The sequence below is a fragment of the Pituophis catenifer genome, unplaced genomic scaffold, assembly GCF_029215685.1.
Source record: "Pituophis catenifer annectens isolate HBS135680 unplaced genomic scaffold, rPitCat1.0.hap2 SCAF_3, whole genome shotgun sequence".
Classification (NCBI taxonomy): domain Eukaryota; kingdom Metazoa; phylum Chordata; class Lepidosauria; order Squamata; family Colubridae; genus Pituophis; species Pituophis catenifer.
In genome coordinates this window covers 157,222,535-157,294,623 of record NW_027256883.1, presented here as the reverse complement: position 1 = coordinate 157,294,623, position 72,089 = coordinate 157,222,535, and the positions used below count along the sequence as shown (strand labels likewise).

The following is a 72,089-nucleotide window of genomic DNA, read 5'->3' as shown; positions in this document are numbered from 1 at the left end:
TTCCAAATCTATATTTAAATCTTGGATATATGCTAAGTTAGCATAACATGAATAGGCCCATAGTCTATTTAGTAAACCATGACTAAAAAGCCATATTGACTAGAAAACCATAGTTCACAATTAGTCTGGAAGGCATCATGATGCTAATGGATGGTCTACATTACACATTTTAATGCAAGCAAATTTAATAAGGAGAAAACATATAAATGATCTGTTTCTGTTTATCAAATTTGTTTATCAACTCTTCATAAAGAAGGATTCATTTTTAGGTAGTTCTTAAAACTTCTGGAGGATAGTTAAATTATCTGTATACGGGACTCATGTCATTCTGTCTGCAGTAATTCCCTCTACACTGTCAAACTATTTACTAAGTCTGCATTACTATTAATCTTCTCATCATTCCCATCACCCATCTCCTCCCACTTATGATTGTATGACTGTAACCTTGTTGCCGGTATCCTTAAGATTTATATTGACTGTTTCCCTAAGACTATCATTAAGTGTTGTACCTAATGATTTTTGACGAATGTATCTTTTCTTTTATGTACACCGAGAGAATATGCACCAAGACAAATTCCTTGTGTGTCCAATTACACTTGGTCAATAAAGAATTCTATTCTATTCTATTCTATTCTATTCTATTCTGTTCTGTTCTGTTCTGTTCTGTTCTGTTCTGTTCTGTTCTGTTCTGTTCTGTTCTGTTCTGTTCTGTTCTGTTCTATTCTATTCTATTCTATAACAACTAACCAACAATTATAATTTATCTTTTTTATGCAGCTCATCCCTTTTGTCCCCCCTCGAATTAACTATGTAGTGGACGAGCTTTTCACTAAAGGCATCTTTTCTGATGGAGCTGCAAATTTACTGGATAAATTGTAAGTGGATATCTTGGAATATGAGCATGGCTTGAACTCTAGCTATTCTGGGCACCGCTATGCTAAAACAATGTAAAATTCAATGTAATAAGAAATTCTATGTTTTTTTGAGAACCCTTAGTCTGAATGTGAAAAAAAAATCTGTATGAAAAGTAATAGTTTAATAAAATCATGTTTTTAAGATTGAAATTTATTCTGAAATGAATAAATTTCAAATAAATTAAAAATTATATTTTTAATCTGCCACAATCTTGCAAAAAGTTCCAATGTTGTAATAAGACAACAGAATTACAAAAATTGTGCTTCAAAAGATGTAACATATGGAATTAAAGCTTTTAAGATTTTATAGTTTCCTAATCATACATTAGATCAGTGTTTCCCAATCTTATCAACTTTAAGATGGGTGGACTTCAAATCCTAGAATTTCCCAGACAGCATGTTGGCCCAGGAATTCTAGGAGTTGAAGTTCACAAATCTTTTTTTTTTATTTAAAAAGTTTTTTTATTTTATAAACAAACAAACAAACAAACAAAACATAATCAATCATTCAGTATATCTTCTGAATACATCTTTTGTGTCTTCTTTTTACTCCTCCAGTATTTATCATATCTTAATATTATCATTTCCTTTATTAAGACATTTCCCCCACATTTATAGATACATTTATCTATCTTTTAATTTTATTAAAAATTAGACAACAAGTTCACAAATCTTAAAGTTTGCTAAGGTTGGGAAACACTGAAGTAGATAATCTTTCATTCAGCATTGACTTACATATGCTTTTTAAGGTGTCTGGTACAGATTTTTCCACAATCTTGCTACTACTGTATATCTTGGCACTTTTTTCAATATTGTCTGCACTTTGCGGATAAAATTTGTGCTTTACCACCAAGCTTATTTTACCCATTTCAACATCCAAACTAAGAAATTAGAACCATATGTATTTTTACTATCTACTCTAAAGCTTTATTGTAGAGACCTACCAGATGATAAAAAGACATAAAGCAACACAAAAAGATGTTTCACATTGTTCTAAAATCCTAAATTTAAGACAATCTTTCCCATAATAAACAACAGCAGCTGCAAGAGATATTATGACACTCTGGATGAGGTCCTTCGGGAGTAGGGCGGTATACAAATTCAATAAATAAATAAATAAGTAAATAAGTAAATAAGTAAGTAAATAAATAAATAAATAAATAAATAAATAAATAAGTAAGTAAGTAAGTAAGTAAGTTAAGATTCCAGTGTGATTACATAAAGCAAACAAAATCATCCTCAAAACAGATGAACTTCTATCAGTAAGTGGAGATATGCAGGTAGGGTACAAGTTGACATCTAAGGAACAAATGGTCTAAACTTTTACTATATTTTTATTTAAATGCATATAATTGAAGAATATAATTCTTGGGAACCTAAATTCATAGATTGAATAGTGTAAAATCAGAGAAAGTGACTGATTTTGTATACTAGTTGTGAGTTACTGGCTCACAATTATTACTTCTTTATTTCTATGAATTTAGTCAATATTACCGTCTAAGTAATATTGGTTATTAGAGAGCACTGCTGTTTACTATGAAAAAGACTTGGCTTCTTTTTCCTTTCATCTCCCAGCAAAGGGGACATTGTTGATCCAGGTTTGAAATCCCAGATTAACTGCTACAGTATTCCCATTGTACTGAAAAGGATTTTGGCACTCATTTTAAAACCAGTGGTGAGTATTTGGGTTACTTCTTACCCGGTAATGATAAAAAGGCGAAACATGCTTATCTTAACTTGTTAAATTACAGATTTACTGATATGGAAGTGTATCCAAATGTGTTAATCCAAGTCAGAGGGTCCATGTTGGAGATGTGCTAGCTAGTTTCATTCATCCTTAAGGAATAACTTACATGATTACATACAATAAAAATAAGTAAACTTGTGTTTCTCCCTTAGTATCCCCGGATTGCCAGAGATCTCAATGCATTGTGTGGAGTTGGGTAAGGAATAAGAACTTAAACTTATTTTCAGCATCTACTGCAGACAGTACCATTCTCCACCCTGGTGTCTTCCAGATCTGTTGGGCTAGAATGGTAGAATTCCAAATAAAAATAAGAATTGTATGGAGTAAGGAAGATGACTTTGATAGAGATATGCAGGCTCCATTGCCAGGATAAAGCATTTTTAAAGTCCATAATTTCCAGATAAAGTTTTGAAGTAGCTCAAATGGATCTCTCTCTAATTCACTGAGCTTTAAGAAAGAGGAAGAAATTTAGCAAAGTCAGGCAGGTGTCTATGTGCGCCACTTCTGACCCTTATCTGGATGTTCTGGCTTTAAAAATGCTTCATCCCTATTGCCTTAGTATGCATATCTCCAATAAGACACTCTATCCTTACTCTCTATAGAATGACCCCTTTGTTTCTATCCTGCTGACTGTATTTCTAGACATTGTGGTCCAAAACATATGGCGGCATTAGCAAAGCTGATCTAGAATATACATCCTTGAAGCCGAAATGCAGGAGATGTAATCCCATGATCCCAAGTGCTCCTCCAGTCACAGTTTAATATGCTGTTTTTAAATAAAAAGAATCAATAAACCGCAGCTTGACTTCAAGGCAGCAAAATCAAGCACCATGAATTAAACATATTTATGCTTTGAAAATAAGAGGCTTTTCAGAATGCATAGGAACATGTCTCAGGATTATAGGGAAACCTGAAAAATGATATTAGTGCTTTATAAAGGTGTAGCACTTATTTTCTCATACATTCTGAAGCACCTCTTCTGAATTACTGTGTAAGTACTCATAGCTTGACTTCTGATACTTTCCTTTCCGGTAACATTCTCGAACAGTATCAATCATTTAAAACCAGGTCAAATTTCAACATGACAAGTTTAACAGTTGAGTGCATTTACATTACATAAGATTATTATACTTTAAAATAAACCTCCTTCCTATATTATGAGAAAAGAAACTCTCATGGGAAGTTAAACGAAATATATCAACAAGGAATGGTACCTTTCATTTCAATAATTCAAACACACTTTTGCAAAGTAGTTAACAGCAGTGAAACCATGCATTAGCATAACCAGAAAGGACAGCAGAAAATCTGGATAATCGTTAACTATCTGTTAATTTACAGTGCAAACAATAAGCCTTGGTTATACTTTTAGATTTTGCAATACTGTTTAAGCTTTATACAACTTGGCCAAACTACAAAAGTAAGCACAGGGTTTGTGGCATTGGTAGTGTCAGTGATTTGGATTATCTAAGGACTGTCTCAGTTCACCAAAATGTCCCTAAATACATAACTGGATTGCAGTTGGATACAGAATCACTAGACCATAAATTTCCTCTTATGCAGATATATTTTAATCGTCATTTTAACTGGGGGTCTTCACGGAAATTAATTATTTCAATGTTTGTAGGTCAGCCAAAAACCTTTGGAAGCATCATGCAGCAGTGGCGGTGAGTTTGAGATCTTGGTATTGTGCCCATGAGCCATAATACTTTACATAATGATTAAGCTGTCATTAAGTTCTAGTCAGTGACCACTAGTAATGTTTGATGCTAGAAGTATTTTCTCAACACCAAAATGGATTTTAACGTAGGCATAATATGCCAAACAGATCTAAAGCTTTTGCAGTATAGTAGCTTTTATAAACAGAAATTGAAATGCATTGCCAAAATAAGTAACTCCAATATTTATTTATCAATTTTACAAGGCCACCCATCTATCCAATAAAATTGGGTGATGAAACATACAATATGAAACATTAGCAATCAAGCAATAACAAAACACAGGTTAAGCCCCCTCATTAAAACTACAAAACATTTGTGAGATACAAACACCCCAAGATTCTCAAACAAACAGCCTGGCTCCACTTCCTGGGGGAATTAATAGACTTGGGGGCAAACATTATTATTTTCAGAATAAAGATTCTAGCAAGTCAGATTCTTAGCAACAGTCATACCTATCTTCAAAAAAGGTGACCCCGGCCTTGTTGAGAATTATAGACCAATCTCCCTTTGTTGTGTCATGTGTAAAGTCATGGAATCCATCATAAACCAATCCATCACCCTCCACTTAGCAATTAATAACCTACTCTCTGATAAACAATTTGGTTTCATGAAAAATTTGTCATGTAATCTGCAACTCATACACTGCAAAAACATCTGGACCTCTCAACTCGATCAGGGCAAAGCAATAGACACAATTTACATAGACTTCTGTAAAGCCTTTGATTCAGTAGTGCACGAAAAACTACCTCTGAAACTAAAATCTTATGGCATTTCTGGACCCTTGCATAATAGGATAACTGCATTCCTGTCAAACAGGCAACAAGTGGTCAAAATAGGCAGCGCCCTATCAAATCCTGCACCCGTTAACAGTGGTGTTCCCCAAGGCACCAGTCTAGGTCCAACACTCTTTCTGCTTTATATCAACGACCTTTGTGATAAAATTATAAGCAGCTGTGTTCTCTTTGCTGATGATGTTAAACTATTCAACACCACAGACAACTCTACTATCCTTCAAAATGACCTAAATTATGTATCTGAATGGTCAAGACAATTGGCAACTTCAAATCTCTGCAAACATATGCTCAGTCCTGCACATTGACAATAGAAATAAGAACATCAAATATTTGCTGGCTGGAAACGATCTAAAAGTTGACCCACACTCTGTCAAGGACCTAGAAGTACTCACTTCAAAAGATCAAAGTCCCAGAGCTCACTGTAACATCATTGCAAAAAAGGCATTAAGAGTTGTCAATCTTATTTTACAAAGTTTTCTCTCTAGTAATACTATACTTCAAACTAGGGCATATAAAACCTTTGCCAGACCTATACTTGAATATTGTTCACCTGCCTGGAGCCTTTCACTGTATTTCAGACATCAATACATTAGAGAGGATCCAGAGATATTTTACTAGAAGAGTACTCAAATCTTCTGCTCAAAATAAAATTCCCTATACCACCAGGCTTGAAATTTTAGGTCTGGATAGCCTCGAACTACGTCGTCTACGTTCTGACCTATGTTTAGTTCATAAGATTATTTACCAAAACATCCTACCTGTAAATGAGTTTAATTTCAACCGTAATAACACAAGGGCTATCAATAGATTCAAACTCAATGTAATTTGCTCTAATCTTGAATTTGGAAATATGACATCTGCAATAGAGTAGTAAATGTCTGGAACACTCTACCTGATCCTGTTGTTAGTCTCGCTAATCCCCATACCTTTTACCTTAAACTGTCTACCGTTTCATGTTTCTTAAGAGGTCCCTAAGGGGGCGTGCATAAGCGCACCAGCGTGCCTACCGTCCCTGTTCTACTGTCCCCATTTATATGTAATCATTCTATGTGTTTATGGCTATGTTTTGCCTATTTATTTCCTTTTATTTGTGCCAATATTTTTCATGTGTCCATGTCTATGTCTATACTGTTACTTGTTTCCTTGTACTTGTTGACAAATAAATAAATAATAAATAAATAAATAAGTGGGCTGTGTCTAAAGAAAGCTTGCAGGATCCAATCTGGGTTGGTCACAGGGACTAGAGGTTTAGTCTTCTGAGCTTTTGGATTTGTGCTGGAGCCCATCCTCAGGGAACTTCTCTGTAACAGAGAGTGTGCTTTGGGCTATTGTGCTTTGGACTATTGTGCTAGAGAGAAGTTCCCTGAGGATGGGCTCCAGCATGAGTCCAAAAGCTCAGAAGACTAAACCTCTGGTCCCTGTGACTGATCCAGATTGCATCCTGCAACATTATCCTGCGATATGTATATTTATTTACTTTCATTCATGAAAGTAAGCTTGGTTCAAAATTGTCCACATCATTGGCAATTAAAGGGAGTTTGCAGGAGATTGAAAGAAATGTTTTGTCTAGTCCATCTTGCCAAAATCTTCTCTACAGGCTTACCGTGAAGAATTCATCGCTGAGTGGAGGAAGCTGAAATTGGACGTCATCCTCTGTCCAGTCCTAGGACCAGCTTTCAATGAAGGCTATCCTGGGAAACTGTTTGGTATAATATCCATTTACTTTTGTTGGCTTTTATTTATGGTTTATGGTTTATTAAATATGGTTTTATTTATGGTTTCAGAAAACAACACTGAAAAGCTTGCCTCTTACATCTTAAAAAAGTGCCAAGCACTTGCAGAGGTCCAGAAAAATATTTAGTCATTAATTCTGAACAAATTAATCTTTAGAAATATTCAGGTTGCTAATTACTATGTCATTGTTTCTATTGCATTTTATACTCTGTATTGCTTTGCAAGTTACACGTATACATTTAAACATTAAAACTGAAATCTCAAAGTTGAAAAGTTTCTCCTAGAATTACCAGACTATTAAAAATAGCCTTGATTTTAACTTTTTCTCTCAGTATTGAGAATCATACAACAACCCTTGCTTTAATCTTCTCCAAAGTACTGTTGACCTAAAATGTAGTGACTTCACTGTAGACTAGTCTGCCTGGAGGGAAAAAGATCTAGTTTTCAAATGGAAAATACAAATCCAGATTAACACTAGCAACACCTGGTTCTGTTTCAATGACTGGAGAACAGGAATGTTAAAGGGGACCCCACAAGGTCTTGTCCATGGCCACAAGAATCTTTCCTGGATGATCTGTAGAACTTTGATTGATTAACTTTTGTTCTGTTCTTTATAGCTGCTACTTCATATACCAATTTATACAATGTGCTGAACTTCCCTGCTGGGGTTGTGCCAGTCACAACTGTCACCCAGGCTGATGAAGAGGAGCTGAAACAATATGAAGGTCATTATGCTGATCCCTGGGATAAACGGCTGAAAGAGGTCTGTATGGTAGCAGAAAGAAACAAGCTGTCTTTCTGAAAGTTCATTATATAGTTGCTTCTTCCTGTTCTGAACGTCCCTCTATCTTCAGGCTGTCACGGATGCTGTGGGTCTCCCTGTAGCTGTCCAGTGTGTCGCTTTGGCTTGGCAGGAGGAGCTGTGCCTTCGGTTCATGAAGGAAGTGGAGACCCTCACCTGCAAGAACAGACTGAAAGCATAATAAGTTGCCCAGGCTCATGGTTTATTTTCAGATTGGATATCCTCATGCAGAAAAATGGAAAATAATAAACAATTAAACATGGCACAATCAGAACTGGAACATGTTATAAATTCTTTGTAAACTATGGTCAAGTATACCTTACTTTAGCTCATGGCAGAAATTGGTTGACCTTATTTAGACTTTGAAGCTAAGTGGAGCAAAGCCTGGTTAATATTTGGATGAGACATTATAAGTGAGCTATTTTCTGGCAGAGGGCAATGACAAACCATTTCCATAACACTGCAAGAAAATTACATGCATTCACAAAGTCACCAGGAAATGAGCTCGACTTTATTATTTTTAAAAATATAACTCATCTGAAGAATTCAAAAGGAGCATATATCAAAGGAAGCCTGTTTATCAGTAGGGCTTAGTTCTCCTAAGCAGCAAGTTAGATGACAAGTCTGTATCCAAATGATACTATTTTTAATAATTGTTTGGGTGCCCATTTGTTTGGCTTTTGAAATCACCAGGAAAAAAACTATCATGTTTGAGAAAAGGCTAGACTAGAATTTTACTATCTTCGACCAAGTTTCTATGCACAGAGATTTGTTTTGATTATGGTAGGGAGAAGTATTGGTACACAAGCACCCTCGTCTTTAGTTTGAAATTGTGGATCAAAATGGGCAAGTTCTCTACATTGTACATTGTATGTGAAAACTGAGGCAAAAAATGCCACAGATAACACAGATATCTCACATGATGCAAGGTAGAATTCTCCAGCTGCTAGGTTCCACCTCATGCGGAGATATGAATTTGAAAGCTCCCCATTAAATACAATTATGTTGTATCTCAGGAGAACTGACTGTTCACTGTAATTATCAGAATTTCTGAGAGGACAGACTGCTCACTTTTATGTCAAATTTTATATACCACATACAGTATATCAACTGAATAAGGCTGATATGATCATGTAAAGTTTTATAATTATGTGGTCCTTCCAGAAAGTTCTGAAGAAGAGAAATGTCTCTCTGTCTCTGTAGAAAAACCAGTACTGCTGTAAGCGCACAAGGCTTTTTAAAGATTAACCAAGGTTGGAATGGATTCATCAGTCACTTTGTATATTTTTCCAAAATAAATGTACTTCTGACCTATCCTTATTTCTAAGGAGTGTTTTAAATAGCTGGACCACAATGTAGTCTAATGAAGAGAAGACCTAGGGATGACATGATAGCAGTATTTCAATATTTAAGGAGCTGTTAGAGAGAAGGGAGGAACAACCTATTCTCCAAAGCACCTGAGGGCAGGACAAGAAGTAATGGATGGAAAATTTTCAAGGAGAGATCGAACCTAGAACTAAGGAGAAATTTTCTGGTAATGAGACCAATTAATCAGTGGAATGGCTTGCCTCCAGAAGTTGTGGATGCTCCATCATTGGAAGTTTTTAAGAAGAGACTGGACAGCCATTTGCCCGGAATGGTATAGAACAGTGATGGCTAACCTTTTTGCCGTCACGTGCCAAAAGCGTGGGAGCATGGGGGGAGTCATGCGCACGCGTACACACACCCATAATTCAATGCACCCCTACCCCACCCCCTTGCGCATGCATGCGCGACCCCCCGTATTCCCCCCACTTTTGGCATGCGACGGCAAAAAGGTTACCAGTGGGCCTGGTAGGCCCGTTTTTCATCCTCCCCAGGCTCCAGAGTCTTTCTTGGAGCCTGGGGAGGGTGAAAACTGCCTCCCCCACAAGGCCCTCCAGAGGCCAGAAACAGCCTATTTCCCAACTTCCGTTGGGTCCAGAAGGCCCGAAAATCAGCTGGCCGATGTGTGCTGGAGCTGAGCTAGGCAACATTCACATGCCCACAGATATGGCTCTGCGTGCCACCTGTGGCATGTGTGCCATAGGTTCGCCATCACGAGTATAGAATCTACTGCTTGAGCAGGGGGTTGGACTAGAAGACCTCCAAGGTTTCTTCCAACTGTGTTATACAGTATTTTTGGAATGAAAGATTGTAAATAAGCAAAATTGGTATTGGTAGTTAGTGTGTTGGGCTTCCTATAAGTAGTTCTAGAGAAATAAGGCAGAGGTCTTCTTTACAGTATCAGATCATTTATTTATTTATTTATTAAATTTATTTATTAGATCATCTTTCCTCCACCTTTGTATTTTTAGTATTTAGATCCTGGCTTTTACTCAGTAACTCAGAGACAAAATTATAATAAACTAGAATGTGTAGCCCTTGTCTACAACAACCTGCCACAGCCAACTTCTTGCGACCAACTCATCATGGCCCACTCACCATGGGACAACTTGACACGCCAACTCGCTGCAGGACAAGAGTTACACTAATATCAAAGAAAGAGTGGAATAGAATCATTAAAGAAAGGATGCCAGAGAAGGGCTGAAATAAAATGTGAATAGCAAAAATTAAAATAATGCTTTAATTATTTTAAATAACTAATTTGAATTGTTCAATTGTCCCGTAGCATTGTCCATGGTGAGTTGTCCCATTCTGGCCCTTGTATTATGCACAAGTTTGCCCAATCTGGCATCCTCCAGATATATTGGGATCACAACCTGAGAATTGTGGGAATTGCACTTTTAACATGCTTAGGAGGTGGCAAAATTGGAGAGATGGCATCTATAGAAGGATTGCAACCAGTGCTAATAACAGTAATTCAATTTAGGATTTAAAAAAACCCACCAACACAGAGCCCCATCTCCCCCAGCTAAGTAATGCAGTCATGCCACTGTTTCACAGCATTTTGAAGGAATGTTTTGCATGGAACATGAAGTGAAGCACAAAGTCAAATATGTATACATTCATTTTTTTTTAATGTCAGGTATTCTTACTGCTACAGAAGATTAGCCCATGATGAAAAATGTCCAAAATCAGTAGGTATAATAATAACTCCTCAGAGGGGGAATGCTTTCTCCAGGAACAGGATATCAATCTTTAAACAGCATTTTATCCAGAATAAACAAAAAGCATCACAGGTTTGCAAGAGACATCTTTAACTCTTCATGACAATTGGAGGATTTTATTTGACATTCTGAAAATTCTGCTTTTTCATATTATTTTTATAGGGTTTTTTGGGGTGGGTGGGGGTAGGGGTAAAATGCTCCTGGTTCGGACCGGATTGCCCGATCGGGTACTGATGGTGGCAGGTGGTTCGGAGAACCGGTAGCAAAAATCCCTGCCCCCCTCCCCCCCATGCCCAGCTGAACTGCACAATTATCAGAGGCCTTTTTTTTTTACTTTTAAAAGCATTTTTTCTACAACCTCTTCGGCCGAAAAAATGCTTTTAAAAGTAAAAAAAAAAGCCTCTGATGATCGCGTGGCTCAGCTGGAATCATCAAAAGCTTTTAAAAAAAAAAAAACCCTTTTTTCTTTTAAATGCCTCTGACGATCCAAGCTGAGTTGCCTGATCGCATTTAAAAGAAAAAAAACCCTTTTTTCTTTTAAATGCCTCTAACGATTCAAGCTGAGTTGCCTGATCGGCAGAGGCATTTAAAAGAAAAAGTCTCTGCTGATCAGGCAACTCAACTGGGATCGTCAGAGCCTTTTAAAAGCATTTTTTTACAACCTCTTCCCGGAAGAGATTGTAGAAAAAATGGTTTTAAAAGTAAAAAAAAAAAAAAATTGGCCATGCCCACCCAGTCACATTAACCCCCCCCCCACCAAGCCACGCCCACAGAACCAGTAGTAACAAATTTTAGATTTCACCCCTGGGTGGGGGTTCTATATTTATGCTCCTTTGGTTGATAGTCACAGTACATTTTCAAAGTTCCCAAGACATGGGTAGTCAAGGAACTCTTTTAACATGGGAAAGAGTTTTATCTATTTTGCAACCTGCAGTATCCCTCAGACTTGCAGATATGGAAATGAATTAAATTTCATTTGAAGTCTGAGAATAAGTGAAATGGGGTGTGGCATTTAATTAATGGAGAGAAAAGAATTTAGGAGTGGGAGACTGAAAGCAACAAGAGTAGGAAGATGGAAAATAGCTTATGAAATGTAACCTCAGTTCTAGGGTGGAGAAAGGAATGTAGGCAACTGGTGGTATTCTTCCTCACTGGAAAATTAATGAATCCACAACACAAAATATGGTTGCCAAGGGATACAGCAGCAATTTCAACCTTTATTTATCCATGTCACATTTCTTAAATAGATTCTTTTGTTTATTTCTGGAATCAGAGATACTGAATATTCCTCCAGCCTTCCTCTTCTGTTGTGAAAAAAACCCCCTTAAAATTGAAATGTTCAAAAGTGAGATCAGAAGAAAAAATGCATGAGGCAGGCTTTTGAATACCGAAAAGTACTGGACAAATTTTATCTTCAGTGTAATCACTAGCACACGCTACAATGCAGAACCACAGGAAATAATGAGCCTTCTTATAGAGTTTTTCCGCCCCCCCCCCCCCACTTCCTGGGAAAATCATCATAAATCCATAACAAACAGCAAAAAAAAAAAAAACAAAAAAAAAAAAAAAAACCTAAGGAAGTAAGAGTCAGTGTCAACTCTTTGGAATCACATAGAACATATTTTCTTCATAATGATTTGTCTTTAACCTGGTCTTTTAGGTCTTCCAATAGGGCACCCATTTTCTAAAACCACATGGAGAGAAAAGTAAAAATACTGGCATCTTTTTGTTTTTAAATGTAAATGCTACAGAATTAGTATTAATAAAATTAGCAAATACTTCTTAGGCATTTTCATTTACTTTTGGATTCATTTGCCAAAACACAAAAAGTAAGAAATGTCTACTCACAGAAAAATTACTTAAATCTTTATACAAATCCTTCCAGATCTGTTTTGTGGCATTTCTTCAATATTTTTTTTCATTGTATCCTTGCTAGCATTTATAGGATGAACAAATGTAGGAATATTCATTGGTCAGCAAAAATGTAGCCTGTTAAACTGGTTTGACTTGAGGAAAGCTGGCTCTGTAGCCAAGAATTTTGTTCTGGTTTACTTAACAGATTGTAATCCGGCAAGTGAGTTATGGGGTCTTCTTTTAACGCAGATAACTATCTACTTAAAAAATGTGCAGCCTTGCACAGCTTCAGGGGGGAAAAAATCCAGTAAAAAAAAAAAATCCACATCCAGTAAATGAAACGGTTCCCAGTATTACAGATCTGTAAATCTAAACTATGGATCTCTTGTGGAAAAAAGCTATGCATATTCAGAAGGGTTTACATTTGATGTATTACTGCTGACATTTCATGAGACTGCACATTTGCTGTAATGTGGGGCATGCAGGACAGATCAAAAAAGTCATGTGCCCCCTCAAAATGTCCTATGCATGACACACGTACAAAAGAAGTGGGGCTTTGATGATATGGATGTGACTATCATTTGGAGGATTTTTTAAATACTCTCCCTTGTGCACACTTTTGCTGTAATGGCCTCAAAGTAGACTCAGTATGCAACAAAATGAAAGATAGAACTATCTTTTTTATTTTTTAAAAAAGAGCCTTGGTAGTACAGTGGTCTAAGGCACCCTGTTATTAAGCTGTTATTAAGACCAGCTGCCTGCAATTACTGCAGGTTCGAATCTCGCCAGGCTCAAGGTCGACTCAGCCTTCCATCCTTTCAAAGGTAGGTGAAATGAGGACCCAGATTGTGGGGGCAATAAACTGACTTTGTATAAATATACAAAAGGATGAAGGCTATTGCTGAGCACATTGTAAGCCGCCCTGAGTCTCCGGAGAAGGGCGGCATATAAATCTAAATAAAAAAAAATTCTCCTTAAAAAGAAATAAATTTGGATCTTAATTCCAGCTTTCTCAGCCATATTCTTCATTTGCCTTTCTTTAAAAAAAAGAAAAGAAAGGAAAAAGCAAGGCTGGTATGAAACTGGTGGTACAATCCTTCATATGCCTATTTGGATGTCCTACTAACTTTAATTGGAATTATTTCTAGCAAGTAATAATGCTTTTCTTTTTTTTAAAGAACGGCATTGCAACCTGATACATGGAGGTCTAAGGAACCTAAGAAGGTCTAAGATTTAAAAGAAATAAATGTTTCCTTTTTCGAGAGATAGAACAAGTGGTGGGTGAAATCATCAAACAAAGCTGGAAACATGACAATTGGTGATTGGAATGAGGGGTTGCGAAAATAAAATTTAGAGTGGATTTGCATGAAGTGGATTGAGATTAACAGCCACAAGTACACTGGCTGTTTCCAAGTTCTTGCAGAGGCAAGTTAGATGCCCAGAAAGGCAAACTGAAGAAAGAACATAAGCATTTGCAACAAAACAGGGACTAATTTTTTTTTCTAATTGCCCGATTATCCTGAGGACTGCATAGATGTTCACGTGTGTGTGTGTGTGTGTGTGTGTGTGTGTGTGACCCTCAAACAGCCAACATGACCTTGGATTTTTTAAGATTCTTTTTATACATTCAGATTTAAAATATTGGCATGCCATCCCTTGGAAGATAAGAGTGTGTATGCAGTGGAATAGTTACTATAGATTTGAGCACAGAGAAGCAAATCTGTTAATCAGAAATAATATCACAGTTATATCTTAGAAATGAAAGAGGCCTAAAGTTCATGGTAGGATTTTTTTATTGTTGGGTCTGCTGCATAGATCTTTCCTTTGACATCAGCAATATCTAGTCTTTGAAAACATACCTAGGTGTTCTGTCCCAGCTACGGACCCCAAAGAATGCAGCACACACAAAGTCCGTTCAAACCTTAGTTTACTAAATAAACCAGTCTTTTACAACAATGGCTGTTAATTAATTGCATTAACAGCCGCCAAGAATTCAAAGAATAATAACTGAAAGCTTATTATGGTTTGCAGAATGCCCAGAAGCAATTTGCAGGAAGCTGATAAGATAAGCAAGACAAGACACAAAGGTATGTGAACTAAGTTGTTCCATGCAAATTGCTTCAGTCGGTGTTCCTCCTTAAATAGGCTAAGGGAGTGGCCAATTAGCCCCAAGCCTTACTCTCGAGGAGACCTCCTCCTGAGGAGCCACTCCTGCCTTTTGGCAGCTCTATGCGCCCGTGAATCGAGAAGAGGCTCCTCCTTTTTATCCTCTTCACTTAAGTAGCTTCTGGAGGTTCTGAAGGCCCTGGCTGAATCCCTGCCTCTAGCACCACATCTTCTCCAGGCTCCTCATTGTCCGACTCGAGTGCCAACTGCACAGGCTGCTGGCGCAGCACCACACTAGCCTCCTCACTGTCTGAATCAGCTAATAGCTGCACAGGCCACGTACGGGCCACAACACTAGACCAGATCACAAAAGAAAACCAAATTTCATAGCATCTGGGTGGGGTTTTTTTTTCCCTTTCTATTCCCTCTGAATGGATAGATGCAGTAACATTTGGTGGAATATAGAATGGAACAGGTGGATCATCTTATATTGCTAAAGTGACACGTTGTATAGTACATCGGAATATTGTGATGGCTAAGTCAACAATTGTCACTTGAAAAATTCTTCTACAGGGATATTTTTCTGGAAGTTCTTCATTCCTTATTAGACACGCTTCTATCTGTCAGTTGCTTGGACTTGACAGCATCTGGGTGGGCTTAAGAATCACCACCCACTTCCTTCTTCTGTCTTTTCCATTAGCTCCAGGGAACACAGTCTTAGCAGCTTTTTCTGACTCTGAACGGTGAGAAAGAAAAACCTCACACTATGGCTCTAGAGAAGGTTAAGGAGCTCTTTCCAGAGGCTGAGGTTGACAGGCGCCTTGTCTCAAGCTTGCTTTGTGGCTCAGCTGCTGCCATTCTGATGTTCAAATGGATGAACCAGATAAGGGTCCAGAAGAAACTTGATGAATTCAAGACCAAGCGAGAACGTGGGTTTCAGCGAATGGAGAAGGCAGCAAAGCAGTTTAAACAGCAGGTATTATGGCATTTGATTTTTATTTTTTTTTAAAAAAAACAGATGTCCTTCTTTTTCCTAATTTTAGAAAATGACTGAGACAGATTTATATGCAAAAATATTTCACTGGCTCATGATCTCTGCATTATGGTTTCTGTCTTGCTTAAGCAAATACAAACATGCATTTTATACTACATAGTGATGATATGGTACCTTGCTTGCCAAGATCTATTTCATATTTAAGGTAGTTATTTTCATATTTGAAAGTAATGGTTTGCTGCAAATTTTGTACAGTGCTATAGTTAATTTATTTTCCATATCTTTTTGGCTAAGGTTTCTATTGCTCTGTGTTTCCTATTTAACATTAGGAGCCTCTTAATGTTCACACATACTTTGTGTCCTGAGGGAGATGGGAGAAGGCATAAGATTTCTTTTGCCTTCTCTTCTGGCATTTAAGTTGCCTTCTTAACGCAGCTGTCTCTGCCCACTTTTTTTAGCAGGATGGTAACAAATCATCCACCATAAAACCAGTGGATATTTGAGCTTAACATTCGCCTAGTGACTGTTGACACATGTCAGGATTATGCTGAGGTCAGTATGCCTAGATACAAAGAGCAAACCTCTTGTCTTTCTTCTTGCACAAAAGTGTGTGTGTGTGTGTGTGAGTGAGAGAAAGAGAGGGAGGGAGGGAGGGAGGGAGAATAGCATGCTGAGTTGGGACTATCAATGCTCTTTGTGCAGCCTTCACTCTGCAATACAATATAGAACTCAAGAAGAACTATCTCTAGTTTGGAAAGAACTCTTGCTCCCTTCATTATATTTCAGTATAAACAGGAATTCTTTTATATCAAGATATTTATATTGTGCAGAGCTACTGCTGGTTGTTGGGGGCAAAATCCTAACTGGAGGCTTTGAAATAGGAACTTGATAAGATTACATGCAGCATGGATAGACTAACATAAAATGAAAGACTAACAATGAGAGACAAGACGTTTTTTATTTTAATAAACGTGAGATTATGGGGGCTGCATCTTCATTGATTACAGAAAATAAGGTTTGGTGCAGCATTGTGGATTCCAATGCTATGTATTGCCAATGAATCCCAGTTGGTGTAATGGTATGTGAGAATAGCCTTGGGAGATGGAAGGAAGAGTCGCAAACTAGGCAATAGTTTCTTGAATCGTAAAGCAAGGGGGAAGGAACATACTTTTACATTTGCAAGTATGCTTGCAAGATTGCGTTAATATAACCTTATAATACATTGGAGCTGGAACTTCTAGGTGTGCTTCATGCTTGGACTACCTCATAAGGCTGACAACAATCTTGCAAGTCTGAAAATAACAGAGACCTTAGAGCAGGGGTGAAATCTACTTTCCTTCCCTACTGATTCGGAAGTGCCCATGCGCCATCGTCATATCTGATTTTTGACCCTCTGCGCATGCGCAGAAGGTTTTGCGCATACACAGAGGGTTAAAACCAGGAAGTAGTGATGTCCGGGTGGGTGGGCGGAGCCTTGCGCTGCTGCCGCTACCAGTTCGCCAAACCACGCACTGCCAGCACTACTGGCTCGCACGAGCCAGACAGAACCGGCAGGATTTCACCACTGCCCTAGAGATTTTCTAGTCCAACCCCCTGCTCAAGCAGGAAACTCTATACCATGTCAGACAAATGATTATCCAATCTCTTCTTTAAAATCTCCATTGCTGGAACACATTTTCATTGCACAGCACATTGCACATTGGAACAAATTGCCATTACAATTCAAGAAACTTGGACAAATCCCTTCTTCTGTCTCCCGAGGTCATTCCAACATACCATTACAATTGGGGAACTACTGGATATAAGAAGTTGAAAGCACACTTTCTTGTGAACAGATCATTTGCTTACTGCCCCTCTTTAGGTGAAAGAACAATAACTTTCAACTTGTGAGATTATCTCTTATCTTGGCTCCTTCCCAGGGACCCTGTTCCTAGCTCCCAGCATCCTTCCCATCTGTCTATACTCAACATGAATTCAGCCCAAAGCCTTAACACTGATAATAACAGTGGGACAAAAATACTGTCAGTATTGTATGTATTATCATAAAATAAAATAAATGGTTGAGTAGAGGAGCTATACACTGTATGAGAAATGAAAAAGGCAAACTGATTGGGGCTGTCTTTTAAACAGACTGGGAACAGCAATCGCATGAAATATATAAATACATTTCCCAACCTACCTTCCCTTGACCTCATTTCTTTTGGCAGGAGAGGTAAAGTGCTGAAATCAGATATTTAATGGAGGCAAAACTGGATCTTTGCCTTGCTGTGTCAAGATGTATAATTAGTTATGAAACAAAGCCATTTAAAAATTCCTCTTTATGACAGTGTGTGTATGTAATTCATTGATGTATTGAAATATGATCTTAATTGAGGACAGCTAGATTGGTGTAGCGATTATGGCATCAGGCTAGAAACCATGAGTTCTACTCCCACCTTAGGCACAAAGCCAGCTGGGTGACCTTGGCCAGTCCCTTTCTCTCAGTCTGAGAAGCAGGCACTGGCAAACCACTTCTTCAAAACCGTGCCGATAAGAATCTCTGAGAATTGAACATAATTGAATGAAAGGAGAGGAAAAAAAACTTAACTGAAGTTTTGTAAAAAAGTAATAAACTGGAATATCAAAATGAAGATTTTTATCTTCCCCTGCCACCATTAAGGATCTAATTTTTTTTTTTTAAAAAGGTTAAATGCACTAGATCAAACAGTTATTTATTCCTACATAAACAACATCATTTATATAGAAATTGAACAATAAGGGGGCAAGAATTTTTATTGATTGATTGATTGATTGATTGGATTTATATGCCGCCCTTCTCCGGAGACTCAGCAATAGCCTTCATACTTTTGTATATACCTGCTTAGTAGGGCTTTTGGCCCCTCCTAAGCGCTGTTCTTTTTTATACAGTCAGCTTATTGCCCCCACAATCTGGGTCCTCATTTTACCTACCTCGAAAGGATGGAAGGCTGAGTCAACCTTGAGTCTGGTGAGAATTGAACTCGCAGTAATTGCAGGCAGCTGGTGCTACTTAACAGCACTTTAGTCTGCTGCACCACCAAGGCTCTTTTTAAGAATATAGCTCTGTTTGACTCATCTGAAGACATGGAAGGAGATGGTTAAATCACCATCGCAACAGCCTCTATCTGTTTTGATGTAATAGAGTTATGAAGCAGAGAAGATGTGGATCAATGGATGTCGTAGCTAATTTCCTCCATAGTATCTCATGAAGAATTGGATTTAAAGCTGTTCTTAAATAAATAAAAGCAACATAGTGTTCCTTTGGTAGGGCTATAGGGGTTTTCAGCTAAATAGTACAAATTTACACATTAATCGATGGTGGCATATCCTGATCTATTTGTTTGAAGCTAATTTTTTTTAATTTTAAGCTGCCCAATGTTGCTGTAGTTAGTCTCAAAATAGATTGATTGAATAAACAAACAAATGATTGAACAAAGTGTTTCTTCAACTCTCTACTATTGAGGATCACAAAATAGACATTTAGGAAATATGTGGACCATCCAATTAAACATTCTCCTTCTCCATTTTTATTTTTAAGAGGGTGAGAGTTCACATTTTTCAGCAAATAAGATAATCATTATTGTTGCCTTCCCATTTCCTCCATTTTAAAAGATTTTTAAAATGCATTTTTTGTAGGAAAAATCAAAATTAAGTATTTATTTACTGCTTCCATTTTTAATATACTCCATGCTGCTGACTCTTGTACATTTTTAAATTTTTAGCATTTACTTTGTTACTTTTATCTTCAACAAACCAGTTTTCAACCATTTTTGCAGGCCAGTTAACTAGCAGTGCATCTAGAAGATTGAGGAGCTCTGGCCAGTTGATGGCAGTGATTGTGGGGGTTATGGGTGGGGAATGTAGAGATTATGGCTAGGGAATATGGGTGATGGGCCAGTTGGTGAACCTCCATGCATCATCAATAATCCACAGAATGTAATTTAAGAATCACTGGTCTAACATATATCCATTTTGCAATAATATGTCAGCAGTATGTTTGTCCCTTGCTGCAGAACCCAGGAATAAAGGCTGCTCCAATCCTATCCCTTTCTCTTGTGGAACTAACTGCAAAGTTAAAAGATGGTTCCTTGTCTCCAGAAACTGTTCTATACACCTATATGGAAAAGGTAAGGTTGACTTTGAATGTTAAATTCCAACATGGAGATGCATTGTTTATACAAAACCTGCCTTCCTATCTTGCAAACATCAAAATCCTTTGGATAATACAAACCATTGACATCTCACATCATAAATATTGTTACTGATTTGGACATAAATTAAAATTTTTAAATCCCTTCTATCTCTGTACCTTTCCCTGATTCTGTAATCTAAACTAGTGGGTGATAGCTAGAAGCAATCAGTCTAAAGATCTGACAAAGGACAGCTGATTGCTGTAATGATGCTTTAATGGACCTAGAAGGCATAAATGATGGACAGAAGATTATCTCTTCTTTTATCTTACTAGGAGAAAGTGAGGAGTTTAGCCAAGCAAAGTCTTTTAGTCAATCTATGCTGGGAGTTAATCTGGAAACAGATTAGGAAACAGAGGGGTTACTTTGCCCTTTGCAGAAAAACACATGGCATCATCAGTTCCTCAAGAAAACTGTTGAGGAACAGGAAGCCTGGTGCTCTTGACTTTTGTAAACCCATACCTGAGCCTCAATCTTTGTGCATATTTTGTAAAGCCTTCTATCACCAAAACAGCATCAATCTCCAGAGATGACTTTCCATGGAAACAGAATTCTCAAAAGTATGGGACCCTGAAACTGAAGCAGTCAAGAGAACATGATACTGTTTACATATGCATTTGTTTGTCCACACTCATACCTAGACATTATAAATGAAGCTCAACCCAATTCAGCTTCAAATCCCTCCCCAGTTGTGCAACCTGCACACAATTAAGCAAATTTCATTCAGCAATTCAAGAGTTAAGAGGAACTTTCATCCTTTTCTTAGCTCCCTGAATCTTTGATTTATGTGATCCATAGAGTTATTTTCAGCTGTGGAAGATTTATTACAACTCCCAACAGCTAAGTTACAAGGGAATTCCATTTTTGGAACAGTGTGACTTTGAGACATGTAGAGAGAGATGATCAAGGACTGAATGAATGCAGTTGTCTGCTTGGCAGGTGGAAGATACGGATATAAGTGCACCAGAAAGACACTTGAATGTATTGGATGTTGGGAATTTATTTACTGTATTTATATTACTTAGCGTATTGATTATTCTGGACAGTGCACAAAGACATTATAAACATAGGATATAAAATGATACATCTATGATAAAAACGGTATATAAAAAGTTGAGATGGAAACAGAAAGAAAAAATTAAAAATGTGCAGCACCCAAAACTAAACTTTGCAGGAGAGCCAGGTTAGTCTATGTTAGACAAAAATGGCTGTCTGGGGAATTCTGGGAGTTGAAGTCCACATATCTTAAAAGCTGCTGAAATTGAGAAACACTGCTTTAGCTATTGTTATATTCTGGTTGCGGCATCTTTTCTTTTTTTCAACAGTGTCGGATTTTTTCCTCTGCCTTATTTTGTCTATGCCTCTGCTTGCCCTCCAAAAACCAACCAAGTGGTGGATCTTGCATCCTTTTCTTGGCCTGCTGAACCTCTTTCCTTCTTCCTTTCCAGGAAGGAAAGCACCAGCAAAAATCTGATTGGGGCAAAGTCATAGAGTGGGAAGCTCCAAAACATATACCCTGTTTCCCCCCAAAATAAGACCTATCCTGAAAACAAGCCCTAGCATATTTTTACGTGTGTGCCTAACATAAGCTCTACCCCACCCACAAAATAAGCCCTACTTAAGAGCCTGTGCAGTTACCTCAGGGCCCTTGCAGCCATCCATGCCCTGACACCTGCCTTTCAACAGCAGCACCAGCAGCCATGTGCATCAGGCTCACTGATGCACATGGCTGCAGGCTGCTGGCCCACTTCTTCTACTTGCTCGTGGCCACAATGGAGCAGGAGGCCAAGCAACATGCTGGTGTCGCAGCCACAAGGTGAGGCAGGTATTGGGACATGGATGACTTGGCTGAGGGGCCCCTGGGGTAAGCTGGTCTGGGGTGTATGGGGCAGTTCCACCCCCCACCTTGCCTCATGGCCAGGGCACCAGTGCATTGCTTGGCCTCCTGCTCCGTCATGGCCATGAGCAAACAGAAATGGGCTGGCAGCCATGCGGGGTCCTGCTGGATGGGGCTGCTGGAGCTGCTGCTGTGAGTTGAGGCAAGTGTCACAGCATGGGTGGCCTGGCTGTGAGGGCCCTGAGCCAAACCAGTGTGGGGCACATGGAGCAGCTCCATCCTCCACCTTGCAGCAGTGGCACTGGTGCAGTGCGCGGCCTCCTGCCCCACTGCAAGCAAGCAGAAGAAGTGGGCCTCCCATACATGGGGAAAAAATTAAGATACCCCCTGAAAATAAGACCTAGTGCTTATTTTGAGGCTCAAAAGAAAACAAGACCCAATCTTATTTTCGGAAAAACACAGGTATTAAGGCAGGATTTCCGAGGGGCCTTTTTAGCAGGGGTGTTGCATTAAACATAAAATAAAATATATGCAATTATTTTCATGCCACCATTTTCTAAGTTTACAGTCCAAATAATGTAGTTCAGTTTTTGATGTCTGTCAAAAAAAGACAGGATTATGAAGGCGAGTTATATGCATTGTACAGCTTGCCAACTGTATGTTGTCCATTCCTTACTTAATTTGCATGCCTTGTACCAAAGTACAGCCAGGGAGAAAAAAAGGCACATTTTCCATAGAATTCCTTTTCTGAACAACTAAAAAATTCACAATGGTTCTTTGTTCACCTCCTCCTTCTGCTTTTCTTCTTTTTTGCACCAAGGCTTTAGCAGTAACCCGGGAGATCAACTGTGTGACAGACTTCCTCCCAGAATGTGAAGAACAGCTCCGAGAAATTAAAAAGAGAGAGAAAGGGTTACTCTATGGGGTCCCTGTCAGCATCAAGGAAAATGTTGCTTGCAAGGTACTTTTGGAAATTATTCTTCAACAATTGGTTAGGGGAGGGCGAAGCTTTAGGAGATTAAATTCTATGCCTTCAGATGAGATTGGCAAAATAGGGCTGGGGAAAATTAGCAAATTAAACCCACCCCTCAACATCTCAGCATACCTCGCTACTGTCTCCATCTTGATGCATTCAGCACAAAAAGTGGCAGAGGCTCTGTAAGCACCTTAGACTACATGTGCTTGTAGAAGTCCTATGATCAGGAAAGTTTGTATTTCTCAGCTTTGGCAACTTGAAGATGTGTAGGCTTCAACTCCCAGGATACTGCAGCCAGCAAGGCTGACTGTGAAACTCTGGAATTTGAAATTCCCATAGCTTCAAGTTGTCAAGATTGAGAAACACTGGTCTGATCAATATTCCTGATCCAGGAGTCTTGTAAAACATACATTTGGACCAATACACTTTAAAAATCTACTGTAAATTTTCATGCTGAAAATCAGAATATTTAGCCAGAGATTTAACAGGGCCAGCCTGATATAGTTCTGCTCATGTCAGGTGAAATACTTGAATACAGCTCTGCTTTTAATGGTGCTTGGGAAGGATAATACCATGGTGAGCTTGTCAATTTTGCTTGCAATCCATCCACCAGATCCTGATTTCCATCTCTCAGATTTCAGATTGATTCCATAATAATGGACTCTTAGCCACTTCTGGTATTGTTTTTAATGGGGAGACATTACCTCTGAGGGAGCATCTCCTAGGTGGATTCTCCAGGCTTTATTTCCCTTCCCACCAAGTATCACCTGCTAGTAGGAAAATAAATGCCAAAGGTGGCAGAACCTGCTACCTTTCCTAGTTAAATTGATTTTCGGTGGAACACAGGACTAGCACTCTTTTCAAATAGCACTAAATCCATGTCTAAAAGATGGCCTTTAAATGCTTTTTCATGAAAAGCCTCATGGGAACTACATACTCCTGACCAAGTTACCTTCTTAATAGTCAACAAAACATGCCAGATAATATCCATAGCCAAAAAAAAAAAAAAAGTATTGGAAGAAAGCAGAAAAAACTTGAACAGCTAAGGATGTTTTTAAGCTGTTTTGGATCTGAACAAAAGATAGTATCATGGGAATATGACAGAGGGAAAAAACAGTTATTAGGGTATGTTCATGCTGTGCTTAGAGGTAAGTAAAGAAGAATTCTAAAGCTATTACGGTATGTCTAGGGTCCAAAGTCCAGAAGATAGCTAGATCACATCAATCAGGAACATAAAATTCTAACTTACTGTTTCCATCTAGTGGTCATCCAGCCCAGATATGATAGACTTTTATCAAACTGACATTTGATAGCATTTCCTATTGATTTGGAATATGCTATTCTTCACATTTTTTTGCTCCCGTTTTTCATTCTAAACCTCATCATTTGCTTTTATTTCTCTTTTTTAAGGGATACCCCAATTCACTTGGCTTAGTGAAATTTCTGGACTCTCCCGAGCATGATGACTCTGTAATAGTCAAAGTTCTTAAGAAACAAGGGGCCATTCCATTTGTAAAGACCAACACATCACAAGCCATATTAAAGTAAGCATTTGCTGAATTTTGGGGGAGGTATAGTTCTTAAAAGCAGGAACTGACTCTAATCTGTTAAAATAGGCTCATCATTTTGGTGGTTCTTCTATCTCAAATAATATCCTATAATCAAATTTAAAAAGTAGCCTTTTCTGAAGAGCATAACCTTTTTGCCAGAAAAAAAAAAGATTGCTAGATTTTAGCTATATTCCATTGGGTATCATTAAAACAGTTTTTGGCTTCCTGAAGAAGGAGAAATCATGTTTTAATTCATTTGCCTCCAATCTGGTGCCCTTCACCATGTATTAAATAGCAGCTCTCAGAAATGGCACCCAGCATGAAAGTACATGAAGAGGAGGCTGCCTTTCATGAGTGATATGACAGCAAAATCCCATATAGACTAGACTGCTTCTTTAAATTAGCATTTATAGCATCTAGACTCTAGCCCAATCCATACGGCTGTTTTCCACTATAGTGGCAACATTTTTCTTAGTCAATGAAATTGGTCACTTAATTATCAGAAAGCCCTGGGTTTCACTCCAGATATGTATGGCTCAGCTGTTAGAAAAGCTTTCCTCAATTTGATGTTGAGTACTATATTTATTTATTTAGTATGATGTTGAGTATGAGATTTATCCATAGGTCTTTTAAAACAAAAGCCTGATTCCTGGGCACTTTATACCATAAAAAGCTAGAACAAGGGAAGCAAAGGACAAAGGGAGATGCATTCAAAGAAATAGAAATCAGGTCAGACGAAACCAAATCTTACAGATGTTTAGTTCCATTCTACCCTAAGGCCTAGTAAAGTGATTATGTCTTCAGTGCCTTCCACAAGAGTGGGAGCCACATGGATTTCTTATCTTAGCTCCACCATATGCAAAATCAATTCCTTCTGCATGCCTTCGATTTGCTTATGGGTCCTTTCCCCTCCTATGCAGCATTGACTGTGGCAATACAGTTTTTGGACAAACCTTGAACCCTTTCAACCACAAGAAAAGTTCTGGAGGCTCCAGTGGAGGGGAAGCAGCTCTTATTGGAGGGGGAGGATCCGTGCTTGGCATTGGGACAGATGTGGCTGCAAGTATTCGGGTGCCATGCGGCTTTTGTGGGATCTGTGGATTCAAACCAACTGGCTATAGGGTGAGGTAAGTTTTATTTTTATTTATTGGATTTTTATTTTTATAAATAACTCAAGGAAAGGTACATACATAATTTCTCCTCCTATTTTCCCCACAACAACAACCTTGTGAGATGGGTCAGGCTGAGAGAGAATGCAACTTTCATGGCTAAGGTGTGTCTAGAACTCACAGTCTTCTGATTTCTAGCCTAGTGCCTTAACCACTAGACCAGTGGTCCCCAACCTTTTTTTGGTCATGCCCCACCTAAGCATCTCTAAAATCCGGATGCTCGCCCCCCCCCCCCCCCCCGTGACATATAATTCTTACTTTACTCAAAAAGTGAACTCTACTCATGCAGAGGAAGCCTAAAAGGGCATAAACTTGGTTTAAACAAGGTTCAAATTTCCCCCATTAAAAATCAAATTGCCCCTCTGTGGGGCCTGAGCCCCACGTTGGGAATCACTGCATTAGACCAAACTGGCTCTCTTCACAACTTTCACAAGGAGTTGATAATATATCATGTATTGCAGTGGTGGGTTGCTCCCAGTTCTGTCTGGTTCTTTAGAACCGGTAGTAAAAGCAGCAGGAGGCTCTGCCCACCTGCCTGGACGTCATAATTGACGATCTGCGTATGCGCAGAAGCGCACACATGCACTCCCATTGCAAACCGGTAGTAAAGGTAAGTAGAACCCACCCCTGATGTATTGTCAACCAAGTCAAGGGTGAATGGTATGCCAATAAACAGTATATGTTCAAAATAAGTTCTCTGTTGTGACTGTCATTTCAGAAACCAGTAGGAAACTAGCAGCCTAGATTATAAATATAACCCTCACTAGATAGGAAGGCATTTGTTAGGAATTAAGAGTTGCTAAAAGAAAGGATGAGGCCATGTTTCTTCAGATAAACTGGTCATGAATCTAGTCAAAAGTAAAACATAGCCTTCTGTCTTTGTCTATCCCTTTTATTTATTCCTTCATGTTCTCTTTTATTCTTTCATGTACCATCATCTCATCTACACAAGCATTCATCCTGCTCATTCATATTCCAGTCATGGCCTTTTTTGCCCTCATTCACAGAACAGCAATAGAATGAATCTCTTTTTATGCTCTAAACACTTGAGAAACTTCAGGGGGAAAATGTTGCCTCAATCAGGATATAGCCAACTATTACAAACTCAACAAATATGAGTTAACCAGTTAATGTTAGTGACTTGTTTACGCTGGAGCAGGAAATCACCAGGAGAATTGATTCAGCCTCAAGAGATATTCACCACTGATAAATTGAATAGCCAGGCTAGGAAGTTTAGAGAAATCGGAATTGAGATTAAGGTATAGATATTAAACAATACTGCAGTTTTATAGCCCCTCAACTCTCCCAAAATAGGTATCCCAAACATTTATATTACTTCTCCAATATTTATGTGTTAAAAGGCAAAAGTAACCATAGAACATATGTAGAAGAGCTTAGGTACAATGGTATATTTCGCCATTCACTCTTGCTTAGTTAGTCTTGATATTTAATTTTCTTCCCTCACTCTTCATTTTGTTTCATTCCAACTCTTGTCAAGAATTTTTTCCTCACATTTTTCCCCAGATGGGTATGTATATAGTATTCAGACGGTGTGGATGGCAGTGAATGGTCATATTGGCTGGGAATTTTGAAAGCCCAGCTATTTGGAATGGCCCAGATTGGGGATAGCTGAAGTGTGAGGTTTCCCTATTTTTTTTTTTAATGCAATACATGGTATTTTCTTACTGGGAAGAATGAGCGCGTTTCTTTGGCTGCTTTGCATAGTAGGCATTTAACCCACAAGAAAAGGATAAACTGTCTCCTACATAATGATGTCACCAACTCTTTTACTTCTTCATTCTCATTTCTCAGTTCTTGAGTGGGCAATCTTTTTTGCCAGGCAATCTTTTTTGCCATTTTATTGATGGTAGGGATAGGAAAAATGGCTCAGGATGCATTAGCTCTATTTGGGATACTGAGGGCTCCCAGGAAGTCTCCTTAAGGAAAGGATTCCAATCAATGACCCTTATATTATCTTGCATAGCATTAATGAATTTAAATACATTTTTTCTTACTGAATGTAAACTCTTCTGAGCCCTGACTCAATATAAAATTTAAACCTTATATCACAAATGGTCCTCATCCTTTCTTTGTCTGGAAGCAAAATGGTTAGAACGTAATTCTATCCTAACAACAACAACAACAACAACAACAACAACAACAACAACAACACAACAACAATAATAATAACAACAACTATATTGTCATTGTACGTGTATACACAGTATACCCATACAACAAAATTCACTTAACACCCGAAGACCAGGTCCAACACACATAACAATCCCCAAACACCCTCACCCACCACAAATTCCCCACCCCTAAACCACCCAAACATCCACACAACAGACCAAGTAATGCTGTCCAACAGCTCATTGATGGTGGCCCTTTAGTTCATTGTTGAGTGCAATTATAGCTCTGGGATAAAAACTATTCAGAATGGAGTGCTACTTTATCTGAATAGAGATATATCAATTTCCTGGGGATTTGAAAAAAGACTTGGGGTGGTGGTGGTTAGGTCAGGATTGAGAAGAAGATAATTGTAATAGTATCCCATTCCTGGATTAAAAGAAAAAGGACTGCCTCTGATAATATTACAAATAGGGAAGGTCTAAAGTCCATTTTCTTTTAAAGCTCAAATCTGTTTGGGTAGTGTTGTTTGTTCTAGTCCAAATTCCTAAAAAGGAAAGTCAAGTTGCTTGAATTCAAAATATATTCAAGCAGCATAATTAAACAATCAAGGTGTGGTTTAGTAAATATATATACCAGATAGTGTACTCTGGGACAGTTTTACCTGGCCAAAGTACAATGTTGTAGGGATAATGAAAGGTGCCTATGATTTTATTACTTTTTTAAGGGAAAAGAATAATCTTGAAAACATTCTTTCCAACAGTTGCCGGTATCATTATTATCCTTTAACAATGCATTTCATAACAGGCTCTCTTTTTCATTTGGCTTTGCCTATTGTTAATTTGCTTTTCTCATTTGCTGTTGTGCAGTGTCAAAGGTGTTACCACTCCTGTAGCTGGAATGAACTCAGGTGAGCAAATCTATGGTTGATAAAGTATTTGTTACTCAGCTCATGGAGAAAAAGCCAAAGCTCCCTGATGAATATATATGTAGGTCTGCTAATCCATCAACCATCCAAAATTGCACTCAAGCTTTCTCCTTCCTTCTCCTCAAAAATCTTTCATGTCCTTTCCTGAAGAGCCTAGCTATTAAAAACTTTTTGGCCACTTCTAATTTGTTTCATGGTAAACAAATACATTTTAAAAGGATTTAGTAGGGGAAAAAGGAAGACATTAGATGACATTACTGTATCATAATCCTCATCCTGTGGCCTTTGGACTGTCTGGGACCATTACCCCATCACTGCTTAGTCACACTGCAATGTCTTTTTGTGTTGGTTTGTTTGTTTCCCTACTGATTTGGGATTTATTTATTGTTGCGCAATAAGATCTCAGGTTCATTTACATTTATAGATATATTTCAGAAGGATGTAGTAATTTGCAATTTTAAAGTGTAGTTGGATGGGGGTGACGACACAAGAAAACTAAAGGAGTAAAAAATAGTGTATTTTCCTTGTCAAAAACTGCTAGATAAATCAAGCTACTTAAGTAAACTATTGTATAACTTCAAAATCCTCTAATTATTAGAAAGCCAGTTCTCAGGGGATCTATTTAGCTTTACTTTACTTCAAAGCTATGCTCTGTCTTCCTTTATCAAGACCAGAGACCTTTCTCTCTTTGTTCCAGTCATCTCTGTGACAGGACCAATGGCAAGAGATGTGGATAGTCTGGTCTTGTGCATGAAAGCCCTACTCTGTGATGAGATGTTTTGTCTGGATCCATCTGTGCCCCCACTTCCCTTTAATGACAAGGTAATCAAACTGGATATGTGTGTGGGGGATAGTGGTGGTCATAATTCTTAGTAGGTTTTGGCCAGATTTGTTCAAGGATCTCCTTTCCCATTTTTAACTGCATAGCCACTTCAATCATTTGAGGTCCTCTTCTAAGTTTCCCACCAAAAGAATTTAAGCTACAGTATTTGGTTGTGAAGATGGACTTATAGAATACCCTCCCCATGGAGGCATACTGGTACTCATACTAACAATTCCTTCTCCTATGCGTTTTTAATTAGCTTTGATATTACTTGTAGAAGTAGCAGGGATGTTAAGGATTTCCCCCAACATCCCACTAATCATAACACAAATATTTCCTGGTAGCTGTTATATGATATGCTCTTTTTATGCTTTTGTCTTTCTCCTAGTCTACAACTAAGACAGGGTTATCTGTATTTAAATTTAAAATAGTCTTCTCCCTACAAATTTTGCCATGAGCACCATGGTGGCGCAATGGTTAGAATGCAGTACTGCAGGGTACTTCTGCTGACTGCCGGCTGTCTGCAGTTTGGCAGTTCAAATCTCACCAGGCTCAAGGTTGACTCAGCTTTCCATCCTTCTGAGGTCGGTAAAATGAGGACCCAGATTGTTGGGGGCAATATGCTGACTCTGTAAACTGCTTAGAGAGGGCTGTAAAGCACTGTGAAGGGTCATACCAGTATAAGTCCAAATGCTATTGCTATCAATGTTTGTGGTTGCTTCATCAATGTTGGATCAAAGGATGGGATTTGGCTAAGACCTATTGGCCACTTCAGGCTACTGCAGGGACAGCTGCTCCCATTCCTTCCATGGAGACAAAGAAAATTGACTTCTATGTACAGGTATAGGTACAGGTACAGGCCTCTGCCTATGCACAGGTAGTCCTCACCAACCATATGATCAAGATTCAGGCACTAGGCAACCAGCTCATAATTACAATGGTTATAGCATCCCATGGTCACATGATCATACTGGGTTCCCACAAGCAAAGTCAATGGGGAAGCCAGCAGGAGGCTTCAAGTCGCTCCTGCTTCTGATGCTTTTTCTCCCGAAAAAGCAGCATTGGATCTTGCACTCCTGGGCAGCATTGGATCTTGCACTCCATAGTATCTATCTGCTCATATGCCACAGCACCAAACTGCCTATCTATAGCCTCACCTGCTTTCCTGGATTGCAGTTTCCTCTGCATAAGCAGATTCTCGCCTACTCTCTGCATAAGCAGATTCTCGCCTACTCTGGATTCTTGCCTACTCTCGTGTCAAATTTGCATGAGGTTCTCACTGAATGATCAACATGATCCTTACTTAACAATGGCAATGGGGATTGCTGGGATTGCTATCACTAAGCTATGTATGTCATGCTTTATGACCACATTGCTTAGCGATGGACATTCCTGTCCCAATTGCCATTGTAATCCAAGGACTACCTATAAAGTCTGATTGGCACTTTCTGAATGCTTGTTAGATCTTAGAGAGGCTCCTTATATACTTGGATTTGAAACATTATTAGGCCTTTAAAAACATACCTAGCTTTCTTCTTGTCGTAGTGACTGGACTAAATGAAGACTTGTGTCTTTTCAGATTTACTCGAATACCTGCCCCCTTAGGATTGGATTCTACGATGGAGATGGTTATTTCCAGCCCTCTCCCAGCATGAGACGAGCTGTGCAGGAAACCAAAAAACTGCTACAGGAGGCAGGGCATACTGTAAGCTTTACACTAGAATTAAAGATCTTTTTGGGTGGAGAAAGTGGCAGCAATAGCCTTGGCATTTGAATGGCATGTTGCCAGTGGCATTTCAAAAGAAACTGATGGAAGGCAATTGTCTCATTTTATTTATTTTATTTATTTAGTTTGTCAAACATGTACGAGAAAACAGGTATAAGTATAAACATGGACATGAACACAGGAAATGAGTACGAATAAATGGGGACAATAGGACAGGGATGGTAGGCACACTAGTGCGCTTATGCACACCCCCTTACAGATCTCTTAGGAATGGGGTGAGGTCCACGGTAGATAGTTTAAGGTTAAAGTTTTGGGGGTTTGAGGATGTAACAACAGAGCCAGGTAGTGCATTCCAGACATTGACCACTCTGTTGCTGAAGTCGTATTTTCTGCAATCGAGTTCGGAGCGGTTTACCTTAAGTTTGTATCTATTGTTTGCCTGTGTATTATTGCGGTTGAAGCTGAAGTAGTCGTTGACAGGTAGGACGTTGTAGCAGACAATTTTGTGTACTACACTTAGGTGGCCTAATTTGTTTTGGTTTCATTTGTATTTAGATTCATTTAGAAGCAAACTTGACTAGTGTGATGGTTTCTATATATTCAATCATTTTTCTCTTCAGTCATATTAAAAATGACAACTGTACCTTTTGGAGGCTCACTATATTTGGGCTGCAAAAGTCCAAACGACTATTAAATGCCAGTGGAGATATAAAGAGAATTCTTGCTTTTTTGCTCCCCACTTAATCACCCACATTTTTACAGCTCAATCTGGTAGTTTTAGGATGTGACCCTTAGGCTGTGCATCTGTGCTGTGTTCCTATATGTAATTGGCTTCATTCATTCTATGGTTGAACACATGGCTTCTGGCAAATTTGGGGGAAGAAGTAATTGCAAGCCATAAACAGATTCATGTTTGCTCAACTTTTAAAAGCAGAGTAATTCTTTGTTTAAGTTTATTGTGTGCCGGTAACTATGGATTTTGTTTTTCTTTCCTCTCTCAGCTGATACCGTTCACACCACCTCGCATTGATTTTTTGGTGGATGAACTCTTTACCAAAGGCCTCTATGCTGATGGAAGTTCCACATTATTGGAAAAATTGTGAGTGATTAAGTTCTACATTATTGAAAAAAATGTGAGTGAATCACTAAATTTTATCACTAAAATTTGATAGAAAGAATCAGTCTTTTTATTATTGTTTCTGTTAAGGATATTGTTGTTGTATTATCAACTAGCAGAGTGTAGAGCACAAAGAAACATTGCCGAGAGCAATGAATAAGAGATGTGCAAACTGGTTTATCAAAAGTTTACTTTATAGTGAAAAAACAATCTCATAGTCTTTAAATCAATCCAAGTCTTTGCCAGTTAAATCAGTCCAGTGATACAAAATCTTCTTACCACACAAACAGTATTTGGTTAGAATAACAAACTCACTCTGGTTCACAAACCACGATGGTAGCAAATTCATCCAACGATGATAGCACAATGGATAGCACTCCACACAATAGTAGTTTATCATCAACTGAATATGTTACAGTACCTTTCTTAAATAGGTTCACAACTAATTACAGCATGACTCAGCATTACAATGAATCAGCAGGAAAACTTTAAAGTCACACAATACATATTCATATTAAAGTCACAGAACACATATATTGCCTGGACAACTTGTTAGGCTCAAACCATATCCTAACAGTTTCCTTCCTATAAATCAAATAGCATATAAATGTATAAATCCTGCCAGCAAGGAACAGACCAAATAAAGCTTATGATTTCCAATAGCATGAATATTTGGTAACCTGATTGCTGGAAAGAAAGTGCCTGAATCTTTTGTTTCTCCCCTTTTCCTATTTGACTTTTCATAGAATCATGCGACAGGTGGCAGCAAAGGTTACTCAACACAACTTCTCTTAAACTAGAATCTTATCTATCTACCTGTGAGACGACCATAATGGCTAGGAAATTGGGTTGGAGGTTAGCAAGCCCTGATTTGAATTTGAGACCCAAGTGCTGCTGCGGGGTGGGGTGAGCTCTCATCCTTTGCTTCAGCTCCTGCCAGGGACATGAAAAGAGCCTACAACTGGGCATCCCCCAGACAATAGTTATGTCACCAGCTAATCTTTTCAACCTAGAGGCATCTTGGTGCTTCTGACATGAGTGCAACACTCTACCTATGAGGGATCCTGAACTAATAGATGAATAGTTCTTTTCCTCCCAACTTCCCATCTTCTAATTTGTGTCCTTGTACAAGAAAAAGGGTCTGTTACTTCCTTATACTCTCTCTTTCTTTCCCTTTGTACTATTTCAGTGATGGTGAATTTGTGGATTCCACTTGGACAAACCAGATTCGTTGTTACAGAATGCCGGACCTGCTGAAGAGACTCTTGGCTCTCCTTTTAATGCCTGTGGTGAGTTCTCACATTTTTTTACCCCTATCTGCGCAAATACACAATACTAATTTTCAGAATGAGTCTCATTTTATCCATAAGCAAAAACGATGGAGGTGGAATATACAATAGGCTAGTAAGAATTTATAGGATTTTTTCTGGTTCTTCCATATGAGTGGCAAACTGCTTTAACTTGTCACTGGGATTTTTCTGTGTCTAAAAACTCCTGAGTGACATTTCAGGGGTTTTTTTTTCCATTACTTTGGGTCAGCATCATCCTATTTAGATTAAAGATAAACACTATAGCAATGCCAGCCAGGTTCTACTGAAGAAGATCGGTAAAAAATTGATTCCACTCCTCATTACCCAAGTTTGTAGGCTAATCCCTCAAAATGCAATTCAGAAATTCCTGGTGCTGCTGTTGATAGATCAGTTGCTGTGATGTATAGCCTGTAAAATCTAGGGAAATGTCAAAGGCTATCAGATAGATGCAGACAGGAAATAATAGCCTGAAGGGAATGCAAACACTGAAATAGCTTTTTCCAAATTGATGTCCTTTAGATACATTTGACTTCAATTCCCAGAGACTTCTAGCAAGACTGAGGAAAGTAAAGCTTAGGTTCTCTTAACTAGGCTAAATGTGATAAGCCTATAAATCAGCCAATGGATTATGTATTGATATCTTCTCTGCTAGAATAATGTGATTCCTAAACTTCAATTAAAAAAGATTAACAAATGAAGAAGGAGTAAAGTATCTGACAAGCCAAAGGACTAGAAGTGAAACTTACTGTATATACCAGCCTTTCTCATCTTTCTGTTGAGTTGGGATTAGAATTCAAGTTGATTGGGAATTCTGGGAATTGTAGTACCAATACAGCTGGAAGAAGCAACCCCTGAAGAATGGTTCTAATTTGAGGGTTAGTTCTTTTGAGCATCATGGTGCTTATTCATGAGAAAAATAAATTGATTGTCTTGTAGGAAAGTCAGGAAGATGAGAGTGTTAAATGAGACTCTTTATGATCTGATACAAAAAAAAAAAGACACTGTTTTAATATTCTGGTCAGTGTTTCAAAACTACCTAAGGTTTAGATGTTTCTCGTTGCCGGGAATAATTCTGCAAGGCTGCTCAAGTCCTTGGAAATAGAGCCCTTGATATGCAACTGAAAATGTGATTGCTTCTTTCGCTTGTAATGCTTTTACGAGCATCTTTCTCCTCATTTCCATTGATTTGCTATTGTTGTATTTAAATCAGGGAAATGATGCTGGATCTTTAGAGAAAATAATGTTTCTTTTCTGTTTTGAAGTCAAAGCTGAATTGCAATAGAAACATGTATATTTGATTGCCTCCTTCACAGACTAGCTCAAAATGGCTTCCATTTTGAGCTCGGTCGCCTCAGTCAATCTTGTTAACAGAAATCAAGCTCTAGCTCTCTTCTTTATAAAGTGGAATAACCCAGGTGAAAATCGTAATCTAAGAATAATGACCCTGATGCAGCCACGCTCAGGTTTTCACATGTTGCTTTTTGATGATTCAATTCCTTACGAAATGATGGGGTAGAAAGTGGCTCTTTCACTCCTCTGCTACGGCTCACAAAAATATGCATCACAATTGCCAATGCACGACACCTGCCGGCATGCGATTTATTGAGCCTTTCAACCCCCAGTAGGCCAACCATGGATAAATCCAAGAAAAGAAAAGTTTCAGAAGAAAACAGAACGTTTAATTCAACTACATATGCTAGTTTTGTGGCTACTCAAGAAACAGTCAGACATGGGAAGGGTTTTGTGGCTCATGGTTAGTGGTGGGTTGCTCCCGGTTCGGTCCGGTTCTATAGAACTGGTAGTAAAACCAGCAAGAGGCTCCGGCCACCCGCCACGACATCATCATGGGTGATCTGTGCATGCGCAGAAGCTTCTGTGCATGTGCAGAAGTGCAAGCGAGTGAAGCAAGCAAGCTCGCGCTCCCATTGCGAACCGGTAGTAAAAGGTAAGTGGAACCCACCCCTGCTCATGGTGTTTTCTTTTCTGTGGGAAATGGGTCCAAATGGCTGTTTGAGCAGACCCCTGTTCTAGACAGTTAGAAGGCATGCTAATTGGTTCCATGAAAGACTAGAACACAGTTATGAGTAGAAGATTTTAAGCAGTCTTTTTCAACCTTGGCAACTTGAAGATGGGTGGACTTTAACTCCCAGAATTCTCCAGCCAGCTTGTTGGCTAGAGAATTCTGGGAGTTGAAGTCCAGCCATCTTCAAATTGTCAAGGCTGAGAAACACTGATCTGAGACCAATGGCTTCTGGCCTTTTGGGAAAAGATGACTGACTAAGATAGATTGGTATCCTCCCTCCAAGCCAGCAACCAGAGAATAGACCAGGAAGATACAGAATAAGGAGAAGGAGTCATAGAATTGCCAAACAATTAGTAAACTTCAAAGGCCAGTAGGTTTGTTTAATACTGTATAATAACCTTTTGCTATATGTGGTTTTCTAATGCAGTGTTTTTATTTTAGTTCCCACGAATCTCCCGACATCTGCGTGCCCTCCTTGGAGTAGGGTAAGAGAATTTTATGGTGTTTTCTCCCCCCCTTTTTTTACTTTAACATTTATATTGGGTTATAAGATAAAATAAGATACAAAATATGAAAGTAAATAAGAAAACGAGGCGGAGGGAGGAAGAGGGGGAAGAGAAGGATAAGAGAAAAAGAAACATTGACTTCCAGCTCTCTCTGTTGCAGTAAAATAAGGCATTAACATCAAATCACAACTTTTTGTTTTTTCATAATAATACGAACAAGCTCTATCAATCTAATCGGTAAAACCCAAGATCAAAGTTTCATTCTTTTCCACTTCAAGCACAAAGTTGAGAAGCGGTCTCCATGTGAAAATGAAAGTACTTGTATTCTTTTCTTTAATCAAAATAGTCAATTTTGCCATTTCAGCCAACTTCATCAATTTCTTATGGTGTTTTCTTCCTTAAATGGGTGTTGTTCCTGCAATATCAGCCTTTGGATTTTACTGTGTGCCATCAATCAGTCTCACCTCTTAACAACATACGCTTAGGTTTCTCCAGGATACAATACCAACCTATGCAGTAGGGTACTGTTATGCTAGTAGGAAAGACCTTTTATAACAGTATTTGTAGTAGAAGTTATTCAGGAAAAGTAGAAGTAATATAAGAAAGAAAATTTTTATTTTTAAAGCTGGTTGTTGTCTCTGCATATGTGCATATTTTATACCTTTTCATTTAGCTATACTATATTTCATATAACTGTACTTTTACATATATGGGTTTCAGGGGTGGGTTCTCCTTACCTTTACTACTGGTTCGCAGCAGGGCCACGCACGTGTGCTCGCTTCGCTCGCGCAGAAGCTTCTGCACATGTGCAGAAGCGTTTTGATGACATCAGGGTCGGTGGGCGGAGCCTTCTGCCGGTTTTACTACTGGTTCTATAGAACCAGTGCGAACTGGGGGCAACCCACCACTGATGGGTATGTGTGAATATGTATGTCCATTAAGACTCTCCCAGAGAAAGGAAAGTAATGCCTTCCTGAAATGAAAACTTGAGAAAGAATAGCAGTATAGCAGATCTAGACTCAATATTTTCCAAACTGCTGCCAAAGCATCAGTTTAGTTGAGATTTGCTTAAACTGGTTTACAGCAGGGACATGCATAGGGCAGGAACAGCATAATAAATCTGGGACAGGGTGCCTTTGCTCTAAGACAGTGGGGTCAAACTCAAGGCCCTGGGGCCAGATCAGGCCCGCAGATCTGCTTAGAACTGGCCTGCGGGTCTGCCCTGGAAACAGCAAAGGACCGACCTGCGGTGCATCTGCCAGAGAAAATGGAGCTTGTGAGGGCCGCGGGCAGCCCTCAAGAGCTCCACTTTCGCTGGCAGAGGGTTGCAGGAGGCAGTCGCACCAGAAATGGATCTTAGGAGCCCGTATTCGCTGGCAGAGCGCTCAGGCCGCCACAGGCACCCCCGATACGAGTGACGTCAAGATGGCCATGCCCACCCTGTCCACACCCACCCTAGCCCCCCGAGGTCAACCACAACCATGATGTGGCCCTCAATGAAATCGAGTTTGACACCCCTGCTCTAAGAAGTTATCTTTGGGTTATTAATATAAACATTTAAACTTTGAAAAGTAGTCATGCTACATTCTCTCCAGCAGAGGACAGCATTACATTGGCCACCGTACTGCATTTCACAGAAGTTGGACATAGGAAAATATTTTAATTTGAATGATTTGGAACAATCTTTGGATTTACATATGACAATAACTGACATGCTGAAACTGAAAGAGAGACATTCCAGAGTTCCTAGGGCCGTGTTGGCGAACCTATGGCATGCATGTTACAGGTGGCATATGGAGCCATCTGTGCCATCTGTGGGCACAGCATTGCCTTAGCTCAGCTCCAGTGCACATGTGTGTGCCGGCCAGCTGATTTTCGGGCCTTTTGGGCCCATTGGAAGTCGGGAAATGGCCGTTATTGGCCTCCAGATAGTCTCCAGGGGAGTGGGGAAGGCCGTTTTTGCCCTCCCCAGGCTCCTAGAAAGCCTCTGGAGCCTGGGGAGAACAAAAAACGGGCCTTCCGGTCCCACCAGAAGTTGGGAAATGGGCCATTTCCGGCCTCCGGAGGGCCTCTGGGGGGATGGGAAAGGCTGTTTTCGCCCTCCACAGGCTTCTAGAAAGCCTCTGGAGCCTGGGGAGGGCAAAAAACAGGCCTACCAGGCCCATCATGTCATAACATGCCAAAAGCGGGGGGAGTGCGGGGGGGGTGGCATGTGCATGCACAGAGGGCGAGGCACATTGAATTATGGGTGTGGGCACGTGCACACATGACCCCCCACGCGACCCCCACGCTTTTGGCACGCGACAGCAAAAAGGTTATCCATCACTGTCCTAGGGGCTGGGATCAAGTATTTGTTTCAGTGGCCTGAAGGAGTTTCAATTTGTATATTTATTGTGGAGAAGCAAACAAGGATATGAAATGCAGTTAAATCAGGGGTGAATTGCTCCCGGTTCGGACCAGATCGCCTGATCCAATAGTGATAGTGGCGGGTGGTTCGGAGCAAAAATCCCCCCCCATGCCCAGCTGAGTCACGCAATCATCAGAGGCTTTTTTTCTTAATTTTTAAAAGCATTTTTTCTACAACCTCTTTGGCCAAAGAGGTTGTAGAAAAAATGCTTTTAAAAGCCTCTGATGATCCCAGCTGAGTTGCCTGATCGTCAGAGGTTTTTAAAGCATTTTTTTTTCAATCTCTTCGGCCGAAGAGGTTGTACAAAAAATGTTTTTAAAAGAAAAAAAAGCCTCTGATGATCAGGAAACTCAGCTGGGATTGTCAGAGGCTTTTAAAAGCATTTTTTTACAACCTCTTCGGCCAAAGAGATTGTAGAAAAAATGGTTTTAAAAGTAAAAAAAAAAAGTTGGCCATGCCCACTCAGTCACATTAACCCCCACCAAACCATGCCCACAGAACCGGTAGTAATGAATTTTACATTTCAGCAACCATGGACCAGCACTGGCTCGTGGCATGCCAGAAACTGGGCCACACAAACAAGCGAAGTGGGATGCAGGCAGCACACGAAACCACACACCTTCCAGTCCACAGAAAAACCACTCTCCATGGAACCAGTCCCTGGTGCCCAATAGGGTGAGGGCTGCTGAATTAGGGGATGGACAAACCATTAAAATCCCTTCCAGTGAGAATTGATCATCTGCTTATGCACAAAGCAACAACTTGTTGAACGGTTGGTGCACAGGTTCAGAGGAGGGTTGCAAAGATGCAGGGATTTCAAGACATAATCTACTATGCAAGGACAATGGGGAAACTTAATTTGAAGAAGAGGAGACTGAGGGAGATAGGATCTCACTGCTCAGGTACACAGAAATATATTATTGAGAAAATGGTCACTGCCAAGGAGACTAGGACCAGAAATGATAGGTATAAGTTGCAGCTATCTAGATTTCATTTCAATATAAGAAAATAATTCCTAAATAGAAGAAATAGAAGAAGAATAGCAGTCTGAGTAAGCTGGACAAGATAATTTGGTTGTTGTTTTTTTTCTATATTGTAGAGTTGAATGAGATTATATGAATGAGAGCATATGCACCAAGACAAATTCCTTGTGTGTCCAATCACACTTGGTCAATAAAAAATTCTATTCTATTCTATTCTATTCTATTCTATTCTATTCTATTCTATTCTATTCTATTCTATTCTATTCTTATTTTATTCTATTCTATTTATGGTCTCTTCCAATTACACAATTTTATGATTCTATGGCATAACTATTTTGTTGATCTTTTTTAGTATGCTAATGTTGATTTTCATGATTTCTGCAAATTTTAGATCAGTCAAAAACCACTGGAAGAACAATGTGGATCGGATGGTGAGTCACTTGGCCAAAGATTCTAATTCTGTAAATATTTCCCAACCAGAACAAACAAAAGAGCTGTTTCTTTTTAAATGAATGCAGCCCTGGGTTTATTTTTGTACTTTTCAATACTGTGCAGAAAGAATAGAAAAGAATAGTTAGCAAGCCCCTTACACTACATAATCTTCCTATAGGGTTACCCCGTATATTATGGATTCTAGAGTTATAGCTGAAGCAAATTCCGTAATGGTTTTTGTGTGGCACATCAGTATGCAGTTGAGACTGTTGTTATTTCCTGTAACACATGTCACCAGATAGCTTTAAAGTGGTCAAACATGATGACCTGATTGGCTTGGATGGTGAAATGGAGAAACACTATATGAAGTTTCTCAACTTCTTTTCCAGTCTTTCCTGAGCTTGCTTGCAAAGCAACAGTTTCATGGCTAAAGTAAATAGAATTAGTGAATAGGTGGGTTTTATTCTTAATATGCAAAAATGAGAAGACAGAGACACAAAGTCCTGCATTTCTTCTTATGCACTAGGACAGTGATGGCTAACCTTTTTGCCGTCCCGTGCCAAAAGCAGGGGGAGCATGGGGGGGTCATGCACGCGCGTGCCCACACCCATAATTCAATGCCCCCCGTGCCCCACCCAACCCTCTGCATGCGTGCGCAACCTCCTCGCAGTCCCCCCTTTTGGCATGCAATGGCATGGTGGACCTGGTTGGCTCATTTTTCGCTCTCCCCAGGTCCAGAGGCTTTCTAGGAGCCTGGAGAGGGTGAAAACGGCCTTCTTCACCTCCCTGGAGGCCCTCCGGAGGCCGGAAACAGCCCGTTTCCCAACTTCCGGTAGGCCCGGAAGGCCCAAAAATCAGCTGGCTGGTGCACACATGCATGCTGGAGCTGAGCTGGGACAACGCTCACATGCCCACACATATGGCTCCGTGTGCCACCTGTGGCACACGTGCCATAGGTTCACCATCATGGCATTAGGACTTCCAGAATCCAATTTAATTGGCAGTAGCCACATATGTCCTGTGGGACATCAATTGTACTATATAGTAGGACAAGTTGAAGCTCAGGACTTATCCAAGCCTTCTACTTTTTTTATCAATATGATGTACATCAGGTATCTATAACAGAAAAATTGCCAAATTTGCGCATGTGGGGGGGTGGGTGGGGGAAGGGAACTTCATAAAAATACATTGTCTTTTTATCAGTAAGCTTTCTGATTATTCATCAGATAGGGCAAAACCTATATTTGAATACCCAAAGAGATCAGGATACATTCCTTTGACTGTGAAGAGTCCTCTTTCCCTGATCAGGTTTATTTCAATTCTAAGGACAAGATCCTAGATTAACTCTGAGAAAAACTTCATTAAACTGAGTATACTATTTTGCAAGTGGAAAGCTATTTCATACCTCTTCGTTAGGGATAAATCCAATTAAATTTAATTTATACAGTATGTTACCATCATATCAATAATCCCAGATCCTAACTTAACTAACTGGCTGTCTCTTCAGGCATCTTCCTTTGATAATTCATCTCAGACCCAAACCCAAAGCTGATATAGTGAGATCTAATCAAATCCATTTTTTATTTGCTTATACCTAATACACAGAATCTTGCCAGACTAAAGCTATAACCTTCTGACCTAATAGATATACCCTGGAAGATTCTAGGTTGTGGCTACACCAAACCTTTTCCTTCCATCCTATATCCAGTTTAGGACTCCTACTGTCTAGAGACTCTCTCTGGAATGTGCTGCCTCCTCCCTGGGAAGCTGCAATGCTACTGCCGACATTTCTCTGACTCTTTATTTAAGAGTCACCTTCCACCACATACAGACTCCTAATTGGCTTTCTTGCAGTAGAGCCCCACCCTTTTCTCATTCTACTTTTCCCAAAGCACATACAAAGTTACTAATTAACCAGAAGTAAACATGCCAATTACTAGGGTTGCCAGGTCTGCTTCCAAAAAATAGTGGACAAGCGGGGGGGGGGGGGTGTTAAGTAGTAAAAAAATAAAAAAAAATTACAATTAAATTATATATTTTCTTACAAACATTTTAACACGTATTAAAATAATCACTTCAAAACTTTACTTAACATTCAAAACATCAAATATATTATAATAATATGTAAAATATTAAATTACATTTTAATTTCATCATAAAGCTTTTGAATAAAAAAAATGTCCACTATTTTGTGAAAAAAAATAGTGAACATAATGTGAAAAAAGTGGACTGTCCGCTCAAATAGTGGACACCTGGCAACACTACCAATTACTATTGCATTATTACATTTCAACATCTGTTTGCCCAGACAGTTCAGATAATTACCCACGAGCATAGGGGCCCCATACTAAATGTATGTTACCTCTTTAATGCACCTTGTATCATATAAATACAGCAATATATTTATTACATTTTACTGCATTTTTAAAGATAATACTAACATGCAAATATGTTTAATTTTATCAACCATTTACATTTTTATTTCTCTGAGTAGTTGTCGTAGGGGCTCCAGTATACTGCTTTGCCCTGGGCCCATTATGCTGTTAAATTGGCCCTGATCCTAGACAATAGATATGCTATATGCTTCTGAAAGGGGTAGAAGAGTGGGGTAGGGTTCTTTAGCATTACCGCAAAATTAATCTGCACAAAGTTTAGGTTTGGTTGAGCTTCTGAGATTTATTTGTTCAGATCAAGGGTTGGTATGACCGCCAACTCTTTTAAAAATGCATTTGGCAGTACCCTCTGATACTGGGAGTGTCAGATAACATGCAGTTGGATAAAAAATGCTTATTAAACATTCACAGCATTTGCTGGTAGTTATTATCTGAGATTATTATTATCTGAGATAATAGTTATGAGATAACATAATATTTACGCTATGACCTTTGTGCCTATTTTGGAATTAGGACCATTTTTCCTTTGTTAATTAAACTAGAGTTCACATTTGAAATCTTGAAATGATCCTGCAAACAGTCTTGAGAGACTACATATTTAATTTGTTTTTTGAGAGGTTAGAGTGTAAGGGCTGATTTGGTGGGAAGAAAAGATATTTTATCCCAAAGGGAACTGATGAAAGGTATTAGCTGGATAAAACAGAGATAGGTAAATCTCGGGGAAAAGAAATTAAAGAGATAGTCTCAAGGACCTTTCAGTGTTTCTGTGCTTGAAGTCTCTAACTGCTGCTTGTGGCACATGCTTAAGTCCGAAGCTTTCTTTAGCACTCAACAAATTTTTATCCTTTTGAGAGCTAGAAACTTCAGTGCTTTTCTTTTTTAACATTCTACTCTAACTTGCAAGAATCCTATTGGGAAGCCAATGCTTCTCTATCTTTATGAGAGACAACATTGTCTGCAATCTTGAAAGAAGCTCTGGTTTGTTCCCATCCTTAAGATACATTCTTTGGATTCAGGCACCCTGAACAATTATTGCCCTGATTCCAATCTCCCCTTGTGGGAGAAGTTGTTGAGAAGAGGGTTGCAAATCACCTAGAGAATGCACTAACCCAGGGGTCAGCAACCTGCAGCTCTGGAGCCGCATGTGGCTCTTTCACCCCTTTGCTACAGCTCCCTGTCACTCAAAATGTACGTCACAACCACCAATATTCAACACCAGCTGGCACACAATTTATTGAGCTTTTCAACCCCCGGTAGGTCAACCATGGATAAATCCAAGAAAAGAAAAGTTTCAAAAGAAAACAGAACGTTTACTTCAACTACATATGCTAGTTTTGTGGCCGCTCAGGAAATAGTCAGACACGGGAAGGGTTTTGTGGCTCCCGGTGTTTTCTTTTCTGTGGGAAATGGGTCCAGTGTTTAAGTATTTAAGGTTGCAGTCCCCTGCCCTACCCAATGGATTATCTGATTTCCTTTCCATTAGTTGTTGGCCATAGGAGGAAACTGCCTCAGTTGTGTTGGTAGATGGGTATTGAAATGACTGTACTCCTAGGGACAATCAACACCTGACAGATTTCAAGATCATCAACCATGGTAACCCTTCTGAACTGCCTGTGAAGTTTGGAATTAGAAGTATTATTTTGCAAGGGTTCTTTTTCCTGAGTGGACATTTCCAGTCAATTGTAGGAAGGAAAAAGATGTCAGCGTCTCACCGCTGACATAGAAAGGAAGATAAGCCCTGGACTTTTGCCTGCTAAATCCCTTTGAAGCTCGGTCTCCGTGGAAATGAAGGGGGGGGACATTCCTGTGAAATGACGAGACAAGAAGTCAGGAGAATGACTTGGAAGATAGCCAATGAGAAGCAGAGAATTGGGGATTGGAAAGGGAGGGATTGGGGGACAAAAGGTCAGTCTTGTCCGCACGAGTCATGATCCGGTTGCTGTACTCGAATAAAGAGAAGATTTCCTTAAAGATTGGCAGTTTGGAAATTCATTTATTTTGCGATAGCATCGAAGTCTGACAAAAGAGATTGATCCAGCAACTATTTATTTGTGCCCAAGTTATGAGTAGCTGCCCCTATTATTTAATACCTACATCAGGGGTGTCAAACTCACGACCCACGGGCCGGATGCATCACATGCATTTTTCTGGCATTTCCATGGAAGTCTTGATCTAGTGCATAGCATAGCTGGCTGGGGAATTCTGGGAGTTGAAGTCCACTCATCTTCAAGTTACCAAGGTTGAGAAACATTGGCCTAGAAGCTATAGGAGCTAGATGGGATAAAGGAGGCTGAAATTGAACACCTTGATCACTTTTTGCTGCTACTAGCATTATGCTCTTATACACCACCCGTTTTATTTTCTTTCTTTCCAGGCTTACCGTGATGAATTCATTGCAGAATGGAGAAAGTTGAAGCTGGATGTCGTGCTTTGTCCTGCCTTGGGCCCAGCCTTTAATCTAGGATATGCTGGCAAACTATTTGGTATCAAACCATACTTCCATTATCACTTTCTCTGTGTACCTTGTTCTTTTGCCTGTTCTAAGAAGGGTTAGATACCAGGGGTATGAAAAAAAACATCCCTGCAAGGTGGACTGCCCCTTCTTTTTGAAGCTCTGACATCATTCTTTTGATCACTCCAGCTCCTGAATTGATTGGGAGGAGGGCACTGTCAGATGAGGCCCCAGATGCCAGTAAACCGAATTTCAGTCAAATCAAATTCAAAACAGTTTGAAACTGTTCTTAGAGTTATTTCAGATGATTTATCAAATGATAAAATAATGCAAGACAAGCATCTGGCACAGTGGTGGGATTCAATTTTTTTAACAACCAGTTCTGTGGGCGTGGCTTAGTTGGGAGTGTGGCTTGTGATCATGTGACTGGGTGGGCGTGGCTAGCTGGTCATGTGACCGGGTGGGCATGGGTATGTGCATAGGGACTACTCAGAGGGCTGAAAAAAGTCATTTCTGACTGGTCCTCGCACTTATGACCGGTCTCGCACTTATGACCATCCTCACATTTATGCCCGTTGCGGTATTCTTAACAACCATGTCAGTCATTTCACCACTACTTGTCTTCACCACGGTGACAAGATAGGGCGCAAAACGTAAAATGTGAGGACAGTCATAAGTTCGAGGACTGGTTAAAAGTGCGAGGACCGGTCAAAAATAACTTTTTCAGCCCTCTGAGTAGTCCATATGCACAAAAGGATACAGCAATAGAGAGGGAAGAAGGAAGGAGAGAGAGGGAAGGAAGAGAAGGGAGGAAGGAAGGGAAGGGAAATTAGAGTAGGAGTGAGGGTAAGAGAGGGAGGAAGAGAGGAGGAGAAGGAGAAAGGAAGAGGAAGTATGGAGAAGAAGAAGAGGGAGGGAAGAGAAAGTAAGAAGGAAAGAAAAGAGAGAAGTGGTAGGTTTGAGGAGAAAGATTGCTGTACAATAAAAAGGATGAAAGGAAAGAAAGCCAACCCCAAACAAATATAAAGATATTAAGATAAAGAATGAATTGTTAAATTTTAAAGAATAAAAGAGAACAAATATGAAAAAATAGCAATAATTAGAAACATACATACAAACATACAATGTATTTTCTTTGAACAGAGTTCTTGGCCGGTTCACAAATTTAAACAGTGTTTAGTCATTTCAATTAAATTTACAATTTCTATATTTCCTTTTTGCCATATTTATTTTTTTAAAGAACCAATATTACCCTTCATCCTCATCTCTAATCTTAATCAAATTCAATTTTTCCCTTCTATTCTATATTATACCCCTTCCCATTGTCATCTATTTTTATATCAATCCTCACATTGGTTAATTATGTAATATTACAGTTGTTTAATACAAATTCAATATTTTAATATAAATCAATTAGTTATATAACTATCTTTTTTGTATATTAATCAATATGAACATGAATATTCCAATTATTTCCATGCAATCCAATTTCTTACAAATCAAATTAGTTTTTCTAGCATAGCTAGGGAAAAAAAAAACGGCTCCAGTACTCTTTGCAGTTAGCAACATAGTCCTGTGCAAAACAGCTGAGAGCAAATCAGCTGAGAGTCGGGAGGCTGATCTAATCAACTTGTGCTAATTAACCTATGCTGAAGCTGAAAGGGGCTGTTTTTTTCTTGCTGTTTGCTTGCAAGGAGGTAACTGCTGCGAGGCACAGGCCAAAGGGTGTGGGCCACCCTCCTTGTCACTTAGCCCCCCCGTAACCCACTTTTGCCTCTAGCGCCCCCCTGCCGCCCCCCTTGCCTCTTACCACCACCCCCTAAGGCATGGTACCGCCCACTTTGGCAACCACTGGCTTAACTACTTAACTACTTAACAACCGGTTCTACCAAAGTAGAATCCCACCATTGGGTCTACCCATTTATTTTTGCAGGCATCGGTCTACTCATTTGTTTTCTTTTAACACTGATCAGCTGTAGGGCGGCCCTTTGAAGCCCCGCGGCAGCTGCGAGGCCAATAAAATTACAAAAAAACACTGAACCGTTTGTTAAATTGCTGGCTCGCTGACCCCATGCCCACCACTATTTATTGGCAATAAATAGTGGTGCGGAGGGGCGGGGCAAGGGGCGGGTCAAGCCAGCAATTTAACAAACGATTCGGCCAAACCGCCTAGAACCGGCAGAATCCCACCACTGCTCTGGCAGCTCTGACATTTCAGGCTCATTTCCTTATTCCTCAAAAAAAATTTAAAAAAAAAATCCCTGAAGAGAAGATGATGATGCCTTTTCTCCGCAAGCACCAGATCTTTTCCCGCACTTGTAAATTGCTCCAATTTGCTCACCAGAAAGCTATTACCCTGAAGCATAGCTCTCTTGTTACTGTATTCGTGTAGTTATATAGCAGTTGTGGATCTCAACTCTAATAAGAAAGAAAATGGTTCTGAAAACGTTATGTTTTCATCCTCCCTCGTTCAGAACAAGTTACAAATGATGCTGGCAACTCTTGAACACATATTCAGCATATTTTATTTGCTGGTTTTCTCATAAAAGCCAAAGCCTCCCACTCCTCGGGCAAATGCATCACTGCCAGCATATTGTGTTGGCGCTGTTGGCATCCACCCCATGCTTGTGGAGGATGGAACTGAGTAGCATCTGTGGGCTGCAGAATGGATTGTACTGTTACGCTATTAATATGTTACAGTCACAACACAATGGCCTGATCCTGTTGAGAAATAATTAACTTGTATATGGCATCTTTTCTAGTGGCTACTACTTATACCCATCTATATAATGTCTTGAATTTTCCTGCTGGAGTTGTACCAGTCACAACAGTTACACAAGCAGATGAAGAGGCACTGAAGAATTACAAAGGGCACTATGGAGACTTCTGGGATACGAGAATGAAGGAGGTTAGTTAACAGCAAGAAATGCAATTGCCATATATGGGAGTCAAGGTATTGCCGAAATCTTCCCTTTGCGGTACAAAACTTTAGCAGAATGGATCCTTCCTGGCTGCTCCCCTGAAACTGGTGAAATTGCCAACTCACCATGGCCAACTTGCCATGGGACAACTTGCCATGCAACAATTTAACAATTCAATTATTTAAAATAAATAAAAATATTTAAATTTTTGTCATGCACTTCATTCTCTATCTCCTTTTCCATCCTTTCTTTCAAGATTCTATTCTATCTTTTCTTTGATATTAGTGTAACACTTATCTTGCAGCGAGTAGTCCCACAGCAAGTTGGCCATGGCGAGTTGGCTGTGGCGAGTTGGCCATGGCAGGTTGGCGAATTGTGGTGAATTGTCATAGACCCGCTTCGTTCATTGGCTGCATTGAGGTTGAGTTGGATCCCTGTTATTACTAAAGAAAACTGTACTTTAAGAATATTTTTTTCTGATTTGAGCATGAGTCTATTTAATTGAAATAGGTCCTACTGAGTTATAAAGGACTTTTATCTCCTTTAAGGGACTTTGAGCTATAACTTGGCATGATCCTATAAGATGTGAATCTGCCAAAAATATAGCTTTGAATAGGCTGGGAATTCTGGTGACTTCATTGACATGACAATATTGTTGGCAGTAATATTGTCAGACTGTATTTGCATTTGAGCCCTTTTTGCTATGGAAAATGCTCATTGGAGGAGAAGTTATGCCTTTATGGTATACCTCTAGCTCAGGCCTGTACAACTTGATTATCAGATTCAAATGATGTAATTATGTAAAGGTTGCTAAACTTTATTTAAAAGAATAATTGTTTCCATATTCATATTTTTTCTTCTATTTTTCTGATTGATGATTGCAACAAAGATGCATCAATCAATCCAGTGGTGAAATTCAATTTTTTTTACTACCAGTTCTGTGGGCGTGGTTTGGTGGACGTGGTGTGGCTTGATGGGTGTGACTTGGTGGGCATGACAGGGGAAGGATATTGCAAAATCTCCATTCCCACCCCACTCTGGGGCCAGCCAGAGGTGGTATTTGCCAGTTCTCCAAACTACTCAAAATTTCCGCTACCGGTTCTCCAGAACCTGTCAGAACCTGCTGGATTTCATCTCTGAATCAATCCATCCATCCATTCATTCTTGGCAGCAATAATCAGTCAGCCACTTCCATTGCCTAGTTTATTGTTGTTGCTGTTGTTGTTGTTACTTTCTAAGAGTTTCTGGTGGTAGATACTATAAATACTAATTCTGCCTTTTTTATGGTCAGCCAAGAGTGACTAGTAGCTGGCTATATAGTCTTGATCTTGCTGCAATATCTAGGTTAAAGAATTATTTAGCATTGGGATCCATATTTTATGGGCAGCCCTATGTTGTACACCTCAAAATCTCTAATAGTCTAGCCCTTGTAAGCATGCATTCATGGTTCAGTGGTGGGTGCCAATGGTTCAGTGGTGGGTTTCAAATTTTTTTTACTACCAGTTCTGTGGGCGTGGCTTGGTGGGTGTGACATGGCTTGATGGGTGTGGCATGGTGGGCGTGGCAGGGGAAGGATACTGTAAAATCTCCATTCCCACCCCACTCCAGGGGAAGGTTACTGCAAAATCCCCATTTCCTCCAGATCAGCTGGGACTTGGGAGGCAGAGAATAGATGGGGCCCAGTCAGAATTTTTACTACCGGTTCTCCGAACTACTCAAAATTTCTGCTACTGGTTCTCCAGAACTGGTCAGAACCTGCTGAAACCCACTTCTGCAGTGGCTATGGATGGGTGTTGGATCAGTGACTCCCATTAGACAAAAGAAGGTACTTCTGCTTACTTTCTGCTAAATTTCAAGTCACATTGAATTCAAGGACTGATTTGCAGTCAAGAAGACTGATGAATACGTTGAGTAAAGTCTTACTGTTTGTGTTTCTCCTATAGGCTGTGAAAGATGCTGTGGGACTCCCCGTAGCAGTACAGTGCGTGGCCTTGCCATGGCAAGAAGAATTGTGTCTTCGGTTCATGAAAGAAGTGGAAAGAGTTTCCCGTGAGAGATGGGGAAAGAGAAAAATATGACTGTCAGAAAGAAGACTGCAAGGAACGTTGACCTTTCTAAATAAACTTTATATTGACTTATGCAGTTTATTGCTGGGTTAGCTCAGTTATATTTTCACCAATGTTCAGCAAGATAAGATATAGAGAGATTAGAAGATATGGTTTAGAAAGTAGAGAATTTTTGGTAATGTTTTGTAATTAGGGCTAAATAAAAGCATATGGACAACAAGATCTTTCAGACAGACCCTTTGAATTATGCTATCACTTCAAAGGTATGATACAATTATTCTGTCACTCCTTCATCAACTATTGGCACTTTTGAGAAAGCTATAAATGGGAAATGCTGGTGTCAGCAAATTCTGTACTGTAAAATTCTGTGATTGAGATAATTTGATTGTGCAATAAAAACCTTTTCGGTAAACCTGAACAGATGAATCTGGGACAATTTAAAATCAGTCCAGTGATCTAGGATGTCACTGCGGTAACTGATACCACCCAGTCCTTTGAATCCCAAAAATTATTTGCAAAATTGAAATGAACGTGTTAGTTCTATATGAAAAAAAACATTGCAAGATAGATTAATCTTCCAAAAGAATGAATGGAAAGTACACAGAAGGAAAGATCATCTGGAAGTTGCCTGAATCATGGTAAAAAGAATTATAATACAGGATGTCACAAACATTTATGGACGTATACTAAAGGAAGCTTGGAAAAGGATATTTGGTGAAGTGGTGAAATAAAAAAAAGGTTGTAGAAGGATGGAAAAAAGAATATAATGATATTAAAACGAATATAAAAGATAGATTCATGTGCATATAGAGAAAATACAGTTCCAAAAAATATAAGTCAAAGAGAATGAGGCATGGTTAAAATTACAGTGGTAGATAGAGAAATGCAGACTGATTCTCAAACCAAGCTGGAATTAAAATATTACTTTGGAAGTGGGTGAAGTGGACTACAAAAGAAATCTACAGAAAAATAAGTGGAATTAAAAATGCTTGAAGGAGCATTTGGAAAATAGTGGTGTGTCAAAGAATGGAATTGAAACAAATAGTACTAGAATTAGTATTCAGGAAAAATATGGTGAAAAGCAAATCATAAATGCTGTGAAAATGGTTTTTTTTTAAAGGTAAGATTGCAAGGGTAACTCTGTATATGCTTAAATATAGTAGTAGTTTGCTAACTCTAATCCTTTATGGCTGTTCAACTTGTTTAATTTATTTAATAAATGTATATGCCACAACTTGTTTAATGTGTGTATAAAGACACACACATGCCTGACAATCGGAAGAGTGCCATTATTGTTCTCTAATACTGATAGTAAGACTGAAAGCAAAAATTATAGGGGGTTCGTTTAAGTGTCCCTGGATTGTGATTGAAAGAGGATCAGAGGTGACAATAGACACATTTTGGGAAATGCAATTTGGCTTTATGATGATCATGGAATACGCAGACCATATTTTTTGCTCTTTAGCGAGTCACTATGAAATGTATGAATATGAGGAAGTTTATTGGACATTTTGTTAACTTAGTTAAAGCATATAATAGTAATGAGTACTAATTTATTACATTTACATGCTGCCTGACTCCCAAATGTTAAAACATTTAAAGACAAAAAACAATAGGAAAAACATGAAACGGCGCTAAAGACAAAAAAAACACAACTGCAAAGACTAAAGAACAAAAATGGCAACAAACAAACAAACCCAGAGGGAAACAGAAAGGAAGAAAGGAGTGTTAGTCATCCTTTCCAAAGATTTGGGTAATGATACACACGAAAGTCTTCAGAATTAGATGTCATGCATTTCAGTGTCCTAATTTATCACACTCTCTCAAGGATTCTTGGCTAGTTTGAATGCAGCTCTGCATGTCTATGAGAGCGATAACATCCAGTAGTGTTGGAGAGCTGAGTGCAGTTGTTCATTTTAGAGGCTGGAATTCTGCAGAGCTCCTGCTTCCACTTGGCTTCTGAGTTTCTGTTCTTCTAAAGGGAATGATGGTTTTGTGGCTTGGCAGATCCTCCTCAGTAGCCAAGATTTCATCAGTTTCCTACTGTCCTTCGGTAAGGGGTCAGCTGGGTGCAAAGCACACGTTTGTCTTTCCTTTTCCTTTTTCCTTTTCTTTCTTTCACTTGAATGGAGATTCTTATTGTTGCAGGAGATGGGACCACCAGTCACTGACCTGTAATTTTTCTCTTTTTCAATAACACGTTGCAAATGTGGATCACTGCCAAACTACTTCTGAGGGTTTTGAAACTAAAAAGCCTAAATGGTGTGAAGTGTCCCGCTGCCCCCCACCCGCCCCATTTGTTTCTCTTAAATACTCTCCCTGCCATTTGGAAGCTCAAAATTAAACACAGTTCCTTTGAAAGGAGAGACAATCAGCTTTTGTGGAGTATGCTGATTCATTTTCATTTCAGCATTCCTTCACCAGCACTGCCTTAACATTGGGAAAACCAACGCCTAGAAATATTTTTCTCCACCTCCAATATTTTTCTGACATTGTAAAATAATGCCACATTTCCCAACTAGATAGTGGTCATTAAGGATCCTGGTTGATTTCTTAATGCACACAAGAGAAGGGCTGGTCTGAGCAAGTTAAAGAGAAACGGAGAAAAGGAGCATAAAAAAAGTAAGTGTGTAATTATCCTTCCCTACTTTTTGCAATCAAAAGGGGACAGGGGACAATAAAAGAACCACCTTATGCTTGTCCTTAACAGATTTTTGGTACAAACAAATGGGTTTGGCGCCCGTGCCTGCAGCACTGATAAGTGCTCAAATCAGGTATCTATAAAAGACTTTCCCATAAATGTTTAACCCAACTTTAGCCTTAGCACAGATTCACACACTCTGCTTGGCTCATTGTCAGTACGGGCAACTCCCTGTTTCTTGAGAGCAGAACAGATGACCTAGTCTTCCTCCCATTCCTAGCCCATTGTAAATGCACACCCCAACGTTGATTCAAAACTGCTGGCCTCCAACTTGCCTTGCCTTAAGCTCTTTAGGGTTCTGTAGACAGTGTCCAGCATTTCATGTCCTTCTAGTAGAAGCCTCAGTTCTGATTGGCTACCCCAGTATTTCTCAACCTCAACAGTGTCTCTCAGAGTTTGCTGGCGGAGAAATTCTGGGAGTCAACGTCCACACATCTTAAAGTTGTCAAGGTTGAGAAACACTAGGATACTGCATGACTCCTCCTCTCCAGTGGGTCCAGTGACTTGATAAGACTATCAGATTTTCCTAGCTTCCAGCCAACTATATTTTCTGCTGGCTAACAGTTAAAATTATAATTTGCAGCTGCTAGTCTGTGAAATCAATGAACTATCTTCAACCCTAAAGCTCATGTTCCAATTAAGCCTTACATTTCTCTTTGAGTATTCTTTTGAGTTCTGCCCAGGCTGGATAAAGCATGGTTCCCTTGTTTTCCTACTCTATTCCAGTGGTGGGTTGCTCCCGGTTCACACCGGTTCACAAGACCCGGTAGTAAAAGATTTTAGTAGTTCAGAGAACCAGTAATAACATTGGCTGGCCACGCCCCCGAACCGGTCCTCAGCCCGGTCGCTGCTTGCTTACCCCGCCCACCACATCAGAAGCTTTTTTTTTTAACTTTTAAAAGCATTTTTTCTATAACCTCTTCGGCTGAAAAAAATGCTTTTAAAAGTTTAAAAAAAAAAGCCTCTGATGATCGTGCGGCTCAGCTGGGATCTTCAGAGGCTTCTGAAAACATTTTTCTGCAACCTCTTCAGCCGAAGAGGTTGTAGGAAAAAAAAATCCCTTTAAAAGCCTCTGGCAATCCCAGATGACTTGTCTGATCGTCAGAGGCTTCTGAAAGCATTTTTTTCTGCAACCTCTTAAGGTTGTAGAAATAATGCTTTTAAAAGTAAAAAAAAAAAAATTGGCCATGCCCACCCAGTCACATTACCCAAGCCACGCCCACAAAATAAGCCACGCCCACAGAACCAGTAGTAAAATATTTTAGAACCCACCCCTGATCTATTCACAGTATTGCAAAGATTACCACTCCCACCATCCCCACATGCACGCACCTGTGTTGTTATATGTAGCAAGATACTGATAGCAGAATAACTGGTAGTTATAATCTTATCAAGCTTGGTTCAATAGGCTCCTTTTAGAGAACTGGGTGTGGTTGAATTATTAAAATTGATTGGTTCCACCCAACAGTTACGTTAGCCAGCAAATGCAATGCATTCTGTTCTTCTTAGCTGAACTCTTCTACTGAAAGGTAACCTCAAAAAGAAAGATATATCTAAGACTCTTGCTAGTGTTAAGGTTTACAAAAGGTAGCTGAAATGTGTGGTTTTTGTTCCTCCTTGTGTTATGTGTGGGGAAAAGGTGCTGTCATCATGTGAGCTTCTACCACAGGACTGAACTACATTTTGAAAGTTGGGGTAGCATTTAGAGGGTTTGAGAAGGCAAGGATTGAAATAGTTGGGAATTAACACAGAATGGGTTTTTTTTTTTTTTTACTTTTTGTTGATTTTAGGTTGACCTCAACAGGTGGTAAACCTGGTAAGATTTGTCTAGGCTTAGAAGCTTAGTAAGGTTGGTTAGCTTTTATAATGCAGATTCCGTAGCAATCCTAATGTATTTTCTGAATGCTTCTTACAGCCGAGAGACTAGTCCTGTGCTGTAGGAAGAGTGGACAGCCAAACACCCTAAAGGGATGAAAAGTTATACTTACTGGAAAAGAAATCTGAAATGTATGAATAATTATTGTGCAAACCCAAACACAATAAAATATTAATTTAAATAAAAAATTAGGGTGCCAAGTTTTTACTATTTGTGGTTTTAATAGTTATATGTCTATATTAATTGTACAATGATACTGTTTTAACTGTTGGTTGGAAGCCACCCAAAGTTTGATGTAAGATGGGCGGCTATTTTAAATAAATACAGAAAATTAGACATTCCAAGAAAAGATACAAAGCGTCAGAGAATTTTGCTTATGCTGTGCTTGTATTCCCTACTATCATTCTACACTCAACAAAGAACATCTTAAAGACCAGATTACTAATCTGAATGAGCACTAAAAATAATGATATTATAGTGAATAGTGAATTATAAGTAAAAAAGTAGAGATAATCCATATAAAGAGAGTTGGAGAGAAGAAAAGTCTAATTTTCATGCCCTTTTCTCCCTTGGCATCCTGACGAGAAGATTTATTTATTTATTTATTTATTTATTTATTTATTTATTTATTTATTTATTTATTTATTTATTTATTTTTACAAGTGATCTGAATGATTGAGATACTTATTATTGAGTAAGGTAAAGATCTGAAAATCTATCAGCAGCCTCCAGCTATTGTTAGATGCTGTTCACTGACTTTGCACTGGTTTTACATAAAAAGGATTCCTAATTCTACAATGGGTATAAATGGTGGAAACATAATGTGCAACAAAACAGAACTGCATTCAGTTTTGGTCGCCACGATGTAAAAAAGATGTTAAGACTCTAGAAAGAGTGCAGAGGAGAGCAACAAAGATGATTAGGGGACTGGAGGCTAAAACATATGAAGAACGGTTGCAGGAATTGGGTATGTCTAGTTTAATGAAAAGAAGGACTAGGGGAGACATGATAGCAGTGTTCCAATATCTCAGGGGTTGCCACAAAGAAGAGGGAGTCAAGCTATTCCCCAAAGCACCTGAGGGTAGAACAAGAAGCAATGGGTGGAAACTAATCAAGGAGAGAAGAACTAAGGAGAAATTTCCTGACAGTTAGAACAATTAATCAGTGGAACAACTTGCCTCCAGAAGTTGTGAATGCTCCAACACTGGTGTTTTTAGAAGATGTTGGATTACCATTTGTCTGAAGTGGTGTAGGGTTTCCTATCTAAGCAGGGGGTTGGACTAGAAGACCTCCAAGGTCCCTTCCAACTCTCTTATTCTATATTGAAGAGCTAGATGATCACCATTTTACACAGGGAATAAATGCATTTAAAAGGAAACATTTTTAGAAAAGATACAAAAAGTGCTCTAAAGGCCAAACACGCCTTTTCCAGCCTGAAATATGTAGTCTCGGCAACTAATTCTGCTGCCTTCCTCAGTCTTGGACACAAAATGTCTTCTAATATAATTCCTGGACTGTGTTGATTTCCTAGGCTGAACGCCTGCCTTGTTACTGTCTGCAGTGATTTTTTTATTGCCTTCCTGATAATGATAACTCAACTGAGGGTGGCTTGGTTGTCTTGCACAACAGGCAATCCAAAGAATCAGTGCTTGGTAGGAAGAAGGCATCAGAGCAGAGTTCCTTAAACCTGGCAACTTTAAGATGGGTGGACTTCAACTTCCAGAAATCCCCAGCCAACAACTCAAAGTTGCCAAAGTTGAGAAATACAGCCTGGTCCTCACAGGATCAAATGTTTCTTTGTCTGAACTGAGGGGTTGCAGGAGAGGCTGCTATTGTTGAAATCCTGTCCTTGAGTTGGTTGAACTGGCAGACTGTGTTAATATTCTCTTACGTGCAATCTATTTTTGACAAAGATCAGATATCCTAAAGGGTAGAACTAGAAGGATTACAGAATGAAGGGTTGAACACTAGAAGGTGAAATGATCTTGAAACCTTCTGAAACCTGTTGGAATCCAGTAGAAAGCTCCCAATGGCATTGAGGAACCTGAACAAAGGACAAATGTGGATATTATGAGTTTTGAACTTAAGAGGTGTGGTAATTACAATCTTCTTCTCCTTCTCCTTCTCCTCCTCCTTCTTCTCCTCGTATTCCCGCAGGTGCACAATGTCCATTTTTGGATCATTGAGCACCACTTTGCACAGTCATCGGCACCAGGTAATTGGTAATTCACTACAATGCACTGAGTGATTTAGGACCGTGGGAAAATAAGCAGTTTAGATACAGAATATCTTGAAAAGTAACCTTGCAGCTCCAGAGAAGGAAAGAGTTGATACTTGGAGAATATGATGATGGGGAAGTGATCTAGTGTAAAAAGGTATTATTTTTGTTTTTGATATGGTCTCCATGATTCAGTGTTGAAATATGTGTTAGAATATAGGACTACAAGAAAAACTGGTATTGTTTGCAGAAGAACCATGTTAGTAGAAAATCTAAGAAACTTATTTTTGAAAAAATTTAAAGCATCATTTTTGCTCCCCACCCCCTCTCTGCCTCCCTTAGTATTGGAACTGACAGCAAGTTCCTTTGGCCTCCTTCTTAGAATGTAGCTGGCTATAAGAGTTTTGGATAATTTATTCTAAGAACTGTTTGTGATTATTTTACATTACAAATTAATTTAACACACTTAATACACTAAACCAGTGTTTGTCAGTTTGGGAGTTGAAGTCAAACATTTTAAAGTTGCCAAAGTTGGGAAAGTCTTCAGTGATTTTTTTAAATTTTATTTTTAGGTAAGCTACATACCCTTAGAGCTGAGGATTCTTAGCAACAGTTTTCAGTACTAAGGGATCAGTCTCCCTCCTGTATTCTCAAGCTAAGATAGTAACATTTGTTTGAACCTTTGAAAAAAAAAATTCGGGCTATAAATTGTCAAGTATTTGGCAGATCCTTCCTTGACTTACAGGAATGCTGTTCTTCAAATCTGTAGCAAAGATCACAATTCTTTTGACTTGTTTGAAAGCTGGTTTTACATTCTGCACAGCATCTTATAACCCCATAGCATTGTTCTTGTGGGAAACATGACAGGAGCATTCTGTATCCTTACCTTGAGTAGTACAAAATAAACCTGGCATATTAAATAGGTGTACATAAAGGCTATCAGAAAGGCAAAAACAAGAGCTTGAATTAGACCATTTGTAGCCAAATCTAGGGATATAAACAAACCCAGTTCGGGTCAGTTAACATTAGGGCTGATATTAAATCAGTTGAAGTATAAAGAGATTGAGATTGGTGTTTTAGAGTTAGGATAAATTTGCAATTTTAAGGAAACTTGCCTACTTACTGTTTTCTTAAATCAAATTTGTGCCTGACATCTCAATTACCAGTATATTAGAAGAGATTTTTTTTTCAATTATGCTTATGTAAACCTCTTTCTGATCCTAAAAAGATAAGTAGGATTTTGTAAAAAAAAACAAAAAACCTTTATTATGTTGTCAGTTTAAAGATTGGGAAATAGAATAGTGTTTTACAGACCAAACTAGAAAAGATTAGGAAAATTTTGAAGGCCACAACTAGTGCCTGCATGTTGACTACTTGTTCAAACTTTGTTCAAAGATACCATGGCATTTTAAAAAGAGATTTATGACCGGTACTCAAAGTTGTAGCCATTGCAGTGTTTCTGTGCTCAGTGACAGCAATTCGGGTGGTTGGCAACTGGCACACATTTACAATGGTTGCAGCATCCCATAGTCATATGATCACCATTTGCAACCTTCACTGCCGCTTTCCTCAAAAAAAGGTCAATGGGAATCCAGCAGGTAATTGCAAGTCATGTTCAAGTTATCTTGTGCTTAATGACCATGGGTCATTTGCTTAATGACTGCAACCAGAACTGATGTCCTAAGTTGTCAGTCAAGTGAGTTTTCACTTTATAACCATATACTGTATGTATATGGGAATGTGTGTTAGTTATTACTTATTTGGGTTTAGGGATTTCCTTTTCTTTTATTTTGAGTTATTGAGATGTAATCTGTGTTTCGGGGGGGGGGGGGCTGCATCAAGGGAGGCTCATTCAATCTCATTGCACACAATCAGAGGTGGGTTTCAGCAGGTTCTGATCAGTTCTGGAGAACCAGTAGCGGAAATTTTGAGTAGTTCGGAGAACCGGTAAATACCAACTCTGACTGGCCCCGCCCCATCTATTCTCTGCCTCCTGAATCCCAGCTGATCAGGAGGAAATAGGGATTTTGCAGTAACCTTCCCCTGGAGTGGGGTGGGAATGGAGATTTTACAGTATCCTTCCCCTGCCATGCCCACCAAGCCAAGCCCACCAAGCCATGCCACACCCACCAAGCCACGCCCACAGAACCGGAGTAACAAATTTTGAACCCCATCACTGGTACACATGTTGTGCATTGACAATAAAGGTTTGATCTGATTTTATTTGATTTTTTTTAATAACAAAGTTTCTGGTCCCAATTGCGGTCAGTAAGTGAGATCTAGTGAGGACTACCTCTAATGAGGAAATGAACTAAAAGCAATTATGATTGTAATACAGTAAGGAAGCAGATGCATCAATAACAGGTAGATTAATTAAAACTCTCTCTTGGTTTCTCTCTTATGATAACAGTCATGAAAGATTTGAGTTTTCTTGCTGCAATCAGGCTTGCAGTGATGGATCCCTGTTACAATTGAAGAAAAATCTCAGCTTACAAGTTTTCTCTCTCTTCTCAAGATTAGGTTCATTTTGCCTTTGCAAGCAAAATGTAAGAATAATTTAGTCTCCAAACATTTTACTATGTGTTTGCATAGCCAGGTCAAGCTCACATGGACATATTTAGTCAAATCCCATGGGCAAGGCCCTGATACAAAGAAAATAGGCTGTATTTATAATTGAACAATAAAAAGGAAATGCATATAAGTATTTGACTGATTACAGAGAAAAACCCAAAGACAAATATAAGTGAGTCAGCTTTGCACTATGTAACTACAAAGCATTCTCCATGCTCTAATGGTTGAGCCCTTTTCCTCTTGCATCTAACTTTAAAAGTTTAAAAGTTTAGTACAATAAAGAAACTGCTTCCTCCTATAAAAATATTTGCTATACAATTTATTCTCCAGCTATGTGTAAGAGCTCCAGGATAAAACATTTACTAATACTCTAATTCCTTAATTTTCTTTCACATAAACCATTAGAAAGAAGAGTTGTACATAGTTGTACAAACTCAAGGTAAACTACTCCAAACTCAATTGCAGAAAATACAACTTCAGCAACAGAATGGTCAATGCCTGGAATGCTCTATCTGAGTCCGTTGTTACATTCTCTAACCCCCACAGATTCAACCTTAAACTGTCTACCATGGACCTCACCCCATTTCTAAGAGGTCCGTAAAGGGGGCATGCATAAGTGCACCAGCGTGCCTAATGTCCCTGTCCTACTGTCCCCATTTATTTGTATTCATTTCTTTAGTTCATATCCATGTTTATATTTATACCTGCTATCTTGTACATGTTTGAGAAACTAATAAATAGAAATACAAATAGAACCTTTCACTAGGCTACTTCATTGCAAGAAAGGATAACTATTCACCCCATCATAGAAATCATCTCTGCAGACGCTCAAAGATTGTTGAAAAGAAAGACCCATTTAAGGGTGATCTTTTAGAGCAAACCTACAAAGTATCCAAGCTATTGTAGGAATGTATTTAAGTCATGGTGAGTTCACTAAATTTCTTAAGGTTTTTGGCCCTGTTCAAAGATGAGGGTCCATGACAATAAGAGGAAATTTGATAGGCTTTGGGGCTTTATAGAGATACATACGGCCACAGCCCCAATATTTTCTTTGAAAACTATGGCATTCAACTATATGTAAATAGGTTGCTCTTGTTCAGAGAAGATTTAATCTGGCAGGAATCACCATGGTACAATCTGGGTTTACACTTGCTCAGATACAACAAAATATTTGGGAAAGCAGGTCTTTTACAACCGGATTACAGAGGTTTCTTAAGTGTTATAAATGAAGTCTATCCAGGAATTCTGGAAATTCTTGAAGTGGGCTTAGATAATTTAAGGAACAAATTTGGAGAAGAGTGAGATGATGATGATGATGATGATGATGATGATGATGATGATGATGATGATTTTAAACAAAAATGACAGTATACACAGCAAACGAGATAACCAGGCTGGGTTTCGTATCACAAATCACTAGTCGAACACTTCCCAAGCATTTAGGACTGTGTGATGTATCGGCGGATTATGCGACCAGATCCCAGTAAGGTGGCCTTCTACAGCTGACCAATGGTGATCTTGTCAGCGCCAATTGTTTTTAAGTGTTTGCCTAGGTCTTTAGGCACAGCACCCAGTGTGCCGAGTACCACTGGGACCACCTGCACTGGTTTATGCCAGAGTCTCTGCAGTTCTATTCTCAAGTCCTGATATCTGGTGACTTTTTCAAGTTGTTTCTCGTCGATTTTGCTGTCACCAGGTATAGCAATGTTGACGATCCACACTTTTTTCTTCTCCACAATTGTGATATCCGGGGTATTGTGTTCTAAAACTTTGTCAGTCTGTATTCAGAAGTCCCACAGCAGTTTTGCATGCTCATTTTCGACCACTTTTTCAGGCTTATGATCCCACCAGTTCTTTGCTACAGGCAGATGGTAGTTGTGACACAAGTTCCAGTGAACCATCTGAGCGACTGTGTTGTGACGTTGTTTGTAGTCAGTCTGAGCTATTGTCTTGCAACAGCTCAGTATGTGGTCAATGGTTTCATTCGCTTCTTTGCAGAGTCTGCATTTGGGGTCATCAGCAGATTTTTCTGTTCTGCCTTTGATTACATTTGTTCTGATGGCTTGTTCTTGGGCTGCAAGAATCAGGCCTTCTGTCTCTTTCTTCAATGTTCCGTTGGTCAGCCATAACCAGGTCTTTTCCTTATCTACTTTTCCTTGGATCTTTTCAAGGAACTGTCCATGCAGTGCTTTATTACACCAGCTGTCAGCCTGAGTTTGCATCACTGTTTTCCTATATTGATTCTTGGTTTGCTGCACTTTGAGCAGCTTCCTTTTGTTGACCTCCATCAAAGCTGGTTCAACACTGTCTTTCACATAATCTGCCAGAGCATGCTTCTCTTCTTCAACTGTCTGCTTCACTTGCAAAAGTCCTCTGCCTCCTGCTTTTCTGGGCAAATATAGACTGTCAACATCACTATGTGGGTACATAGTGTATGGTCACTATGCGGGTGCATAGTGTATGGTCATCAGTTTTCTTGTTTTCCTATCCAGGCTGTCCAGCTCTGCCTGTGTCCAGTTCACGATCCCAGCAGTATGACGGGCATGGCCCAAGTATTTATAGCCTTGATGGTGTTCCCGCCATTCAGTTTGCTTTTTAGAAGTTTCCTGACCCTTTGTGTGTATTCTTTCCTGACCACATTATTATTATTATTATTATTATTATTATTATTGTTGTTGTTGTTGTTGTTGTTGTTGTTGTTGTTGTTTTGGTGTCTTTGAGTCAGTGTGGTACAAGAAGTCATCAGGAGTCAAATCCCTGCAATTCTCTTGGCAAGATTCCATATGTTGTTTGGCATTGCCTTGTTCCTAAGGCTGAGAGAGAGTGACTGGTCCAGGGTGCCCCATCTGGCTTTGGGTTCCTAATGAACGCTAGAACTCATGGTCTGCCAGTTTCTAGCCTGATACCTTAACCACTACGCTAATCTGGCTTTCTGGAGAAGAGAGAAGAAACCTCTTGGAGAAGGTGAATAGTGCAAAATTGAATCTTTTGTTTGCATGTTAAGAATAGTAAATATGACCCTGATGAAAACATGCAATAACACTTGCTTAGACAAAAAGAATGAAATATTGTTTAAGTTCGGAGTAATGAGATATTCAGAAGTGACTCTAATAGACACGCTCCAGTTCCCTGGAGTAATAAGGGGAGGAAACACAGTACAATCAGACTTGCAAGATTCTGTTACTCTAAAGGTAAAGGTTCCCCTCACACATATGTGCTAGTTGTTCCCGACTCTAAGGGGCGGTGCTCATCTCCGTTTCAAAGCCGAAGAGCCAGCGCTGTCCGAAGATGTCACTGTGGCAATGTGGCTGGCATGACTAAACGCCAAAGGCGCATGGAATGCTGTTACCTTCCCATCAAAGGTGGTCTGTAGTTTTCTACTTGCATTTTTTATGTGCTTTCGAACTGCTAGGTTGGCAGAAGCTGGGACAAGTAATGGGAGCTCACTAGGGATTCGAAATGCTGAACTGCTGACCTTTCGATCGACAAGCTCAGCACCTTAACCACTGAGCCACTGTGTTCCTTATTCTGTTACTATAGCCAATCTCAATAAAAGTATCTATGGAAATTCTCAGTCATCCAAGTCACGGTTGTCCCAAAGGTGCTTTTTTAAGAGGCAACTGGACTTTCTGACTTTTCTTTGAAGACATTTCACTTCTCATCCAAGACACTTCTTCAGCTCTGAAAGCTGAAGCTGAAGAGAGCTAAAGAAGAAAGTCCAGTTGCCTCTTGAAAAAGCACCTTTGGGACTCAGTAAAAGCAATTTTAGTATCCCTGTAGAGTTGATTTCCTGGCCTGGTCTATCTAGTGGGGCTGACACTGCAGCACTTGAATAATGCCATATTCTCAATATTTACAAGGACATAGGTTAATGGGACCATGAAGTGTGGTATATTTGGAGCATAGTAACAAGCATCTGAAGATATCAGTTATTTTTGGGTATAGTCAATGGATTTTTGGGTTTGGTGAATGTATCACCAATGAATGTATTGGTGAATATATCACCAATGTATTACCATAGCTTAGGCCCGGGGTATTTGGTGGATCACCTGCAGCCAGCAACTGCTCCCCATCGCCCCGTGCACTCACATAGAGAGGGCCTACTTGGGGTCCCATCGGCCAAACAATTTTTTTTAAAATTTGATTTATATGCCGCCCTTCTCCGAAGACTCAGGGTGGCTTACAATGCGTTAAGGCTTAAGCAATAGCCTTCATACTTTCTTCATACTGTATATTTTATACAAAGTCAGCTTATTGCCCCCACAATCTGGGTCCTCATTTTACCTACCTTAGAAAGGATGGAAGGCTGAGTCAACCTTGAGCCTGGTGAGATTTGAACTTACAGTAATTGCAGGCAGCTGATGTTAATAACAGTGCTTTAGTCTGCTGTGCTACCAGGGCTCTTAATGTCTCAATGTCGGCTGACGGCCCCTAGGGAGTTAGCCTTCTCTGCACCTACCCTCTGGAATCAGCTCCCCTTGGAGCTCCGGATAGTCCCCGACCTTCGCTCCTTCCGCCATGACCTTAAAACATGGCTGTTTCGCCAAGCTGGCCTGGACTGAATGGGGTTTTAATGGGAATTTTAGTTTTTATTGTTGAATTTTAATTGGACTTGTTGTTGTTTATTGTTTATTGCTGTGAGCCGCCCTGAGTCCTTGTGGAGAAAGGGCGGCATATAAGTCCGATAATAATAAAAAAATGATTTATTGTTGCAGAAATTACATCAGGAAATCTTTTGTAGATTTAGGGTATTCTAGGCATTGACCAGAAATAAGAGCTGTGCCTTTGTTTCAAATGTTACGGCTCAGTTTGTGATTCATTAAAAATTCATAGACAACTACATATTTCATATAACCCACTGGATTTCTGGACTGAACTCATGAACACAACATTGGAGAAAATTTAAAAATTATGGTGTGCTTCTATATTACATGGTCACTATGCTGTACTTACTATTCTGACTGCTATTCAGGTTTTCCCCAGTGGAGGAATGTAGAACATCTCTTATGAAATATTATTTAGGGATCAAACAGCATTAGGATAGATGGTCACCTATACTTTTACAGTTATTGACCATATTATGGAAATCACTGATATGGAAGAACAATGCTTTTGATATTGAACAAAAAGCAAGAAGTAAAAGGCTGGCATCGGGATGAAGATATTCATAGCTTCAATATAATTAAGCCTAAATGCTTACTTTCCCCAGCATTAAGAATACTAGTTTTTTCATGCACAGGAATATGCTAGAGATAAGGAGGCAAAAGCCTTCAGCATGTAATTTATTGACTTTTCTAAAATAATAGTAATCCAAACCTCTATTGATCAACTGCTATTTTTTTTTCAATATCATGAATTTATGGAAACTGAAGGAGCAAAAAACATTACAGGGATTTCCTCTCCCAAAATAGACCTTTAGATATATAATAAAACCGAAAAAACATGCTTGCCTATCTACTTTTTTATTCAAATTTTTGAAGAAGTTAAATCCCACACTAGTTATTATTTAATAAAGAATGAGAAGGTCTATGGTGTGGCTGTGTTTGGAATTGTATGTATAATTCTAGTCAATACTGTAAAAGGATAATTGTGGAATTAGAAGCTCAACATGCTGACCTGCATAGGTGTGTCCTCTCAGTAATATTGCTTATTTAGAAATTCAAATCTGAAGTGAGTTTTTGAAGTTCAGATTTTAGTTGAATTCATCTTACGATTTTTATCACATACGGTGACAAAACTCTTGACCTAATTAAGACTCCCGAGCATGTTTATCCCTAACTACTCCCTAACCATACAATCTATTCTGATCTTTTAAGGTGATCAATGCAAAAGAAGTGGTGAGTTCACAAACTCAGTGAAAACAGGGGGCAGAAAGCAAGGGACTGATAACATCCAGGTAAGCAACTTCCTTAGTATGACATGTTTGAGAATTTTTTATCTTCTTAGAAGGGATGATACCAGCAGCCAAACATGGTCTGCTCAGTGGTCACAGAATGTTATCTCAGAAATCTGATGGTCTCCATAAACATTGTTGTTTACCAAAAAGCTGTAACCATCTTTTCATATCAGGGTTAGATGAGGTTATCTTTGGGGTCTCTCTTTTGACTCCACCCCCCCAAATAAGCAGTTGGTTGATATATTTCAGTTTTAGATTAAATTTCTGGTTGTTTCCTTTCAGCTATTAGTGTTTCCCTGTCCTAATAAAGTTTGAAGCTCTTTTCTCTACATTTATCCACATTGATACTTCTTATCCTGTCATGCTATCTGAAGACTTTTAAGTTCTTTGTGGTTACTTTTGAACATCTCTGCTTTCCTGACCAAAGTTCACCCATATTGTTCTTGGTATTTTTGTTAATTATTGTTATTCACAGAGGTTGTGTTAGCTCCAGGGTAAGCTCAAAATTACACATATGCAGTAAAAGTACACCTTTTGTCCAGAGGCATCTCCTCAACAAAGTGGAGAGATGTTTTGCATCCTCCTGAAATACTTTGGCATGTTGCAAGGATGGGGAGATTATAATCGAACATGAACAGGACATTTCTTATAACATGCTAGGACTTGAAGAAGCCAAGGCTGTATATCTTGTTGTAATGGACTCAAGATAGACTTTTTATGAGCTTTCCTCTGCATTTCAGAGTCTCCAAAAATTGTCCATAGATTTGGTTCCAGAATGCTGCAAGAAGCTTCGACTACACTCCAAAAATGGTTGGAGCAATCCTGGCCTCAGGATAAAATCTATCTTCATACTGCCGTGGTTCTGACCTGTGGTTCAACTGCAGCTTATTTGGTACTGAAATGGTTAGGCCAGAAAAGGATTAAAAAACAAATAGAAGAAACAAGAAGGCAAAGGGATCATGGCTTGATAGAGATGGAAAAATCAGTGCGGACATTTAAAAGCCAGGTACATGTTTCCTAACTATTTCTTGTATTGTATAAGTACTTATTACTTGTATTACTTGTACTTGTATAAGGACTTATTACAGTTACTTATTATATATAATGTTTATGTACGTGTGTATTTAAATGTATTTAGATATGATAATTTTTCCTGCAGATTTCACGAGTTTACAGGGAGTTGGAATAATAGGGCTAATGGATAAGATAGAATTTTAGTAAATAATTACAGATGAATATTTACTACATCCAAATTCTGATTTCTGCTATTTCCCTGTTGTTTGGCTCTTGTTATTAAGGTTGGGTTTGGTCACTATCTCTCTTTTAAGTAAAACTGAAGGCTATTTCATGACTACACAAGGGTGAGAAGGACATCTGAAAATTTTCATGGGATAAACTTTACTTTTAAATACAACTTTAACCAAAAGGATTGCTATTGAATTAAGTGGCACCTTTGCTATCCACATTAAGGGTGAGATCCATCTGTGGTTTTCTACTGTCACAACTTACAGTTTATCATCTTAGTAGACACAAAATGAAAGTTTGGGTCAAGCAGAACACAAAAAAGTCTCAGATGATTTGCAGCAACTACATTCTATAGCAGAGGTGCAGAACCTGGATCTTTAAAGGTCAGACAAGACCCATGAAAACCTTGGAACAAAAATTACATGCAATGGTACTGTAACTGTAAAGGGATAAAAGGAGGAAAATGCATGTCTGTAAAATAAGCATCTACCTTGTAATAATTTTAATGCAATGTCAGTGAAATTAGGTAATTAGCCCTGATGTCTATAGAGATTCTCAATCATGCAGGTCATTGTTGTCCCAAAGTACCGAAGGTACTTTTCCAAAAGACAACTGGACTGTCTTGGGCTTTTTTTTCTTCTCATCCTTTTGCAAAGTGAAGAGGCTTCCTCAGTTTTTCAGTGTCCTGATCTGACCCGTTATTTTTATGGCTGCTGGCTTGCCAACAACAGCCAATTAATCTCTCTGCCACCTCTCAGACTTGCTCTATCAAATCTATGGGAAGCGTTATACTGTACCCTTTCATTACAGAACCCTGGGTTACCAAGTGATGACATCCTTTCTCTACCTCTGGTAGAACTGGTTAAGAAGCTGAAAGAAGACACTTTGTCTCCAGATGTTGTCCTCTACACCTACATGGAAAAGGTGAACATACTTGGAAACACAAAACATAGATACAGAAATATTGTTTACATACAGTACATCAGTATGCCCAGCGGTAAAATTCAATTTTTTTTTACTACTGGTTCTGTGGGTGTGGCTTGGTGGGCGTGATAAGGGAAGGATACTGCAAAATCCCCATTCCCACCCCACTCCAGGGGAAGGGTACTGCAAAATCCCCATTCCCACCCCAGTCCAGGGGAAGGAGACTACAAAATCCCCATTCACTCCCCACTCCTGGGGGAAGGATATTACAAAATCTCCCGTCCCACCCCATTCTGGGGCCAGCCAGAGGTGGCATTTATCAGTTCTCCGAACTACTCAAAATTTCTGCTACCGGTTCTCCAGAACCTGCTGAATTTCACCCCTGAGTATGCCCATTTCATATATGCTACAGTCAGTGGTAGGATTCAAATAATTTAACAACCGGTTCTATGCCCTAATGATTTCTTCCAACAAGCAGTTTTTGTTTTTTTTTAATTTGATTTATATGCCGCCCTTCTCTGGAGACTCAGGGCAGCTTACAATGCTTACAATGCGTTAAGCAATAGCCTTCATACTTTTTGTATATTTATACAAAGTCAGCTTATTGCCCCCACAAACTGGGTCCTCAATTTACCTACCTTAGAAAGGATGGAAGGCTGAGTCAACCTTGAGTCTGTTGAGATTCGAACTTACAGTAATTGCAGACAGCTGGTGTTAATCACAATGCTATCAGTCTGCTGAGCCACCAGGCCCTTTATAGCAGTTCATCAAACTGCTCAGAAAGTTAACAACCGGTTCTCCCGAAGTGGTGCGAACTGGCTGAATCCCACCACTGGCTACAGTGCATAAAACGTCACTTCAACATGACAGAGGAAGACCTCATGCTGGCGAGAGAAAACACTGTCTATGTTGCCCAATACTGGCAAATGTCATTTAGGTTTAATGCTATCTACTTTACATACTTTTTATGTGGGCTATTTCTTTCTGGCCTATTTTATACTTATTTTACCTGCTCAGTGTTGAGCATTGTATGTCTACGATTTGAAGATGCTCCTGAGATAAATAAAGAAAAAGAAAAGTCTGCCTAGCAGCATTTAGCTACCCTTCAGTCTTTCTATCCTGTCTTTATTTTTTTTTAATCAAAATAATTTGAAATAATGAAAATGAAGGAAAAGCTGAAAGTTGATATAACAGATCAATCTCCCATATTCATTTGCAATTTACTACCTATTCAGTTTATAAAACTTCCTAATTGCAGATGACTCAAGGTGGCATGGGTTAGGATTAGGGTTATGGGACACGATGGCTCAGTGGCTAAGACACTGAGGTGGTCCCTATTTTTCTACTTGCATTTTTACATGCTTTCGAACTGCTGTGTTGGCAGAATCTGGGACAAGTAATGGGAGCTCACTGTGTTACGCGGCACTAGGGATTTGAACCGCTGAACTGCCGACCTTTCGATCGGTAAGCTCAGCGTCTTAGCCACTGGGCCACCGCATCCCTTTCCCACATTGTACTAGAATTAGTCAAATATTGCTCCAGTTTTTCTTTTATTTTGTGTACATAATTTCCATAATTACATATTGCATATCTATATGCATGTGCAGTGCACATATGTGTATAGTTATATATTTATTTTCTTTTGAAAGTGGGCATCAGAATTTTCTTTTATGTATGCCAAATGCAGGTCTGTTCATAGAAAAAAAGGGACAATAAAAGTTATCTTAGTATTATATTTCAAAGTATAGCCTCTTTAATCTCTTGATAATTTACAATATTTTCTTAATAAAGCATAGTTTTGCCAGAACATTAATCCTTCTGTTAAAAAATGAATGTGTGTGTGTGTATGTGTGTGTATGTATGTATGCATACATGCATGTATATGTTTATGTCTTGGAGATAATATTTTTAAAAAATTACTTATTGAATATTTTTTCTACAGAATATAAACAACCCAAAAAATTTAGGGGAAAAAAACCCCCAGTAAAATGATATTTTTTCTAAAATGTGTTTGGAGGTCAGTCTGCACCACCTAGTGGGATCGTGTTGTCATAACATTTGTTCCTTCTCTATCTTCCTGTGAGGGTGGAGAGGAAATACTTGCGTCATTTTTTAATAAACCCTACAATAATGTTGATTGGAATGCGTGGTTTGTCTTTTACTATAAGAATAGTTTGGGGGCAAGACTGATCTTAGTAAAGCAATAGAAGATACTGAAAGTGAAACAGCAGACTTGGTAGATTTTTTTTTTTTCTGGGAATCATGGATCAGGAATAGGGAGTAATTAACAGAGGCAAACACATTGTTCCACTTCTAATTATTTTCCCTGACTTGTCTGTCTACTGTTTTCCTAAAAAGGCTTTAGCGGTCACCAAGGAGGTGAATTGTGTGCGCCATTTTATTCCAGAATGTGAGGCATTTCTTCAGCAACTGAAAAACCAGAAGGAAAAAGGTTTATTGTATGGGGTACCTGTCAGTATCAAAGACCACATTGCATACAAGGTGATTCCATTGCTGTGATACATTGGTTTTCTAGAAATGGTGGACAAGAAGCAGCTTCTAAGGGAAGGCCACTAGAAACCTTTCTAGGATATGTATTTGCTTATGGTATAGCCCTTTTATATTGATAAGGGATGGGAAACCGTGGCCTACTGGAAAAACAAGCCCGATAGTCCTATTTTTGCAACCTCCATCCAGATTGTATTGCCACATCTGATTGCTGATTGTTAAGTGGTACAATTTTTTCACTCTTTTTAAATAGTTGAAAGCCCAAACCTTCAGCTTTAATTAGTTGAAAGCCTAAACTACCTTGAATATTTTATTTATTTACTGAAACAGAAACCTCAAGTGGTTGTTTTTTAAAAAGCGGAAATTTTTAAAAATCCTAGCAGAAGAGAAAAAGGAGGAGAGGAAAGGAGGAAAGAGAGTAGCAGCTATTATTAGGTGTTAAGATAAATAGCTGATCTACACCTGTTTCCTTAATATTTCCTTTACCTTTAGGACCATTTGACAACATGTGGCTTTTCTCATTTTCTTGATGTGGAAGAAGACGACAGTGTGTTGGTCAAGGTATTAAAGAAACAGGGAGCAAATCCATTTGTATTCACCAATGTGCCACAATCTTTATTAAAGTAAGTTTTCATGCCAATAGTTTTTACTGATCACTGCTGTGTATTGATAAACTTTATCTCCTTATTGTGCAATTGTAAAAACATACACCTGTTTGTTATTTGTTCACAATTTTTCTTGGCTTGTATTAGTCATGGCTTGCTATATTTGAATAATTGGTAATGATTGCATTTATGGATGATGTCTCAGTCCCTGGCCTAGATCTAAATCTTAACTAAAAGGGGTCCATATAATCAGGTTGATGGTAACTGTTGAACTCATTTTGGAGGCACAGCAAGAACCTGTAGGAACAGGTGTTTCTCAAGGCAGGGTGTCCTCCTCTCATCTTGAATACAGGAGAAAAGCACCCCACTCCAGTGGAGAAAAGCCTTTAAGGAACTCTCAAGTACCAAATATCTATGGCCGGTTGTCATATGTACTGTATTCTTTTTCTTCAAAACTTGATGAAGAAAAAGAAACCCAGGCTGAAAATTTCTGTCGTATTCCTACCTTTTGCTTAGTAGATCAAGAAAATTTCCAGAATCACAGTGATCCTAAGAGATGTACCCATCATTACTATGTATCTATTGAAAGAATAAGCAGCCAGAACCCAGAAGCCTTTATATTTAGCCATGTTCAGCTGTCAGAACATGTTGAAGGAATGCTCTCTTTTAAGAGAGAGTCTTTTGGTAGAAATGGGGAGGGGGTGTTTCTGGCTTTTCTCTCTCCTTAGTTACTCAGATACGCTTAGGGTTCTTGCTTTCTGCTTCAAATATATTATAATCTGGTTAATCTGAAAAATCAGCTAAATCTTTTTGATATATAACTACTTTAGAGTAAAACATTATTTAGAATATCAGAATTAGGGACCTGAGACTCACGATGCTGTAAGAGAAGTTCCACTGAGATGAATACTTTTTAATTTTTGTAGGTGAGTTAAAAACTGTATCTTCAGAAGAAACAAGATGATAGATTTCCTATATTTTAAATATTGTGTTCCCACAATCTGATGTATTTCTATCACCTTTCAGCTATGACTGCAGCAATGTAGCTTTTGGGCAGACTGTGAATCCTTTGGATCATAAGAGAACTCCTGGGGGCTCATCTGGAGGGGAAGGGGCTCTAATTGCTGGAGGAGGTTCCATTTTAGGATTTGGATCAGATTTGGGGGGAAGTATCCGTCTACCCTCCAGCTTCTGTGGTCTTTGTGGGCTGAAGCCAACTGCAGGTAGATTGAGGTAAGTACTAAAGCTATCATAGACTATGCAGCTGATTATCGCACTTTGATAAGATGTAGAATTGTAGAGTTGGAAAAGACCTCAAAAATCATCTAACAGAATAATCTGCTGGTGTTGAAATGCTGTGTTTACAAAATCTCTAAAAAAAAACCCCAGCCATTTAATTTATGTTGAAAAACCTGTTGGAGATATTGATGATCTTGGAGAAATTATGAAATAGCTTGATCAATGTTCACAAATTTTAGTAATGATATCATGTACTCTGATTTAGACTTTCCCCTAGGAAAGGAACACTTCTTAGGGCAGGGGTGAAATCCAGCAGGTTCTAACAGGTTCTGGAGAACTGATAGCAGAAATTTTGAGTAGTTCGGAGAACCGGCAAATACCACCTCTGGCTGGCCCCAGAATGGGGTGGGAATAGAGATTTTGCAATATCCTTCCCCTGGAGTGGGGTGGGAATGGAGATTTTGCAATATCCTTCCCCTGCCATGCCCATCAAGCCACACCCACAGAACCGGTAGGGAAAAATTTTGGATTTCACTCCTGCCTTAGGGTGCTAGGAACATCCAGTGTAAATGTGAGATAACATTTCTCTAGCGAATG

General features: G+C 39.1%; 3 protein-coding genes across 3 annotated transcripts in view; all 3 read left to right on the top strand.

The window, feature by feature from the left end:
- Positions 1–7,890, top strand: part of LOC139315245 (vitamin D3 hydroxylase-associated protein-like) — a 21,362-nt gene extending 13,472 nt beyond the window's left edge. Inside the window, exons 9-15 of the mRNA XM_070941365.1 lie at positions 778–875; positions 2,490–2,589; positions 2,814–2,857; positions 4,286–4,325; positions 6,771–6,879; positions 7,525–7,670; positions 7,762–7,890. Of these exons, the coding sequence (XP_070797466.1) occupies positions 778–875; positions 2,490–2,589; positions 2,814–2,857; positions 4,286–4,325; positions 6,771–6,879; positions 7,525–7,670; positions 7,762–7,890 (666 nt within the window). The remainder of the gene's footprint in view (positions 1–777; positions 876–2,489; positions 2,590–2,813; positions 2,858–4,285; positions 4,326–6,770; positions 6,880–7,524; positions 7,671–7,761) is intronic.
- Positions 7,891–15,469: 7,579 nt separating this feature from the next.
- Positions 15,470–49,921, top strand: LOC139314066 (vitamin D3 hydroxylase-associated protein-like). The gene is made up of 15 exons (XM_070939587.1): positions 15,470–15,734; positions 19,784–19,897; positions 22,618–22,758; positions 24,184–24,317; positions 25,244–25,450; positions 28,492–28,532; positions 29,248–29,372; positions 30,953–31,078; positions 32,101–32,198; positions 33,406–33,505; positions 35,991–36,034; positions 39,837–39,876; positions 44,645–44,753; positions 47,485–47,630; positions 49,587–49,921. Exons 1-15 carry the CDS (start codon positions 15,525–15,527, stop codon positions 49,719–49,721), a joined length of 1,770 nt encoding a protein of 589 aa, XP_070795688.1. The 5' UTR covers positions 15,470–15,524; the 3' UTR covers positions 49,722–49,921.
- A 15,825-nt stretch (positions 49,922–65,746) lies between these two features.
- Positions 65,747–72,089, top strand: part of LOC139314065 (vitamin D3 hydroxylase-associated protein-like) — a 20,731-nt gene continuing 14,388 nt past the window's right edge. Inside the window, exons 1-5 of the mRNA XM_070939586.1 lie at positions 65,747–65,977; positions 67,027–67,140; positions 69,499–69,642; positions 70,141–70,271; positions 71,280–71,486. Coding sequence (XP_070795687.1) covers positions 65,747–65,977; positions 67,027–67,140; positions 69,499–69,642; positions 70,141–70,271; positions 71,280–71,486 — 827 coding nt within the window. The remainder of the gene's footprint in view (positions 65,978–67,026; positions 67,141–69,498; positions 69,643–70,140; positions 70,272–71,279; positions 71,487–72,089) is intronic.

Coding starts and splice junctions, on each gene's coding strand:
- LOC139314066 (XM_070939587.1), top strand. CDS start 15,525: ATGGCTCTAGAGAAGGTTAAGGAGCTCTTTCCAGAGGCTGAGGTTGAC. Junction 31,079..32,100: donor TACAGGAGGCAGGGCATACT/GTAAGCTTTACA, acceptor TTCCTCTCTCAG/CTGATACCGTTCACACCACC. Junction 32,199..33,405: donor TCCACATTATTGGAAAAATT/GTGAGTGATTAA, acceptor GTACTATTTCAG/TGATGGTGAATTTGTGGATT.